Below are 72089 nucleotides of genomic sequence, written 5' to 3' on the forward strand. Positions count from 1 at the left end.
AGTGCCAAAAATATGCTAATCAGTTTTTTGAGAAGCACTCTTCAGTCACAACACAAGAAGATTCTAAATGGTATGCAGGAATTTACAAGCAAGGATTATTTTTAAATCAACAAGCCTTGAAACAATCAGATAACAAAAAAGCTATTAGACCAGTTTTAAGAACACCACAGTAATGGGGGGTGGCAGTTTCAGAACAGATCAGAAAACAGAAAACAATGCCAGCAAATATATATAATTTTGTAAAGGAAAAATTAAGTCAGTGCAGAACTATGAAAAGTTAAAGCGCCAAAAATATACTTAACAGTTAATTTAAAAAGCACCCCTCAGTCAGAACACAAGAGAATTCTAATGGTATGCAGGAATTTACAAGCAGGGACTATTTATATCAGCAAGCCTTGAAACAATCAGATAAAGCAAAATATTTTATGTCAGTTAAACCAACTTTGAGAAGCATTCTTCAGTCAGAATACAGAGGATTCTAAATGTTATGCAGGAATTTACAAGCAGGGTCTATTTTCAAAAAGCAAGCCTTGAAACAATTAGATAACTCAAAATCTATTAGACCAGTAATACCAACTTTAAGAACACCACAGGAATATGGGGGAACCACTTTAAGAACAGATCAGAAAACAGCAAAAACACTGCCAGCAAATATATATAATTCAATCAAGCAAAAATAAAAACAGTGCAGAACTCTAAATATTATTTGTTTGATAAGAGGTCTACTTTGAAACATCTAAAACCCATAGCATCTAGTTACATAACATTAAGACCAGAACATCAAAAATGCAAAATATCTAAAAGACATTACATCAAATTTCATAACATCCAACACTACTAATCATAAGAAAATAATATCCTCTTCACATATAATGACACCAAACTAGCAAACACACTTTTTACTAAGTTTCTGCAGGGGCGGCAAGCCCCCTGCACCCCCCATGTGAGTGGCTCCACAACCTTACCCCCATAAATTAAATATAATAACTCCAAGATCACACTACAGTGGCAAAAAGTAAATTTTCTACCCCCTGCAGAAATGTAGTAAAAAGTTTGTTTGCTAGTTGGGTGTTATTATATGTCATTATATGTGGAGGAGATGTCATTGTCATGTGATTTGTACTGTTAGACGTTATGAAATTCAATGTTATGGGTTTTAGATTTTCAGGTCTCATGTTATGAAATTAGATGTTATGGGTTTTAGATATTTTGAAAGGGACTCTTGAGAAGCCCTCTTCATTCAGAACACAAACAGCTTCTAAATGGTATGCAGGAATTAAAAGCAGGCACTATTTTTAACTAACCAAGCCTTGAAATAATCAAGATAACACAACCCCTATTAGACCAGTCATACCAACTTTAAGAACACCACAGGAGTAGGTGGGAACCAGTTTCAGAACTGATCAAAAAACAAAAAACAATGCCAGCAAGTATATATAATTCACTCAAGCAAAAATTAAGACAGTGCAGAACTATAAAAAGTTAAAGTGCCAAAAATATACTTATCACTTTGTTTGAGAAGCACTCTTCTGTCAGAACACAAGGATATTCTAAATGTTGTGCAAGAATTTACAAGCAGAGACTGTTTTTAAATCAGGAAGCCTTGCAACAATGAGGTAACAAAAAAGCTATTACACAGGTTATACCAACTTTAAGAACAACACAGGAATGGGGGGCACCAGTTTCAGAACAGAAAACAATGCCAGCAAATATATATAATTCAGTCAAGCAAAAATTAAGGCAGTGCAGAACTCTGAAAAGTTAAACTGCCAAAAATATACTTACAGGTTTGTGTGAGAAGCACTCATCAGCCTGAACACAAAGAGATTCTAAATGGTATGCAGGGATTTACAAGCAGGCACTACCTTTAAATCAGAAGACCTTGAAACAATCAGATAACACAAAAGCTATTAGACCAGTTATACCAATTTTAAGAACACCACATGAATAGGGGGAAACAGTTTCAGAACAGATCAGCAAATAATGCCAGCAAATATATATATATAATTCAGTCGAGCAAAAATTAAGACGGTGCAGAATTCTGAAAAGTTAAAGTATGAAAAATACAGTGATCAGTTACTTTCAGAAGCACTTTTCTGTCAGAACACAAGGTGATTCTAAACGGAATGCCAGAATTTACAAGAAGGGACTATTTTTAAATCAGAAAGGTTTGAAACAATCAGCAAATTTAAGAACACCACAGGAATGGGGGCAAATACATATATATATAATTCAGTCAAGCAAACAATTAAAACAGTGCAGAACTTTGAAAAATTATAGTGCCAAAAATAAAATTATCAGTTTGTTTGAGAAGCACTATCCAGTCAGAACACAAGGAGATTCTAAATGGTATGCAGGGATTTACAAGCATATTTTTTGAAATCAGCAAGCCTTGAAACAATCAGACAACACAAAAGCTATTAGATCAGTTATACCTACCTTAAGAACACCACAGGAGTAGGTGGGAACCAGTTTCAGAACAGATCAGAAAACAGGAAACAATGTCAGCAAATATATATAATCCAGACAAGCAAAATTTAAGACAGTCTAGAACTCTGAAAAATTATAGTGCCAAAAATAAAATTATCAGTTTGTTTGAGAAGCACTATCCAGTCAGAACACAAAGAGATTCTAAATGGTATGCAGGAATTTACAAGCAGGGTCTATTTTGAAATCAGCAAGCCCTGAAACAATCAGATAACACAAAAGCTATTAGAACAGTTGTACCAGCTTTAAGAACACCACTGGAATAGGTGGTAACAGTTTTAGAATAGATCAGAAAACAGAAAACAATGCCTGCAAATATATATAATTCAGTCAAGTAAAATGTAAAACAGTGCAGAAGTCTGAAAAGTTAAAGTGCGAAAAATATACTTATCAGTTTGTTTGAGAAACATTCTTCCATCAGAACACAAGGAAATTCTAAAGGGAGTGCAGGAATTTACAAGCAGGGACAATTTTTAAATTACGAAGCCTTTGAAACAGTCAGATAACACAAAACCAATTAGACCAGTTATACCAAATTTACGAACACCACAGGAATGGGGAGGCAGTTTCAGAACAGATGCAAATATACATAATTCAGTCAACAAAAATTAAGACAGTCCAGAACTCCGAAAAGTTAAAGTGCCAAAAATATACTTATCACTTTGTTTGAGAAGCACTCTTCAGCCAGAACACAAGGAGATTCTAAAGGGAGTTCAGGAATTTACAAGATGGAACTATTTTTTAAATCAATAAGCCTTGAAACAATGAGATAACACAAAAGGTGCTACACCAGTTATACCAAATTTACGAACACTACAGGAATGACGGGGGCAGTTTCAGAACAGATCTAAAAACAGGAAACAATGCCAGCAGATATATAGAATTCAGTTAAGGAAAAATTAAGACAGTATATAAGTCTGAAAAGTTAAACTGCCAAAAATATACGTCCAGATTTGTGAGAAGCACTCCAGTCAGAACACAAGAATATTCTAAATGGTATGCAGGAATTTAGAAGCAGACACTATTTTTAAATCAGCAAGCCTTGAAACACTCAGATAACACAAAAGCTATTAGACCAGTTATACCAACTTTAAGAACACCACAGGAATAGGGGAGGCACCAGTTTCAGAACAGATCAAAAAACAGGAAACAATGCCAGCAAATATATATAATTCATTCAAGCAAAAATTAAGACAGTGCAGAACTCTGAAAAGTTAAAGTGCTAAAAATATACTCATCAGTTTTTTTGAGAAGCACTCTTCAATCCAAACACAAGGAGGTTCTAAATGGTATGCAAGACTTTACAAGCAAGGACTATTTTTAAATCAGCAAGCCTTGAAACAATCAGATAGCACAAAAGCTATTAGACCACTTATACCAACTTTAAGAACACCACAGGAATGGGGGGAACAAGTTTCATAACAGATCAGAAAACAGAAAACAATACCGGCAAATATATATAATTCAGTCAAGGAAAAATTAAGACAGTGCAAAACTCTGAAAAGTTAAAGTGCCAAAAATATACTTATCAGTTTTTTTGAGAAGCACTCTTCCATCAGAACACAATGAGATTCTAAATGGTATGCAGGAATTTACAAGCAGGGACTATTTTTAAATCAGCAAGCCTTGAAACAACCGAATAACACAAATGCTATTAGACCACTTATACCAAATTTAAGTACATCACAGGAATGGGTGGGTACCAGTTTCATAACAGATCAGAAAACAGAAAACAGTGCCAACAAATATATATAATTCAGTCAAGGAAAAATGAAGACAGTGCAGAACTCTGAAAAGTTAAAGTGACAAAAATATAATTATCATTTTGTTTGAGAACCACTCTTCTGACAGAGCCCAAGGAGATTTCAAATGGTGTGAGGAATTTACAGGCAGGGACTATTTTTAAATCAGGAAGCCTTGAAACAATGAGATAACAAAAAAGCTAGTAGACTAATTATACCAAGTTTAAAAACACCACAGGAATGGGAGGGAACCAGTTTCAGAACAGATCAGAAAACAGAAAACAATGCCAGCAAATGGTTTCACTTCATAATCTTGAATTACTGAAATCCCGAATTTCAGTAACCTGAGACTATAAAGTCGAACCATTCACAATACTGAAAACCACAATCACAATTCACACAATCACAAACATGCCAAAAAGGAGCTGTCGAATCACTGATCCCTGAGGTACTTCACTTGTGACTGGCCTCTTTGTAGAGGTGGACTCCCCAGTTCTAACTTTCTGGGTCTGGTCTGCGAGCTAGTTGGCTGTCCACCGGGTGACATATTGGTTTGTACCTAACCTCTTGAGTTTCTCAATAATGCTTGAGTGGGGTATTGTGTCATATGCCTTGGTCAGGTCAAGGTAGACAGTGTGAACAATTTTTCCCTCATCCATAGCTTTGGTGACCTTCTCAAAGAAGTCTACCAGGTTGAATAGGCATGATCTGCACTTGACAAAACCAAACTGGGTTGGGTATAGTGTCTGGAAGTTTAGTATATCTCTATTGATCATCTCCATGATGATTCTTTCCATGTCTTTGCATATAAGACTAGTGAGACTTTTATGAGTCTGTAGTTTCCAGGGTCTGTGGATGGCCCACCTTTGTGCAGAGGGATGCCTCCTGCCTTTCTCCATTCATGAGGCATGAAGCCTGTTTGGAGGCTACAGTTAAATAGTAGTTTCATAGGCCCTGTTAGGTCATGTTTCATGCTACTTAGAAGGCATCCTAGGATATTGTCTAGGCCCATTGATGCAGTGAGCTTGGTCTTAGAGAAAGCATTAAGGACCAGTTCACTAGTGATTGTAGAGGATGTTGTATTTGATGATATTTCCTGAGGGAAGGTTGGGGGGGAAAGAAGAGGAACGGTGGATCTGAATTTATCAGCCAGGAGGTTTACTATATCTTCTGGCTCAATATAGGTGGCTCCATTTACAATGACCGCTGCACACAATTGTGTATTGCCTTTGAGGTTGCGGGCATAGCTAAAGAATGCTTTGTGTTTGTCTTTGGCCTGGGAGGCCAAACTTACCTCCCAGGCTGTGAATTTACCCACCCCCCCAAACAGGCTATGCTTTTTGTGTTGTAACTATTGGTGATGGAAGATAAAGGCTAAAATGATGTGCTAATAGCTTGTGTCTGTGTTGTACATGATCCAATTTGTACACATTTAAAGATCAACACTTGTAACTGTTCTTCTCTCATATTTAATATTTAATGAGATTGCTTGCTAAAGCTCAGACCTATGCTTAGACAAATTTGGGTATGAATATGTGAGTAAATGATTTAGTCCTAAACTAGCTGAAAAAATGTATTATGAATTACAGCTGACCTAAGTAATATAGTATTATTTATTTATTTTTATTTTATTTTAATCAGGCAGTACATAAGACACATAGACTCCTATTAGTAGTTTTTCCTGCTGGTAGATATAACAAGGTCAGAAAAATGAAACTTTGATTAAGGTGTATCTTTTCTAAAGAGAAGCTCATTGTTAATCAGTCTCCTACATTTTCATACATTCCACTATAACAGATTTTGGTTGTTGCCCTAGGACTAGAATCACTTTGGTATATAGGATCATTGGAGGTTACTAGGCTATCAACACAAAGGTCATTTCAAGCCTAGTCATTTCCTCCCAGTGTAATACCAGAGATACTCTGGTCAATACTCAGGGATTGTATTTAGTAATGACTGCCCATGTCCAGGAGGATTGTGGGCATTATCCATGGTAAAAATGTATGGTGCCCCATCCACTCATCTAGGTTCTTTTTGAAGAGTGTCGTAGAGGTGCACTGCTTCACATGAATTGGCAGCCTCTTCCAAAGATGCAGCAGTCACTAGGAGACAAATTTGTCCCTCCAGCACATCCTATTCATGTCACAGGCCATATTTATGTCCCTGGAACAGGTAGTGCTAGTGCTGTTTGATTTACAGATATGCAGCAAGTTCATTACGTTTGTGTCAGAGCTTGCTCTGTATGTCAGGCATAAGTCTCCCCTGCAAAGACTATATGATACAGAGTATAGTGACAGGGACTTTAATTGGTCTGTATAAAAGTGAAGTGCTGGAGTCCCTTGATCTTCTTTGTTGGAAACCTCTGAGGTCTCTCCAAGTGCTGCAGGTGCTTTGTACAATATAGGCCAAAAGGAGCATTATACTCAATTATGGGCCTGAATAGTGATGAGTATAGGGGGATTATAACCTCCTTTGCTCTAGAGGCAATGCCTTTGTTAGTCAAGTGGGCTATGTAGAAAGCCTTCCCTACTGGAGTAGACACATGGTGGTCAAAGTTAAGGTTGCAGTCTACTTGTGATTCAAGATCCCTTACCACTTCATTGGTACATAGGGTACTGTTAATTTGATACTGTGTGTAATGATATGAAGTAGTACCATCTCTGCCAGAGAGAGAAGGGCAAATTATGTGTAACATATGACAGCATAATTAGCTAGAGTTTTGTAAATAATTTTATGTCATTTGACTTACACTGATCTGTGAATACGCAATGAAAACAGTGGAATTAATAAGACTAATAGTGATGAAGATCTATCCTTTGTAACAATTGATAGAGCAGAAATGACTGTATTAGAAGCTGAAGATTCTTCAGAGATGGTCAGCAAAGATATTCTTCTAATTGGAGATTCAGTTATTAGAGGAAATGATACTTATATTTGTAGAGATGATAATGAACATCGAGTAGTGTTATGCTTGCCAGGAGCAAAAATAGAAGATATGAAACAAGCTTGGAATGTCTTAATGTAAGGAAGTATGGATCTGTTTTTATTCATGTTGGTACAAATGATGTCACCAACAAAGATTCTCTGACTGTTAGTCAGGAACTGACAGCCCTCCTGGATAGTATAGCTTGTACTGGTGTTAGGACATATTTTTCACAAATCACCTATAGAAAGGATAATTAGGTCACTGTGAATTAAAGATTTTTTGGATAAACACCTACATGGAAAAAATGTCCTGTTTTAAAAAATGGAAATGTGTAGAGCATCCAAGCCTTCTTTTGGGCACACATGTTCAGACAGGATGGTGTGCATTTGTTTAGATCAGGGAAAAGAATTTTTGCAGCAGATATAATTTTTGCCAGGTCAAAAATGCAACAGTTCATAGATAGCAACATTTGATGCATATCTGATGGTTGTTAATGCTAGGAGCATTAATAATAAAGTTTTTTTATTAGAAAATTTGCTACATTCCCACAAGATTGATGTTATTATAATTTGTGAAACATGGTTAAAGAACAATGACAATGTAAAGAACAATGGCTGTGAAGCCGCAGTGGTAGCATTGTTGCCTCACAGCAAGAGGTTCTCCTGTTCGATTCTTGGCTGGAGCGCGTTCTGTGTGGAGTCTGCATGTCCTCCCCGCGGTCGAGTGGCTTTCTGAAAGACATGCGTAGAATGGGCGTGCCTTCATTGAAGGTTGGGCATCGAGCTGGAACCTCGGCACCCATAAAAAATCTACTGCCAATCATTAGCGGACTGGAGTTCCACTGTGGCGACCCCTAACCGGGAAAAGCCGAAAGAAGAAGAAGAAGGTTAAAGAACAATGACTGGAAACCAGTTCTGTCAGGGTATAAAGGTTTTTACTGTAACAGACATTCTAACAAAAAAACAGGTGGAGGTGTTATGATAGGGATTAAAGATAGCTATGAGACTTGTGATTATTACATGTTCAATGATAACACCAATACTATAGACTGTGTAACTGTGACAATAAAGACAACCCTGGAACATATAACAATTGTTGGAGTGTACAGACCACCAAAGTCAAGTACAGATGACCTAGAGGAATTCATACACTTCTTACATGAAACACAGGAAGGAAGAATAACATTACCTGGGGATTTAAATTTACCAGAAACAGACTGGAATAATATTGATTCAACAACTTTAGTAAAGAAAGTATTCACAGAGTATATTCAGGAACAACAAATGCTTCAGATTGCAAAATATCCTACCAGGGGACGGAATATACTAGATATTGTTTGTGTTCCCAAAGAAATTACTGTAACTTCAAGTAAAGTTTTACCACCATTGATGCGCAGTGATCATGGGGTCATAGACGTTAATTTGTTCTAGATAATTCTGCCAAATTGAAATCTAAGCCAATGCACAGAAGGTTAATTACAGATTATAGGGAAGCAAAACAGTTACTATTTAAAACTAACTGCAGTGAGATGTTCAGTGGAAAAACTGCAGATGGAATGTGGAAAGTTTTGAAAGAGAAGTTGTTTGAGTGCAAAAAGTAAAAAAAAACCTGTTTAACATCAGGATCTAGGCAAGCAACATTAGGGAGGTATATTTCCATAAGAACAAGATACCTGATTAAGGTGAGAGACAAAAAATATGGAAGAGAGGTCAAACTACAACTTTGGAAGCTGAAATAAATGAGCTGGATAGATTAAGCATAGTGTTAGAAAAGATCAAGAAAAATTTGAAGAAAATTTATATAAAGATATTGAGCATAATAGGAAACCTTTTTATAGATACATAAGATGTGGAAGGAGTAAAGATACACAAATTGATAAACCGTGTGCAGATTCTAAAATGTATTCTCAGACACAAGAGATTATAGATATATAACTATCCCAGCCGAGTGTAGCCTCCCGGACATCTCAAATGCGCAGGTGAAAGCTGCTCTCTCTAAAGCTAAAAACACAGCATCAATGGGACCGGATGGTGTCCCCGGCTGTGTGCTACACGAGCTAAATGAGGAATTAAACCCGCACATAAGGCAGCTGTTTCATCTCAGCCTTACCACAGGATACGTGCCCAAGGAGTGGCGTACGGCAACTGTGGTCCCACTCCACAAAGGTGGCGCCTCTACGGACCCTGGTAATTACCGCCCCATAAGCTTAACAAGTCTAGTCTGCAAAGCTATGGAGAGGATCATAATGGAGCTCATAAACAAAGATATAGGGGACTTGCAGACATTGGACCCGACCCAGTTTGGCTTTGTCAAGGGAAGATCATGCCTTTTGAACTTGGTCGACTTCTTCGAAATAGTCACCAAGGCCATTGATGAGGGAAAGGCAGTCCATACAGCCTACCTTGACCTTGCAAAGGCTTTCGACACAATACCCCACTCGGGTATTGTAGAAAAACTACCAGCTTAAATGTAAACCCATATGTCACAAGATGGGTTGCAAACTGGCTTAAGGACAGAACCCACAGGGTTAGAGTTGCTGGCGCTGTGTCAGACTCCAAGCCGGTCACAAGTGGTGTCCCACAGGGCTCGGTCCTTGGCCCCTATTGTTTGGCATCTACTTCTCAGAAGTACAGGCCAACATGGGAGGACTTTGGCTGACAAAGTTTGCAGATGACTGCAAACTGGGCCATAGTGGAAAGTGCATCGGACACTGATATCCTTCAGAAGGGACTCACGGAAACAGATAGCTGGTGCCAGAGCCATGGCCTGAAGTTAAACGCCAAAAATGTATAGTCATACCCTTCGGGAAAAACAAGGTAACCCCAAGCTACCATATAGGTGGCAATCCACTAAGCACAGAAGAGGTTATCAGGGACCTGGGGACCCAGGTTGACAGTGGCCTTTCTTTTGACACTCACATTGCTAAAGTGGTTAGAAAGACCTTCTACATTGCCCACCTGATCATGAAGGGATTCACATCCAGATCTAGTGAGGTCATTGTTCCCCTGTACTCTTCACTTATCAGACCAATGATCGAGTACAATGCCCCATTCGGGATGTATCTCACCCGACATCTGCAGCAATTGGAGAGACCCCAAAAGTTCCTCACCAAAAGGATAAAGGGACTCCAAAATCTGTCATATGCTGCCAGATTGAAGAAACTCCAGCTCTATTCAGTCGCATACCGTCTGCTCAGAGGTGACATGTGCCTGACATACAAGGCCATGTCCAACCCGGAATTAATGGACATGCTCCACCTCAAAAAATCCAAATCCACCAAAACCACTAGAGCAAGCGACTTAAACCTTAGCACGGATATAAATAGGACGTGCTGGAGGGATAGATTTATCACTCAGAGACTCCCTATGCTGTGGAATAAAATCCCGGTCCATGTGAGGCAGAGCACCTCGCTGACTCTGTTCAAGAGAAATCTAGACCTGTGGATGGGAGATCGTAGGTTTACCCCGGGAATCATCTCTGGGTCACTGCTGGACAGAGGCACAACAAACTAATGGGCACAGTATTTTTTCATATAAGGGGTGGCGTAAGCCACAATAATTTGGGCTAGGCTTATAAATGCCTTAGGGCAGATAGCCTAGTATAAACCTATGAACCTATGAACCTATATGCAAAACAATTTGGCTCCACAGAATGGGTGGTAAGTTGTCCTAGTGACATCCAGGTAACCCTAGATACTGGAATCAAATTAGATTATATTGAAAAAGAACTGTGCAAACTGGATCCAAACAAAGCACAGGGCGGAGATGGAATAAGTAACAATGACCTGAGAACACTTAAGCAAGAACTTACACTGCCATTACATCTATTATTAGCTAGATCATATAAATATAGGGAGATTCCTCAAGATTGGAGACATGCACTTATTAAACCTGTCTTTAAGGGAAAGGGTAGTAGGACAAACCCAGAGACATACAGACCCTTAAGTCTACTTTCATGTTGTAGAAAAATAATGGAGAAGGTAATAACTGGATAAGTTATTGTTAGAACTGGATAGGTTGGGACTTGAAACCATATAGCAGCATGCATATGCTGAAAATAGATCTATTACCACCTGTAACATGATGTTCTAAAACAATATAATAACAGCTATGAATGAAAAATTGTGCTGTGATGTGATTTATATAGATTTAACTTCAGCATTTGACAGGGTCATGCACAAAACACTGATCAATAAATTAGTACAACTAGGTATTGATGTACTGTTGATAAGATGGATAGCTGCATGGCTTACAAACAGGACATGGCAAGTATCACACACCAACTGCACAGGTAAAATCCTTGGTTGCAGTCAAGGTGTCCCACAGGGCTCTGTACTAGGCCCTTACTTGTTTAGATTGTATCTTTCAGCCCTTACATTTCCATCTGAGGTGTTCCGCTGTCTATATGCTGACGACCTGAAATTGGGTAAACTGAATACAAGTGTTACAGATAAGGCACGTCTGCAAATTAATTTGAGTAAATTGACCATTTGGACACAGGAGAATAATAAATAAATACATCAAAAACTAAGCATATGAGATTTGGGAGACATAAACTGAAAGGTGAATATTTAATACGGCACACAGTGATTGAAACTGTAAACTCATTTAAGGACCTGGGTATATGGGTAGATTCAGCTATGAGTTTTTCTAATCATATCAACTGATTAGTTAATGATAATTATAGAACTATAGGTTGTATAAAAAGATTTATAAAGTCTAGGAAATCAAACATAATGAAGTCATTGTTTGTTAGTTACATTAGACCCAAACTTGAGTATGGAATAGCAATATGGAAACCCTATAGAAAAACAAGCATGAATAAACTGGAAAGAGTACAGAGGAAATATCCAAAGGGCATCCATGGATGTGAAAATCTAAGTTATTATGAAAGACTAAAATATCTGAACTTGTACAGTGTCTCTTACAGATATTTAAGAGGAGATCTTATTCAGGTATATAGGGCATTTAGGGACAACTACCTTGGGGAATGTTTGGGGTTATCAAAAAGTACTAGAAAATCATCAGATAATCTATGTAGAAGATTCTATAGGAATGAGAAGTGTACTAATTGGTTCTCTGACAGAGTAGCTGATGCCTGGAACAGACTACCAAATTACATTAAAGCAAGTACTAGTTTAGATATTTGTAAGAACAGCCTGGACATTTATTATGGGAACAAGTGTTTTGGCATATTGGCAAGCTAGAAGGGCTTTAATGCCAGTGCTTGAAGCATTTGTATGTATGCAAGTATGTATGTATGTATGTTTGCATTCAAATGTATTTGTAAAGTTGCTTGTTTTAAAATGCATCAGCAGTGGCCCTTGCTGGACAGAGAGGCAAATACATGAATTCCAGACTGTGTTATATTTACTAATCTTAGTCCAGCTGATTTGGAAAGCTCTGGGTGTGTCTTGCACCAGTCAGGTGACAAGAGATGATGTAATTCTGTAATGCTGTCCCTTGACAGTAACCATGGAAACTGAGAGGGAAAGATCTCTCACAGATATCTCACAAATTCTCAGAGAGTTACCCCAGATATTCAAAGAGGGGCATCTCAGCCAGTCACAGAGGGAGAGACTCTTCATCTTGCCTTTGGAGTAATCAACTCAGCATTTATCTTCTTGCCTTGTTTTAGTGAGTAATCAGGGAACAGTAATTCTTTATCTTAGTCAGGAAACATAGTGAGATTAGTTAGCATCATTTTCTGTATCTGTGAGACCTATCCAGGTGTTATTTTTTTATATTTCCTGTGATGGAAACTCTGGTGTTTATTGTAATTAAGTATTCTCTTAGTTATTATTAAATATTTTTATTACCTTTCATTGTGGCTGGTCCTTTAGAGAATAATTTTAAGAGATTGAGAGTACTTATGCTTACTGTAGTGATAGTGTGGCTGCTCCTGCTTTGGTCACACTCTACTATTGGTATTAACTGTGCACAGTATAATTTGGTACCCTTATAGGAGCCTTTGTGTAGCTGACTGGTGGCAGCAGTTACTCCTGACGTTTGGGCAGAATGGGCCACAGCTGGTAAATCATGCTCTTCAGATATGTAGAGCAGGGGGGAGTTGGCAAGGTTTGTGATAAGTATGGATGAGGTAAAGGAGTGAAATTTTCACCAAATCTGTCTGCTAGCAGGTTTGCTATCACTGCAAGATCAGTATGTGTGATACTGTTAGTCACTAGCTTGGTACACTCTTGGGTCTAACATTTTAGGCTATGTACATAACTGTAAAAGGCCTTATGGTTATCACTGGCTGTGATTGCTAAGTTTTTCTCAAAGTTACCCTTAGAGGATTTGAAATGTTGTCATATTTGCCTGTTGAGGCTGAGGAGGGTGCATTTCCATTATTGGGACTTCACCTTAGTTTTCTTACACAGCAATTTTTGCATTTGTTGTAAAGTTTGTTGATGCTGGATATCCACCATGGTGGCTTGTTTTTTCTTGGGGCTCTGGCTTTGATTCTGACAGGAACAACTGAATCTATACACTTATACAAGTGATTGTACAGGGCTTCAATGTAAGGTTTGGTGTAGTTGCCACTTCCAACTGAGGGTGGAGCTTGGAATACATTTATACCTTCCCCTAGGAGGGTATAGTTTGCCTTGGTGAAGATTTTTAGTCTGAATTCACCCTTTGTGAGTTCTGGTATTACTACCAGGTTGAAGGAGACTGATTTGTGGTCAGATTTAATTAAAGATGGTCCGATAGTTGTGGTGGTACCTGTCTATCATGTTAGTGAGAACCAGCTCTAATATGTTTGTTCCTCTGGTTGGGGATTGAACAATGTGTTCCAGGACATTTGAGTTAACAAATTCAAGTAATTTTTGTGCAAGTGAGTTAGGGCTGGAGTAGGTTTCCCTGTTGATGGTGAGATATCTGAAATTCCACATGATCAGTGTATTTGGCTGTGTTTGGATTGACTCCAGTTTGGTCAAGTAGGTCTCATGTGCATCATGATTCATGGAGGGGTATCTATAACTAGCTATGACTTGAATGGGATTCTTCCCCATGATAATCTGAACTTGGAGTAATTCCATGGAGCTGTTCAGTATGTGCCTGTGCCTTAGGGTATCTGCAAACTGCTTCTGTCCATAAAGGCCACAGCTCACAATCCAGGGGTGAATTTACAATTTCCCTTCTACTGGTCCAAATTGCATTTGAATAGGATTAGAGAAGTGTGCTATTTCACATGAATGGAGAGTCTGTTCCAGAGAAGAGTAATCTCTGAGATGCATACCTGTCCCTCCAACATGTTTCATAGGTTCATAGGTTCTTAGGTAGGTACTAGGCTATCAGCCTAGGGCCTTTACAAGCCTAGCCAAAAAGGTACACTGGCTTTCGCCACACAAGAAAATTATTTTCCTGTGCCCCCATCGGGCAGAGCCACAGAGGTGATCCCCAGGGTGAATTTCCTATTTCCCATCCAATAATCAAGATTTTTCTTGAAGAGTAATAATGAGGAGCTTTGTTTGACATAGATAGGTAGTTTGTTTCAGACTATGGGAAGTCTCTGGGACAGGAATCTATCTCTCCAGCATGTTATGTTTATTGTGGTGACAAGATTTAGGTCCCTAGAGTGTGTAGCTTGGAAGGATTGGGATTTCTTTAAGTGGAGCATGTCCAACAGCTCTAGGTTTGACATAGCTTTGTATGTTAGGCAGAGATCGCCTCTGAGTAGTGATATGCGACGGAGTAAAACTGGAGTTTTTTGAGATGGTTTGTGTAGGGCATCTGTTTGAGGCTGGTAATCCTCTTTGTGAGGTATTTCTGCTGCCTTTACAGTTGTTGTAGATGTCTTGTGACATACCAAAAGGGGCATTGTACTCTATAATGGGTCTAATGAGTGACAAGTAGAGGGGAACAATGACCTCTGTTTTCCTGGATGAGAAACCTTTTGTGATGAGGTATGCCATTTAGAGGGATTTCCTGGCTACTGTGGTGATGTGATTATCAAAGGAGAGACTACTGTCCACCTGTGTCCCAAGGTCTCTTATCACACTTTTGATGTTAAGTAGACTACCACCTATATGGTAGATCATGGGTATAGACCTTTTACCAAAGGGGATGACAATGCACTTTTTGGCATTGAGCTTGAGGCCATGGCTTTGACACCAGGCATCTGTCTCAGTGAGGCCCTTTTGTACGATGTCCACATAGTTAGGAGTTTCAGTTATGGCTCTTAGCCAAGGACCTTCTGTGTTAGCCTGTACTTCAGAAAAGTAGATACCAAACAGGAGAGGACCCAGGACTGAACTCTGTGGTACTTCACTTGTCACTGGTCTGAAGTCAGATTTGGAGTCTGCTACTTTCACAGTGTGGGTTCTGTCAGTGAGCCTGTTGGTAACCCATCTTGTGACATAGGGATTTATACCTAGTTTAGTGAGATTATCTATAATTCCAGAGTGGGGGATGGTGTCAAAAGCCTTGGCGAGATAGGCTGTGTGAACCACCTTACCCTCATCTACGGCATTGGTGACTGCTTCAAAGAAGTCAGTCTTAGGAGACATGATCTGCCCTTTACAAACCTGAACTGGGTGGGGTCCAGAGTTTGGAGATTTCCAATATCTTTGTTTATAAGTTCCATGATGATATGTTCCATGGCCTTGCAGACCAGGATCGTTAGGCTAATGGGGCGGTAGTTCCCTGGGTCCATGGTGGCTCCCTCTTTGTAGAGTGGGATAACTGTCACTGTGCACTATTCAGTGGGCACAAAGCCTGAGGTGAGGCTATGACTGAACGTGGTGCTTAGGTGGGGTGCCAGTTCATTCTTCATGCAGAACGCAGCCTGGGATGTTGTCAGGTCCCATGGATGCTGTGTTCTTGGCTTTGGAGAGTGTGGTTTTTAACTGTGCAGCTGTGATTACAGGAACTTTGCATTCTTCTGGTATAGAGATGGGAACTTTAGGGGATGGGGGGGTAAAGTTAGCACTGAACCTATCTGCCAGGATGTTGGCAATATCAGTTGGTTCTGTATATTTAGTGCCATTGTGCTGTAACACAGAGCAGATCTGAGTGTTGCCATTGAGATTCTTGGCATAGCTATAGAATACTCTGTGGTTGTCTTTAGAATCAGTGGCAATTTTGTTTTCATAACTAGCTCTGGAGGATTTTATGAGGGATCTCAGCTTCTTACTGAGGCTGACCAGGGAGTTTTTCCAGTCATGGGATTTTACTCTTTTTTTGCAACAGTTACTTTCTTCTGTTGTTTATGGCAGGGGATCACTAGATTGGCTTCCTTTTTTTGGAAGATAGCATCTTGGTTCTGTTAGGGATAGCATGATCCATGCACTCGTGTAAGTGCTTATAAAGTGCATTTGTGTAGGATTCAGTAGTCGTACCTCTATTGTCCATCTGCATGTGTGTTGTGAAATTTGCCACCTCTGTCTTACAAAGCATGAAGTTGGCTTTGGAGAATTTTTTTACAGTGGTTTCCCTAATGGGGAGTGGGGGCGGGATGTGGATGTCTAGGCTGATTAGCTTGTGGTCGGATCTGACCAATGAGGAATTGACCTGTGGTGTGGAACACTGGTCGCCCATGTTGGTAATGGCCAGGTCTGGGATATTGCTGCCCTGGTGGGGGTGTGGATAAGTTGATCCAAGGCACTGGAATTTATGAATTTGAGAAAACATTAAGCAAAAGAGTTGGTACATGAGTAGTTTTTCCAGTTAATGGTGGGATAGTTGAAATCACCCATTATTAGGGTGTTGGGTTATACCCTAATATTTTCCAGTGCATCAAGAAATGAGTAGTGGGAATACTGGGGCATGGTGGGGGATCTGTAGCAAGTTACAATTTGGATTGCGGTCTTGCCCAGAGTTAGTTGCACTTGGATAATCTCGGATGCATTATGCTGAACAACTTGCCTGAAGGTGTGGATATCCTTAATGAATATGGACACGCCTCCAACTTTAGTGTCTTGGTCCAAGTTAGGTGGTCTAAAGGTGTGGTATGAATTATAGCCTGGTAATGCAGGGGTGCTCTCTGGAGCCTTGAACCAGGTCTCTGTCACTGCACAGATGTCAATGTTCTCCATTTTAAGGAGTGCCTCGAGTGAATGCATTTTGAAGTTTAAACTTCTAACATTGAGTAGCATTACCCTCAGATTTTGCTTGCTTGTACCTCTTACAATGGTGAATTTGTCATTTGAACCTTACCTAAAAAAGGCACTATAGGGGTGGCAAGAGCCTTAGCCAGTATCCGGAATCCCAAGGGCGACAGGTGCAGGCCATCTCTGGCAAATCATCATGGTCTGTTAATCATGTTATCCCAGGCAGACAGATCCCCTTAGAATAATACCAGAAGCTTAGCCCATTGTTGAAGTCAATCATTTTGTCCTTGTACTGTGGTATCATTCTGGGTGATGGCAGGATCCTACTCAGGGCTTGGGTCATACCTGCCTGTGCTACAAAATCGGAGAACTCCTCCATGTCTCTTTTCATGTAGTCTAGGGAGGTCTGTCTCAGGTCATTCACACCAACAAGATGAGGTTTAGATCCTTAGATCAGATAATTTGAATGCTGTTTGTTTTCTGAATGTATAGCAAATTAATGAGGACTGGATGGGTGAATGACTTGGAGGGTAGACATAGATCACCCCTCAGTAGTCTGTAGGAGACTCAGTACAGGGACAGGGCTTTGATGTGGTCCATATATTACTTACACCCTGTATTCTTTTAGTGAGGAACTTGTGTGGCCACTCTAGCTGAAGGGTGCACTGTAACCTATTATTAGTCTAATGAGAGCTGAGTATAGTGGGGCTATAATCTCCTTAGATCTGAATGTCTTGCCCTTACTTATAAGTTGCACCAGATAGAAGGCTTTTCTCACCACCATGGCATATGGTGATTAAAGTTCAAGCTACTGTCAATAACAGTTCCTTATCACTGGGTCTACTCTAATCTTAAGAGAGAGTAAACAATGTTGTAATTTGCAGGGGTGATCATTTCCCAAAAGGTATAATAATGCATTTTTGTGCTCATTAATGAGTTTTAATCCATGGTTTGGCACCAGTTATTTGTCTGTCAGAACCTCCTCAAAGATATCTACATCTTTGAGGGTTCATTGATTTGCACTTAGCTTGAATTCATCTGGTTAGCCAAAGGCCATCCACATTTGCCTTGAGTTCAGAGATGTATATTCCAAAAGAGAGAGGTCCTAGTATGAGCCCTGTGGGGCACCATTAGTAACAAGCCTATTGGTGGAAGTGGATTCCCCCTCCTTAACTCAATGAATCCTATATGTGAGCCATTTGGTTATCCATCAGTGACATAAGAATCTGTGCCTACATTACTGAGTCTCTCCAAAATACCCACATGAAATATCATGGCAAATGCCTGTGCCAGGTTAAGGTAGGCAGTGTGCATGAGTTTGCCTTCATCCATGGCTCTAGTGACCTTCTTGAAGAAGTTCATCAGGTTTAGTAGGTGTTAAGTGCCCTTACAAAATCAAACAGGGATCAATCCATTTTCTTAAGATTTCCTATGTCTCTGTTTATCAGGTCCATAATAATTCTGTCCATGCCCATGCATGTAAGATCAGATAAATTTAAGGGTCTGTAGTTCCCTGGATCAGTTGATAGTCCACCTTTGTGTAGTAGGATGACAGTTGCAGTCCTCCATTCCCTAGGGACGAAGCCTGTCTGGAGGCTGTAGTTGAACAGATTCTAGTGGGCATGACATTCATGTTTCAAGCTATATAGAAGGCATCCATGGATATTATTAGGACCCACTGATGCAGTGTTTTTTAGATGTGGAGAGTGCAGTGAAGACCTATTCTTTAGTGAATGCTGGAAGAGAAATGTTAGAGAGTATTTCCTGAGGAGTAACCAATCATTTCAGAGTCACATGGATTCTGTCTTCTGCTTGTACCTTATTGTTCTTGTTAGCACTTTTGAGTAAAGGTACTGCTCAGTGCTCTTTTATCTTGGACTTTGGTAACTATTTTATTTATTTATTTATTTAACATTTGTTTACTGGGAAAGTCCAACTTGGAACAAAGCTAATTTTCAGCAGAGGCCCATGGAGAAATGCTCCAGATGTGTCTTTGTAACTACTTCAGCCAATTAAATGCTTCTGTCAAGACTTTTCTCGCTTTACTTAGAGTTTGAGAGGTTTGCCTTCAGTTGTAATTGAAATGCCACAAATTCACAAGAAGGGATTTTTTTTTGTATATATATATATATATATATATATATATATATATATATATATATATATATATATATATATATATATATATATATATTCATATTGACTATTTAGGCATTTTTTTCTAAGTAAAACTAGCCAGTATAATTTTAAGTTACTTTCCCACATACATACATACATAAATAAGTAAACAGACATATTCCATATGAAATTGTGGTTTCCTTTATTTTACAAAATATCTTAACAAGCAAACAGGTTTCATGTGAAGTCTGGGTTTTATTTATTTGACTATTTTACAACTAATGACATATCTAGGCATGCACAGCTATTTTTGCTATAATGTAACAGTTTAACAGTGAAACAGTGTAAATTGCAACTGAGAGAAAATGTGATACTTTGTTGCAAACAGACCATTTGCTGATCAGGCATGACAATGCTAGACATCTGTAGTATACACTCATTAGTTTAAGGAATTCCATTGCACCTAAACCTAAAAAAATGAATAGAAATGGAGGCATCCTTGTAAATGTAATATGGCCACTGAAGTACGTCTTATTTATAATTACACGTTTTACATACATGTACATAAATTAAAATTTTTAGGCATGGATAATACTGCTCTTCTAGTTTGTAAATGTACCAGAACAGTCATTTCCATATACGTGAAGAAGACATTCTAAAAAATGCAACCGTAATGCTACCTTAATATAATTAGAAATTGTATTCAACTTGTCAGCTAGTCTTGCAAAGCACAGGTTACTATATCTCTTATCACTGTATCATCTCCTAGACAAATCATCTAAAGATTCTCTATTACTCTTTGATAACTCCAAGCATTCCTAGAGGTAGTTGTCTCTGATTACTCTCTACTTAGGTCTCTACTTAAATATCAATCAATATAAGATGGAGAGAAACGTTAAAATATTTCAGTTGTTTGTAATAACTTCGTATACTTTCGCTGTGCTCTTTCCAATTTACTCATGATAATTTCATGATAATATTTCTAAAGTATTATTCCATACTCTAATTGGGGTCTAGTGTAACTTAGAATCCACCATTTCTGATGTCCTAGACTTTATTAATATTTTTATTTTTACAGCCTATAGTTTTAAAAATTGATCATTAATTGATTTCCTAATATGATCAGAAAAAAAACTCAAAGTTGGATCTACTCATATACCCAGGTTCTTAAATAAATCCATGTTGTAAATCACTGTGAGCTATATTAAATACTCACCCTTTAATCAATATCAATCAAATCTCATAGATATGTTTTCAGCAGTGGCGGCTAGTGACTTCAAATCAAAGGGGGGCTGCAGGAAACAGCTGAATGGGTGGGGTCAATGGAAATGGGTGTGACCAACTAGAAAGGGGAGGCGCTACACTTAAAACCACAAAAACTTTAATTAAATATGCTCCCCTGGGTGCCAAACCATCATTATGAGAGTCCAATCAAGACAAAATGAAGTGTAAAAGAAACAAAAATATTTCAATCCATTGGCTGCATGCTTATACGTATTCTAGTTATGTAAGTATTCTCTGCATGGCAACAACAGAAGGGCTTTCAATGTTGGCAATACTGCCTATTAAAACTTGCTTGCATCTTACAATATCAGACAAGCTTACCTGATGGTCATTAAAGCACTGCTACATAAACACAGAGCAAAAGGCACTTTTTGAATAATAATAAGCATAAATCAACAGTATAAAAATATGAGAGAAACCAGAATATTCTACAAAATCAATGACAGATGAAAAGCCACTGTAGTACTTGTGTTTACCTTGGATGGTGGGGGGGGGGGTAGTCTGCACATTTACACTGCATAACTGCTCCTTGACTTGCTTGGACACACCCAGAGTCACTACATGGGGGAGTGGGGTGCAACAAGTTTGTCACAATTTGAAATGTCTCTGGCTGAGTGTGATGGCCCTGACACATTTGTCATACCTCTCAACCTCAGAGCAAGAAATCTGGACAAAGCCATACATAGAAGTGGGACAAAGGCCCAAAAATAAGGACAATTTTTAAACATTGCTCTTATAAACTTAGAAAGATAATAGAATAGTAGGTCTTGCATTAATATGAATTTTCTGAAAGGTACGAAATCTGAAACTCAAATGTCTTTCATTATTTTCTAACTTCAGTCTTTAATGATTTGCCACTAATTTGCCAAGAAAACACAATTTTATGAAAAATGGACCAAAAATGTGATGCAAAAATATAAAATAGCCACACAATACAGCTGGGAACCTGTCAAAGAAGTGACACTTTTTAATATTAGTACTGCTAACTTGAGCAGCTGACAAAATAAAAGAATCTACATGCATTTCTGAAATAAAAGTAATCTATAACTGATTATTACAGTTATTTATTAATTGTAAACCCTCCATGTTTTCTTCCAGATTGCCATTTTGCAGAGGGATTATTAGGGGAAGAGCAACATTTTGAGCCAAAATCAGAGACAGTTGAGAGGTTTGGATATGCCTAATTCTATAAAGCAATTTTCTTTGCATGTACCTCTCAACCTGTTAATGCAGGAACTCCGGACAAGGCCAAATATATTGGGGGAACATACAAACACTACTAAAAATTGCTCTTGTATAAATTTAAGACAGTTGATAGAATAACAGGTCTTGCTTTAGCATGCATTTTTCTGAAGGTTACTACATAAAAAATCAATGTCTGTCATTTAGTGACTTCATTCCTAAATGATTTGCCAGAAAACCACACATTTTATGAGGAACAAACCAAAAAATAAGAAGCAAATATCTATTCATTCTGCAAAAATATGGACAGCTGAGAGGTATAGTTCAACCGGGGCTGTCTGAGTTTGCTGCCCTTCCCCTCTTATAATCATGGTCGATTGGAGCCTCCCCCCCTGTAACCATTCCAATGTCCCACTCCTTGGTTATTTTGCCCCATTTACCATAAACACTTTAATGTGCATACTGCTTCACTTCTGGGATGATTTGGATTTCATTTGAAAGTTTTATTTTGCATTTTTACAGCACAAACCCCAATAGATATCTGCTAAACAAAGCAATGCAGTCTCACAATGAAAACAGACTTAGCATTAAAACTTCTCTGCCCTTGGAACTCACATGCATTGAAATAACATTGAAACCCACATTCAAAGAAAATGCATTTTGCCAGTGGCAGATAAAGATTAACTTTGGGCTGTTTTCAAATCATAGGCCCCTTTTGGGCTGTTTTCAAATCATAGGTCCCTTGAACATGAAACATACACATGCTCTTTGATACATCTTCCCGATTGTATTAAATTGTATTCCTTGTACAATACAGTACAGTTGTTAGAGGGCATTTTAAATTTATTGTTTTGACCATTTTTTCTGTAAACAATGAAACAAAATGCATGCACCAATGACAAAACTACCCAATTCAGAACATTTCCATTATAAACGTCTACTCAACCTTCTACAGTCCACCAGTATCAGTAAATATGCACAATCTCTGAAGTAGTAAAAGTCATCTAAATAATTCCACATTAAAGAAATCTGTAACAATGAAGAGGTTGCTGCTAGCAAACAACTTTATATGTCATTGTTTATTCATCTACAAAGAAAGTGCATGTTACCCTTGAGGAATAAATTGCCTATGTTGCATGCATTAAAAAAAATGATAAGCTAGTAATATCATAATAGGGAATGTATAGCAAACTGATAGCAGGCTCATAGTTACTACTCTAGGTATCTTCACCAAAAAGGACTGCAGCATCCACCCCCTTTACAACACAATACAGTATCAGCAATGCCTGTATTTACTGTGGGAGTAGAACCCACAGCCTTCTGCATCAAAAGCAAGTACACTACCTGTTGTGCTATTAACAATGCAAGCAGACTCAGACTAAGCAGCACTAAAGTTTTGTTCCCAGGTAGCTCTCAGCTCCTTGTAAAATCTACTCAACACGCAGTTGTATCTCTGAACTTTGCAGCACAAGTAATCTTTAAAAAGCCAAAATTTATTGGGGGGGAGTCAAAAGCCCAAAAACCAGGGACACATTTTAAACATTGCTTGTATAATGTTGGAAAGTTGCTAGAATAAAATGCTGTGTTACCACCATACATTTCACTGCCATGTCTTTAACCCAGAGGACCCTGTGCAAAACAGTCAGAGAAACATACCACTATGCCAAATCAGCTGTTTTGTGAAAGAGAGGAAGACAAACTTAAATGGCTACAATTTAGTGAATTCAGTTCTCACCATAGCTGTCAACCTCTTGGCACAAAACACCTGAACAAAGCCAATAACAGGGGAATACGGCCCCCAAACATATTCAGTAAATTCAGTTCTCACCATAGCTCTCAACCTCTTAGCAAAAAACAGGTGGACAAAGCCAGTAATGGGGGGGGGGGTACAGCCCCCAAACATTCAGTGATTTCAGTTCTCACCATAGATAGCTCTCAATCTTAGCACAAAATACCTGGATGAAGCCAATAATGGGGGAATACAGTCCCAAAAATAGGGACAAATTTCAAATATCCATGTTATAAACTTAGACAACTGCTAGAATAAATAGTTTTGTCTTACCATGTACTTTCTGAAGAATATGAAGTCTGAAATTCAAATGCCTGTTATTTTTAAACATTTAACCAGGAAACTAGTCTGACTTGGAACAAAAGACAATTTTCAGCAGAGCAAGGAGAAACTCCAGACACATCTTTGTAAGATGGGAGGACATGCAGACTCCACCCCAGCCAAGAATCAAACCAGAGAACCTGTAGCTGTCAGGCAGCAATGCTACCAATGCACCACTGCACTACAGACTTTGCAAGGAAACATGTAGATAAAGAAACCATAGATTTTCTGAGGAACTGAATAAATATGAGGCAAAAATCTGAAAATATTTTTAAAAATGGTGGTGGATAGGGAATTCAGGTCCTTGCCACCTGCATCCAAAGTACAAGGTTCAAACCTGAGTATCTCTACCCACCACCATTTGTTCTTTTTAGCCACCAGTATATAGCAACTGGGGCATTACACACACACACCATTTGTCCAGCAGTATAATCCATGTCATGAAGCCTTCACCTACCTGCTAAAAATGTGTTCAGCAGTATAATCCACATTTCCACACCTACCTGTTTCACGAATGAAGCCCACAATCCAGCCAGTGACCATTTCTACACCTACCCGAAGCCTTTGTCCAGCAGTTTAATCCACATACGAATGAAAATGAAATCCCCTCAAGAGCTCACCTCTCAGTCCTCATTGGTTCTGCCTGCAGCTGAAGCAGTCTGGAGCTCCTCTGTTCTGTGTGGTCATCACTGCACAGATTCCTGGGTATCTCACTGCACAGATTGCTGGGTATCTCTTTGTCTGTATCTGGACTGCTGATAAAGGCAGTCTTGAGTTCCCCAATGTGTCCGCACATGCACAGAGGAGTCAGGACTTGTGATTTTTTTTTTTGTTTTTGTTTTCATTTTCACAGATGTTTCTTTTGTTTTTTCTAGGTGGGAGGGCTGCAGTCCGGCAGTTCTATAGCATGAGCCACCCCTGGTTTTCAGTCCTACCATATCTTGTATGTATGTATATAATTTTCCTGGTCTTGTCTCACTGTACGTGTAATTTGTCTGTCTAGTTTTATTATTTTGGTCTTCAAAGTTCTAGTTCTGGTTTGCCTTCACTTCCATTTCTTATATTTTTATCTGTCATCTTGCTTGAAACCACTTCTGCATTTTGCCAAACTGACATTCATTCAGAAAGTGGTATAATACTTTATTCTATTTTATGTTTTCTGTTGGTGTCTTGTACTGTGAGGATCAGGTTGTGACTGAGAAGAGTCTGTCAAGCCAGTCCACCTACATGGTTAGCAAACTGAAATTAATATGTAAACAAATAGCTGAATAATGTGAGTAAATTAAATGATTTCATACAGTTTCATTTGTGGAGATTTAGAGACTACAATACAAATCCATTTGTTTGAATTTTTATTAAAATGCACAATGAAATGTTTGTTTACCAGTACCACATAATCTGTTTACATTGCTGTTAAAGGACATAAAACACAATAGGAGGGTATTAAGAAGTTAAAAATAGCACACTGTGTAATGCTAAACTTTGCAATAAGTGTTATCATGTAGAGCATATCTAATTCAGAGATATTTGTAGCACAATCATGGGAGTATGAAAATTTGTGTGGTCATCTGTGTATACATTCATAAGCATCATATTTGTGAGTGAACGTGAAAATATTTTATTTTGGTATGTGCAAGTATGGATGTTAGTGCTAACTATGTCTGTTAATTATAAGATGTATACATATGTAAGTAAATTGCCAATGTGCATGCATACACATAGGCCTATGCATGTACACTACTCAGGCTAAAAAGTGTAAAGATTTGTATATTTACATGCATGTATACATACACATGTGTATGTATGTGTATCTAATTATATATTAAGATATGGATGTAACTATGCAGATCTAAAGGGATTCACAAGTTATGTTTTACATTTACCATTACTTTTTTAGATGATTTAGGCGGCATCAATGATAATCACCATGATAATCACCAATGAGTTTGTTCGATGGTTTGTTTCAAACAAATTCATTGTTGAATAATCATTATTTGTGTGTGTTTGTGTGTGTGTGCGTGTGTGCGTGTGTGTGTGTGTGTGTGCGTGTGTGTCTGTGTTGATATATATATATATATATATATATATATATATATATATATATATATATATATATAAAATATATATGCATACACACACATACATACCCCTTACTGGGAAAAGCTGAAAAGACAAACAACAAAACACACACAAACACACACACACACACACACACACACATATATATATATATATATATATATATATATATATATATATATATATTAACTAAGAATGAACTTCATGACACAAAAGCATTCAAAAAGAATTAAAAGGAAAACACCAGCAACTCTTGTATTATTTAGTGCTTTGTCTACTTTAATATCAAGACTTCTTCAGAAGGACATGTTTCATTAATTGCCAATCATCAATTGATGAAACATGTCTTTCTGAAGAAGTCTTATATATACATATATTGAAAACACAGAACACGAAGTAGGCACACTCACGGAGTATCGCAAATTCCAATAAAACTGCTGTGAACAAACTATGAACTATGTCCAAAGTCCAACCAACTTGAACGTTTAATGTTAGAACTCTATTTATTAAACGAGCACTTTCAGAAGGCTTTGTATCCTTCCTTCCTCAGACAAAACGCTAGGTTACAATGATCAATCCTTTAAATAATTAGATAATTAAACAATCAATGATGTCATAAAACCAATTAAGTAAGTTAAAGCTATGAATACTCATAGCAGCAATATACATAGAACATGTATAAAAATACGCTTCATTGTTATTAATTTATTGTGTTAACCCTATAAACTATTGTAACGACTAACCTACAACCCTCATATAACTAGTAAACTAATATGTTTAAAAACTTTGCATTTATGTTTTAATTGGTCCAAGAAGTTTTAAAATAAAAGGTTTTACCATATGTTCTAACATTAAACGTTCAAGTTGGTTTGACTTTGGACATAGTTCATAGTTTGTTCACAGCAGTTTTATTGGAATTTACGATACTCCATGAGTGTGCCTACTTCATGTTCTGTGTTTTCAATAGTTGGTGTCGTGCTTTTGGGATTTACATATATATATATATATATATATATATATATATATATATATATATATTTTTTAATATAGGAAAGAAGAAAAAGAACAAACACTCAAGAAAAGGGGACAGGGGCACAAACTCTCTCAAAAATCAAACAAGCAATACAAAAAGTCTTAATATAGAAAAATAGAAAAAAATTAGACAAAAATGTCGAGTATTTATCAAAAAAATACTACTTAGCCAATGAGCCAGTAAGGAGACAACCTCGAAGCTTTCATGGAAAATTAGATCTGGGGAATTGCAGTGATGCACCATGGGATAGGGATTAGCCTCGAGCCGGTAAATGCTCTCGAGCTTTAGTATCGGCCGAGTCAGAGCCGAGAATTGGCTCCGAACCCATCCAGCAAGAATTACGGCGAGATAGGACTACATAACATCTATGTGTACAGTGTATGAATATTGTACTACCTGGCCTAATATTATTGTATTGCATACTAAGTCACTATGGCTATGTTGCCCCTTATTATTTAACTACTCTTCAGCAGTATGTCAGACATTTTCACAGAGCTAAATGTGACATCATCACACTGGTCATACCTTGTATATACTGCTGTGGACATTTGACAAGGTGATGGCAGTCCTTCCATCCTTGCATTCAGATATCAGTGCATAGCAATGAGAGCAATCACCAGACCTGACATAATGAGTGGGAACACTGTTCTGCCACTGACATGAGATCTGCAGTCTAGTTGTCAAGACAATGTATTTTGTGTGAGTAGACTGTTTCTCATTCAGGGGCTGGGGTGTGCTTGTATGGTTTGGGTCATCCAGAAGTGTACTGGCAAACTTTATGTAAATGATGTTGCTCTTTCATGTCACTCTAAGTCTTCCAGGATGACAGTACTGTGTATGGAAATGCTTTTAGGTTTTGCAGTTCTCTGAACTACAAAACACTATGTTATGTGATGCTATCATGTAGCAGATGTACAGAAGTGGTTAATAGGTTTCTGAATACCATTTATGGATCTGGTCAAGGATACTGGTTTGCTAGCATGGGGTGATGCCAAAATGAAAGATGTGTGTACATTTAGGTTCACAGATTCATGGGTTAACAGTAGACTATTGATCCGGAGAGACATTAGTAGCCTAGCCACAATATCTCATATTGTAAGTACCCAGTGGCATGACTAATTTATTTCTAGTTTTAGGCCCCTTTCAATGATGGTTTCGAGGCCAGACCGGATCCATTGAGGCTATGTAGGTTAGAGAGAGATAACCTCTTGGGAGTGTATAACAAAACCAAAAAAGAGACAAAGTGCTTTAAGCTATCTGGGTAACTGAAGACATACCTTTGATTATTGTAATGAGAAAACAATGCTCTCAAGCTAGGTCATGTGCTTAGACAAATACATACCAAAGGGGACTTTATACTCTAATCATCCGTGGTGATTAGGTAAAAGGATTTCCTAACAGTGGATACGTAATGATAGAAAGTGAGACAGTGAGGTAGTGACACTACAAGCCCTCGAAGTCAGCCTTGACATCAGAAAAGTAAATATCAAAGACAAGTGGGGATATCACAGGTGAATACTCTTTTTGAAAAGAGCATGCTTCCCATCTAATAGACTTGTATATGACCATTAATTAGCCAGTTTATCTAGCAGGTAACATGAGAGCGTACATTTAGTTTGCTTAGCTTATTGTTTATGCCAAAATGTAGAGTGGTAATTATAAATACACACACACACACACACACACACACACACACACACACACACACAAATAAAATAAACACATACTCAGAAACACATTTACTTAGTTGCGGGATTTATTTCCATATTGGTAACTGGGTAAGTAGTCTGGTCAGCAATGAATCTTGGCCACAACAGGGAACCCTTAGAGAAAATGAAGAGAATTACAGTAGTAACCTTTAAGTGCACTTCTAAAACAGGTATTTGTACTGCATACATAGTTTCAATAATGTCCTGTTCAATTCTCAGCTAGAGCATCTTCTGTGGGGAGACATGCGTGAATGGGTGTACCTTCATTGTAGGTTGTGTGTCATGGTTGACAACTTGGCTCATAAAAATCTACTACCAATCATTAGCGGACCGGAGTTCCGCTGTGGCGGCCACTAACCGGGAAAAGCCGAAAGACAAAGCAACAACATAGTTTCAATAAAAGACCTGCAGTATCAGATGTACAATGCAAGTACAGAATTTATAGATATTCAAGAATGCCTTGAATTGCAAGTCTGTCAATAAAAGATGTAGAGACTGGTGGTTTCAAACCACATGAATATAAACAGATTATGTGTTACGTACATACATGTGCACATGCATAGGAAAAACTATATAACTACTACAACTTGTCAAAATATAGGGTCATCGATGGCTTAGATTTGGGTTGCAGAACTTAATTTTTACTGCCTTAGTAAAAAAAAGTACCCCTCTAACTACCCACTGCAATATACTAGGAAGGGTACTGAAAAGTATATGGGGAAATGTTCAAACGCTAAGTCAGTGTAAACTAACTGTATGTCAGTCAAACATTCAGGAAAGGTGTGAAAGCTCAACACATTTTATCACAATGAATGGTAGTTAATGTGAGAAAAGAACTTAAGAAGGGTAGAATCAGCATTAGACAAATAGTTATGATGTGATTTCTGAAGGACAATATGCAGCATCAGCTAATGAGAAAATGATTAAATTCAAGTCCAAAGCTGTGTGACATTTTTAGAGAAAAGATGCAAGATATTTTAACATGCAACACTAACAACAGACCATATGAAAAATAATTACCAGTGGAGTGAAAAAGATTTGTAGCAACAAGCATGAATCAAACATAGTGCCCAGGCTTAAATAATTTGACACAGTTTTGCAATCTAGCTGAGTAAAATCCAGTCATTCCAGAAATCTACCTGTCCATCGGTGGGGGAGAAGGAAAATACAAAAGGACAACTTCAACTGTAAGTTTTTATCGCTTTCTAACATCTCCCACTGAGAGTTTCTGCATTCTGACCTGCAGTATGCTAACAAGGCAGTTTGAAAACCTTGCCTCTGGGTGAACATGTGACTTACACAGTACTAAAATGTAAACAAACTGCTCTAGCAAAAAATCTGAAATAGTGCCTCTTTAAAGAAGGGTCTTTCTTGGTCTAACTGAATGGGGTTCTGCAACTGCAAGGAGTACATTGCAGTTGCTGAAATCTTCTGGCTTTCTGTAAAAAAAAAAAAAAAAAAAAATCTTGTTCAGTGCTCCCTCTGTTCATGGCTGTGCAGAGAGAGGGTGAGCTTGTTGGTCAGCAAATGTTTTTTTTTTTTTTTTTGCATCCACAAACTGTACCTTAAAGTGTTTCTATGTGTTTGGAAAAATATGTTTAAAACAAGTTTGAAGAACTTCTAGATTTTAATATCACTTCTTCATTTTTATAGACTCATAGGTTCATTGGTTCTTATTAAAGACAAGGGGACCATCGACAAGCTCAGCCATATCACCCAGTACTGGTGAGAGCCTAACAATGTCCCACACTAAGCAAACTTTCTCTACATATCACAATGAAATTTTGCAATCATCCATCCACTCACCCAGACTGGTTTTAAAGGTTGCTAGGGAAGTGCTCTGCTTGAGAGGTAAAGGCAGGCTATTCCAGAAATGTGGTATACATCAGAATAGATAACTGTCACTCCATTTCATAGGTGAGGCATCGGTCTGGAATCTGATGTAATTGATGCAGTAGTATAGTTTTAGGTGTCTAGTGTTGGTGTTTGTTTTACCACTGGTTCTATTTAGTTTTAAGAGATCAAAGAGTGCTGGATCATTCATAGCATGGAAGGCTAAGTAGAGAATATCCCTCAGTAATCTGTATAACAATGACTAGATAGAAAGGAAACATTGAGGTCTCTCAACTTTGTTTAGATGCTCAGCAAGTTTCTTGCTGAAGGGTGCATTATATTCAGTGATGGGCCTAATAAGGGATGCATTTTCTCATTCTACTTACATTTGGCACTGCTTATAAACCATTGAGTATGTTTTCTACAAAAATAATACTATTATATGTCACTCACACCTGACTTATCCCAGTTAAACTTAAAATCTTTCTTTTACCCAGCACGCTAAACCGAATGAGGCAAGAGATGGGTTAGATGCTTTCAACAAGTACTGTAAGCTGGCAGCAACAGTAGTAATTCAGAGAGGAATGATAACGTTTTCTCACTTCATTCATTCACTCTGTATCATCTGTATGCTGACCCTGTTCTTAACAGGTCTACTTTGACCCATCGAAATTATGTTTCAACCAAACGTAATAAGGTGAGCTGTTTTTCGCGAAAGTGCACTTTTGTGAAAAACAAATTAAATGAAAACAAACAAAAAAAAACACGACACTAACCATATTTATGCAGGGGGGAAGCCCCCCTGCACCCCCCACTACTTTTATAGTCTCACTCCAATATTGCACTACAGTGGGGAAAAGGAAATATTCCCTTATTCTCACTGTGCTGCGATCTAAGCAACAGACCCCATTGCTGTTCGCTTAGGTGCCTTTTCGCCAAAGTGCATTTCAGCAAAAATGCACTTTCTTGAAATAGAGCTTGCCTAACTACATTTTGCTGAAACATAATTTCATTGGGTTGAGGTAGACCCGTTCTTAACATTGGTTTCAATACCAATATTACTATTAGTATTTGTATTAGCATGAGTAGTAGTATTATGAATCAGCATGTCTGTTAGTGTGGTACCAATCAGCAAAATTAATTCAGCACAAATCTGCTAAACGTGCTCATGTCTTATTAGCTTGTGACACACTTCCTGCTGCCACTCACTCATATTGGCAAGTGCCTTAACTCACACCACCCTGATTTCCATGCACTTTCCACCAACCTAACTATCTCTCCCAGAATCCTGACCCTAACCCTAAAAACAATAACTGATCACTCCATAAACCTAAAATACCCATGCCTTCCCTAACCCTAATTCTGAGCCAGCTCCCAACTACTCCACCTCCCCTCCTTAACCCTAACTCTGATTCCACTCCTGGTCACTCCTTAAACCTGAAATGCCCCTTCCCTCCCTAAATCTAAATTCCTCCTCCCCATTTCCCTTCCCCACTTCAGTTCCTTGAAGGGACCTTGATTGTGTCTGACCATAGTGACAGATGTGTTCCTGAACCTGTGCTCACATTTGAAGAACTGCTCAGTGAGGTGGGCAGATGAGAAAACAGCTGCTCAAGCCCTTGTCTGTGAAATCCTGGATTTTTAGCAGCTGGGGCTTAAGTGATTCATAGGTGTATACCAGGCTCATCATCATCATCTTCATCTTCTTTCAGCTGTTCCCGTTAGGGGTCGCCACAGTGGATCATATGCTTCCATTTCTTCCTGTCCTCTGCATCTTGCTTTGTCACACCAACCACCTGCATGTTCTCTCTCACCACATCCATAAACTTTATCTTAGGCCTTCCTCTTTTTCTGTTACCTGGAAGCTTCATCCTTAGCATCTTTTTCCCGATATTCATAAAATCCCATGAGTGGAGGAGCTCCCTGGTCAGCCTCAGTAAGAAGTTGAGATCCCTTATAAGATCCTCCAAAGCTAGCTATGAAAACAAAATTGCCACTAATTCTGAGGACAACCACAAAGCATTCTATAGCTATGCCAAGAATATCAATGGCAACACCCAGATCTGCTCTGAGTTACAGCACAAAGGCATGAAAATTACAGAACCAACTGATATTGCCAACATCCTGGCAGATGGGTTCAGTGCTAGCTTTACCTCCCCCTCACCCCCTAAAGGGCCCATATCTATACAGGAAGAATGCAGAGTCCCTGTAATCACAACTACGCAGGTAAAAGCTGCACGTCAGAACAAACTGGCTCCCCACTTAAGCACCATGTTCAATAATAGCCTCGCATCAGGCTTTGTGCCCACTGAATGGCACACAGCAACAGTTATCCCACTCCACAAAGGGGGAGCCACTACTGATCCCGGGAACTATTGACCTATTAGCCTGATGAGCCATGGAATGTATCATCATGGAACTCATAAACAAAGACATTGGTAACCTCCAAACTCTGGATCCCACCCAGTTCAGGTTTGTGAAAGGCAGATCATGCCTCCTGAACCTGATTGACTTCTTTGAGGCAGTCACCAAAGCCGTAGATGAGGGTAAGGTGGTTCACACAGCCTATCTTGATCTCGCCAAGGCTTTCAACACCATCCCCCATTCTGGAATTATAGCTAAACTCACTAAACTAGGGATAAATCCCTACATCACAAGATGGGTTGCCAACTGGCTCACTGACAGAACCCAAACTGTAAAAGTTGCAGACTCCAAATCTGACCTCAAAGCAGTGACAAGTGGAGTACCACAGGGTTCCGTCCTGGGACCACTCCTGTTTGGTATCTACTTTTCTGAAGTACAGGCTAACACAGAAGGACTCTGGCTAATGAAGTTCGCAGATGACTGCAAACTAGGAGCCATAGTCAAGTCCCCAAATGATGTGGACATCCTACAGATGGGCCTCGCTGAGACAGATGCCTGGTGTCAGAGTCATGGCCTCAAGCTCAATGCCAAAGAGTGTAGTGTCATCCCCTTTGGTAAAAACTCTGTACCCATGAACTACCACATAGGCAGCAATCTACTTAACACCGAATGTGTGATAAGAGACCTAGGGACCCAGGTGGACAGTACTCTCTCCTTTGATAGTCACATCGTCACAGTAGTCAGAAAGTCCTTCTACGTGGCACACCTCATCATAAAAGGGTTCTCATCTAGGAAAAAAGAGGCAAAGGTTCATCAGGGTGGGGTCCAAAGATGCTTTGTAAACCAAGCATAGGTCACTTCTTAGTAATCTGTAGGAAACTGAGTATAGAAATAGCACTTAGACAGGATCCACATAAGGTATTCTGTTTACATTTTGTATTCTTTTTATAAGGAACTTTTGTGGACATTCCAGTTGCTGCATATCTCTGGCCAGGTACATACCAAATGGGGCATTATGCAGGGTCTATATCACGTTGTTGAAGTTTTACAACTTCGAACATTGTATGGTCGAACCCATATATTCGAAGTTGTAAAACTTCAAAAACTTAAAAAAAAGAAATTAAAATAATAAAAAACATACCTGACAGTTGTAAACATGTGGGCAAATCTTCCCTTTCCTCACTGTACTGCATTGTAGTGAGGTCTCTGAGTTGGTATATTTAAAGAGCGGGGGTGTGGGGGTGGAAGGGAGCTTGCCCCACTGCTTACAACCACCTGGTAATTTATTTATTATTTTATTTTTTTTTTTTTTAAGTTTTTAAGTTTTCGAAGTTTTACAACTTTGAACATATGGGTTTGACCATATAGCGTTCGAAGTTGTAAAACTTTGATAACATGATATAGACCCCATTATGCACTGTGATGGGTCTTATGAGGTCCAAGTACAATGGTAGGTTGACCTCTCTGGACCTAGATGCCATACCCTTATTTATACATTGAGCAACATAAAAAAGATTATCTTACTACCTTGGGCACATGTTGGTTGAAGGCTAGGTTCCTATCTATCTGAGTTCCCTGGCTCATGAGTAAACTCCTAGGGGTGTTTTATTGATGGCATAGTTTCCTGGGGTGTCTGAATTCCCAAAAGATACTATAATGCATTTATTGGCACTGAGTTTTAGGCCATGAATTTGGCATCAGTCATTTGTCTGTGTTAGACCTTCCTGTAGGGTGCTTACATCTTGGATGGATTCTATGACTACTCCCTGTTTGCAATCATCTGCAAACTTGGCGAGCCAGAGGCCTTTGATATTGGCTTTGAATATGAAGAAGTAAATACCAAAGAGGAGGGGCCTATTTGTGGATTTGGTCTCACTAATCCTAACTTCCTGAGTCCCAGCCATGAGCCAGCTGGCCAACCAGCACATTATATAAGGGTAAGTTTTTAGCAATGCCCAAATGGGGTGTTGTATCAAATGCCTTAGCCACGGTATGGAGTATGCAGTGTTTTACCCTCATCCATTGTCTTGATGACTTTTTCAAAGAAGTCCACCAACTTTACATGGATGCAGTGTCTGGAGGTCTCCAGTGTCTTTGCTGATCATTTCCATGATAATTCTTTCTATGGCTTTGCAAATAAGACTAGTCAAAATAATGAGTCTGTTGTTTCCAGGATATGATGATGGTCCACCCTTATGAAGGGGGATGACTATTGCAGTTAGTTTAATAATGACTCCAGTGACCCTGAAAAGTCATGTTTTAGACTACTTAGGAGGCAGCTTGTGGTGTTATTAGGCCCACTGAGGATGTGCTTCCTGGCTCTAGCAAACACAACCAGGAGATGCTCTTTATTTATAGTTAGAGGGGTTATGTTTGGGGATATTTCTTGGGAGGTTGCAGACCATCATAATACTTGATTGACAATAGATGCAGGACAGAAGCCTCTTTAATCTGCCCTTTAAGTACATTCATCATTTTAACTCCCCTCTTTTCTTGTCTTTCCCTCACCTTTTATCCTTCTGCGCATTGCCTTTTTAAATGCCTTTATAGACTTTTTTCCACCCTCCACTTCTGCTAACTATGGTAGTCCAATTCACAAGTCAACAACCCCTTCATGGAAAAATACTTTTGGAGATTTAGGGAGTAGCGGGTTCCTCTATGACCATCTTCCTCCTCCTCTACTCATTTATTCTGTCTTTCTTTCACTCTTCCATCCTCTAGCCTTGCTGTGTCTAGGGACTGATATAATATACTGTATTATTCCACCAGCATTTACTCCATCCCCTTCATTAAAAGGCAGAGTGATTATCTTATGTCCTGACACTATACTCTGCTTTGCCTCTCTTTTGGGTGGTGTTCCTCCTGTTCTCTGAGATTGCATTTGATGCCATCCCTTATTTATATAATGACTACAACATTTCTCCATTCTCTCTCATTCCTGAATAGTCTATCATGTTTTTGAAAGCTGCAATAGTCACCCTTCTCTGAATCACTTCCTGTAACTAGACAGTCTTTTTACAGGTCTATATCAGAACATCGAAGTATTAAAACTTCGAATGTTCTGATATCGAACACTATTCAGTGAATGCTAAGAATAGCGAAGCTGCAGAACAGTGAATTCTTTCCTCGGGAAAGAATTTGGTTGGCCGTTTCTGTGGCTTTGCTATTCTTAGTGCTGTGGTGGAAAGTTACAGGTTGGGTTCAGGTAAGTGTGCGATTGTTTGTACGTTAGGGTTAGGGGCAGGTTAAGTGAGTTAGGGTTAGGGCGTGGGTTAGGCGTGTGTGTGATAGTGACAGACTTTAGGGTTAGGGGTGGTTTAAGTGAGTTAGGGTTAGGGCGGGGGTTAGGTGAGTGTGCGATAGTGACAAACCTTAGGGTTAGGGTTTGGGTTAAGGTAAGTGGGTGGATAGTAGTGTATGTTTAGTTTAGTGTAGCGTTAGATGTAGGAATTTAAGTGTATGTGTGTGGTTGCTGTTTGTTTGATGTGCTTGTGTTGTGTGTATGTGTTTCGGAACAGCAAAATTTTTCCATGGGAAAAAATTCTCTGTTCTAAATGTTCAATATGTTCATGTTTAGATGTTTTGGGGCCGATGAAATAGCGTTCACTATTTTCATCTTTCGATAACGTGATATAAATGCCTTTTTACGTAAACTTATGTTGTACAGTAATACTACTACAACTGCTGTGACTGACACTGACTTATTCCTGTGGTATTTTATGTGCCTTTCTTCTTTCTGCTGCTTGAGTAGCTGTCTTCCTTTTCTGCATCTCTGGCATTCCTTTCAACCTCATTTAAAGGTATAATGATTGAAATGCATCTTTCTTTTGCAGATCTGAGCACCTCCTGCTCTCCTTCTTGGCTGAAACAGAACATATCCCTTGCATAGACCTGGTCTGTCTGCTTAGTCTCCCTCCATCCTCTTATCACTCCTAGGTTCTTCCACTATGCCTACTACTTGTCCAGTCATTAAAATTTTTAATCCTCTCCTTCCTCAGTGAGCTGGCTGCTGACACAGGTACCATTTCTGAGAATGCTGCCTCCAGTTCCATATCCTGAAATATATTGGCCACATTTCTGGCCATGCTTGATATCACTACAGCCATCACCTATGACAGGTCATTGTCTCCATCACATACCACTTGTTCCATCTTACCACTGATAAACGTGTTTGTCATCTCCTCTGAGTCCTGAGAACAGTTTCACTATGAAAGTATATATGTGGTAATAAATCCAGTGAAATCTCAATATATATTACATATTTATTTATTTGCCGTTTGACAACCAGGTTGGTCAGATTGGGCCAAAGACCCTTTTTCAGCAGAGACCCGAGGAGAAGTACAGAATCAAACTGCTTACAATAAAGTAACAAAGTTAAACAACACAGAGGTTAAAAATGCACATTATTATACACTTTAGAAAATATTTTTTTTTGTTTATACATGGTAGTAGAACAAGTAATGTTCGAATACTATGGATATAAGTATAATAAAATATCAAGTTATAATCAGTGGCAGGTAAAGAATAAATTATTAGGTATGAGGAGGGGTAAAGTGAGAGAATGAGTGAGAATAACAGGGCAATAGAAAAGAGATGCAAGAAGGACACTTTAGCATAGGAAAAAAGGAATAATAAGAGTGATGTAAATAGAAGTTTGTGGTAAGTTAAAAGAGTGGGGAAGTGTAGATAGAGGAATGAGAAGGGAATGTAGATGTGGGGAGGTAGGTGTAGAGGAGGAAAAGATTCTAGTTGGGTCATGGCAGGAACAAGTCCATGTATTGAGCAGATATTCCTTTAAAGCAAATTTGAAATTGCTGAGATTTTTAATAAATCTGATGACAGGTGGATTGTTCCAGGAGGAGTCAACAGAGTGACTATAGAGACATTTCCCTATGGACTTTTTGGGTTTAGAAATTAAGAGGAGGTGTTGATCAGAGCTGCAAGGAAATGGTGGAGGATGGAATGAGCCAGAGAAAGCTGAGGAAGAATGAGTTGATTTTGGAATTTAAGCCAGTTTAGCTTTTTCAAGGAGAGGTAGTGATGAGAGTGATAGGGGAGGTTAGTGACAAATTGTGCTATTTTGTTATAAGTTAGTTCAAGTTTGGATGACAGGTGTTTTTGGAGGTTTGTGAAGATGGAGATGGCATATAATAGTGTAGGTAAAAGGAAAGCTTAAACTAGGGATGTTTTACATTTGTGTGTTAGGAAGTATTTATGTCTGTAGAGCATCCCTAGCTTTTAGTGAGTCTTTTTGATGCAGTTATTTATATAGATGTGAAATTTAAGTTAATCTATGTATACCCCTAGAAGTTTAGTGTGAGTATCGACACTGATGATTGTATTGTTTAGAGAATAAACAGACAAGGAAGATTTGAGATGATGGAGAGGTTTGGGGAGGAAAATAATTAGTTTAGTTTTGTTGGGCTAAGTAGGAGTTGGTTAGATGTAAACCATGATTCAACAGAGTGGAGGGTATTTTGGGTGAGGGAGTGCAGGTGGGGTAAGTTTTCAGAGGTTGTGATGATGGTGGAGTCGTCTGCATATTGTATGAGTCTGGAGTGGGGGCAGGAATGGAAGAGATTATTAGTGAAAATATTGAAAAGTAGTGGGCCCAAGATGGAGCTTTGGGGTACCCCAGCTAGTGCAGGAAGGAAAGGAGATGTAGCAGAGAGCCACTTGACAGCTTGGTTTCTATTAGATAGGTATGAAGAGAACCAGCTGAGGATAGAGGTGGACAGATTAAAGGAAGCAAGTTTAGAGAGTAGGAGAGTGTGAGATACAGTATCAAAAGCCTTAGACAAGTCAAGAAAAAGTCAGGACACAAGATAGTTGTTGTTGAGAGGAGAAGAAGAGATAGAGTGGGTGAAGGATAGTAGAGTGGTAGTTGTGCTATGATGAGGACAGAAGCCATGTTATGTAGGGGTGAGAAGATTTTCCTAAATAAGATGTGACATGAGTTGTTTGTGTATACACTTTTCAGGAATCTTAGAGAGAGGGGATAGGATAGCTATTGGCCTGAAGTTTGAGGGATCAGTGGAGTTACTGTCTTTATGTAATGGTACAATGATGTTAGGGACAAGATTTTCCTGTATAGAGGGGTCAGCGAGTTTGTGGTAATGAGAGGCTAGATTATCAGCTGAAGAGGAACAGGGTTTAAGTTTATAGAGTAGAGATCTTATAGTGGATGTCAGGATAGGTTTGATTGAGCAAAGTGTGTTATTGGCAAGGAGGGGAGAGGGGTACCTTGGCAGGCTTCCTTTTGTGGTTTAATTAGCTTTTGTATGAAGTCTATGAAGAAAGAGTTTAGAAGAGTGGCAATCTCTAGGGATGCGCTATTAAGATCAGTGATGGCTGGTGACTTCAAATCAAAAGAGGGGGCCGCAGGAGACATCTGTATGGGTGGGGCCATTGGGAAAGGGTGTGACCAACTAGAACGGGGTGGAGCTATGATACAGTAGAATCAATGCTGGCCATGCTTACCAGTTTACATGAAATAAATGCTCAGTCACTATGGCACATGCTGAATACTCAATCTATATCTATATCTATATCTAGCTAAACAGACAGACAAGAAATATTGAAAAAGTGCCTCCTGCCTCTAGTTACTCACGTGTGGTAACCCTAACTCTACCCCTAACCTTAGATGTCACTGTACTAAAAACCTTTTACCTAACAGTAGTACTACCAAGACAACACTTTCATTCAGATTTACTGATAAAGTACTATTTGGTGGGAGACATATTTTAACCCTAACCTTAGATGTCACTGTACTAAAAACCTTTTACCTAATAGTAGTACTACCAAGACGACACTTTCATTCAGATTTACTGATAAAGTACAATTTGGTGGGAGACATATTTTCAGTGCTTTGTGACTCAGTATTTTTTGTATTTGTTGTTTTGTGTACTCGGTGTTATCCTTTTTCAATATTTTGAGGTTCAGTGATTTGTGTTTTCTATATTTCATGATATAAGCAATATATCATATAAGACAAAAAGTGTTACTATTACCCATTACTGTGAAGAAAGTTTATAGAATATATGAAACAATATCAAGTGAAGGAGGTGTTTACCCTGTATTTAAGGAGAAGCTAAGTAAATACTTTTCACTTATAAATAATGAAAGGAAAATTTCTGGATAAGTTAAAAGCATGTAGTATAGAAAACCAAGGGCCTAGTCATTAATTCATTCATCTATTCAGTCAATCAGTAATTCTGCAATACCTTCTTTGTCCAATTCTAGAATACTGGGAGCTGGAGTCTATCCCAGCACTAAGTGGGTGCAAGGTATTCAAAGTAGAGAAGTTAATCATATACACACAAAATCAGAAAGGGAGACTGGTGGTAGGTTAAAGAACCTAAGTAAATGTCACAAATTCTAATATTTTTAAGGACCTGACAAGCAAAGAAAAAAACAAAAAAAAGCATTCTTTAGGTAACGTTGTCACTAAGCTCAGGTTGAGAAACTATGACACAAATAAAATACGTCAAGTACACACAGTGAATGGTTTTACTGTTATGAGTTACTCTTGTCATAAGATACTTGATCTGACGATGCAAGGAAACATTAACACAACTGAGTATGACAAAGCTTGGGTGTTTCAACTATTGAATGGCTGCAGATATATAAATGAAAGATTTGGCAAATTAAAAGAATTACAGTCAAGCCTTAGACAGGGCAATGAAAGCTTTTTCCACAGCAACACAGACTTGTCTCCTTTCATCTAAGAGAAAGATGGTGAATGAATAAAAAATGTTACAACTACATGTAACTGACACAGTATCAGCACCAACAGCTTAGTTGAGAACGTGTAATTTCACAGCATAAGTAAAATGCTTCCAATATAAAAGCATATCTATTTTAACAAGGCTAATTCATCATTACCCAAATGAATTTAAGTTCCTTCCTCTCCTTACTCAGCATGCTAACTGCTCTTAGTAACTCATACCATGTATTCTAGCATGCTACTTTTATATGTACTGAGCATCCATGACATCCTCATACTATTTTAAATATACATTTCTTTTAAAGTCTCATAGTATTCTAAGAAAGATGCTGCAACTTAAGAATTCTTTACTTAACTTTTTTGTTAATAAGTTCATAGGTTCATAAGCATTTACTAGGCTAGAGACAAGGGCCGTTGTAAGCCTAGCCATGCATCCCAAATCTCTGACAAATTCTAATACCCTTGATAAGTATAAGCATGGGCCTGGGAGATGAACCATTTACAGGTTACCTGTGTCTGTTAGAGACATAGGTGCCAAACCAGGGATGAATTTACAGTTTCCCATCCAATTGTCCTTGCTGCACTTGAATTAGGTTAGGAGGAACACTGGTTCACAATGATGGGGAGCCTTTTCCATAAAAGTACAACTGCACTCTATTTCAAACCCATGACCACCACATCTGCAGAACAGTGGATCATCCCACCAAGCCAAACAGCTGCTAATGAACCATTTCATTCCTTCAGTCTCCATTTGCCTGCTGTGTAACTCTTAAGTAAGTTCCATAAAAAGACAGTCCTCCCAGGTCAAACATAAAAGGGACACTTGTCCCGTGGGTAACCGCATTAACAAATAAAATTAGAAAGAAATTAAAACCTCATGTGTTACAATGCATACCCATTACTCAATGACAGCAAGGTTACAGGTCACACTGAAAAACAGCACTTTGAAGACAGTTAATTTCCTGAAGAATTTACATTTGCTCATACTTTGCTATCTTCAACTTATTGACTTACTTGTGGATTGATAAACCTAATAAAATCTTCATATAAAAAGGAAAACAGCAGTGAAGTCTCTTTTATTTCAAGACGTTTGCCAAATATAATCTACCCAGTCATTTCAGGATGTTATGAGTTCCAGCTGTGAATGCCCTGAATGCCCTACTATGCCAAAGAGCTCCTTGGTGACGAGTTAAACAATGGGGAGGGGTCTTTAGAGGAAATGCTATCTTCTACTGCCCTTAGGATCTTTAACTCAGTTATTCCTCAGGCAAATGATGCCTCACCTTATGGCTAGAGTGAGGTTGTTTGCCTTGCACTACCAACTGAAGAAGAGATGCCAACAGCCATTGCAAACAAGGCATCATGTAAAGCTGAGCAGAGATATCTGCAAATTCAAAGGGAATCCTTAGGCACATCTCCTAATAGTGAAAATTCTCAATGACTACTTGTATAATCAGACAATTGCAATACTCACTGATAATTAAAATGTGTATGCTTTGAATCGATTTAAGGACTTCTTCGTGGGTAGCTGCTATTCTGTAGGGAGGTCACTGAAACTGTTAGCTATGTTGTGAGCAAGGCTGAATTTGCTTATCAGGCAGTGAAAGAGGCTATCAACACTGTGTTGACATAAAGCACTAGCAGGGGCTGCAACAGACAAAGCGTTCTGTTGTAGGAAAATAAACAAGTGGAGTATCATTAATGGGGACCTCTCTGTGTGAGTACTATCAGATCATGTGTAATCATGGGTAACTATCAGAATACAAGTAATCATTTCACCTGTGTTGACAGAAAGTTTTGAACAAGACTGGTCACAATGAAAGCTACAGTTAGGAACTGCATTTGATATAGCAGAAATGATACACATCTGAAAAGATAGGTGAATGAGATGAGTCCCACAACAAAGTACAAAACTTGTCAAGTCCAGCAAACAAGGATTTATCCAACTAGACCTTGGCAAAAGACAGTGCTTTCAAATGTCTGTGTTTCAGCTATTTATTAGCATTACAGATGGACACAACTAATTACTAACAAGTTTTCCTCTTGCAGTCCTTTACTACTAATAAAATATTGAAGAATCTAGAAGGAAATTGCATCCATTTCCAGACTCGTGCAGTTCCTCACAAACAGCCAAAATTTACCTCAAGTACACTCCAAGCCTTTGAGAAGATTGATAGTTGATTTACACTCTCTGTGTCATGTAAACACTGACATGTTCACTTAAAGATGTATTCACAAAGAAATGAGCAACTAACTTCATGACAGAAGTGAGTCATATTTAGCGACCGGATAGATTAATGCAGGTATCCAGAAATCCATCTTTGTTGAACACAAACAGATGACACATACTAAGAATTTTTTTTTCTATAGACTCTCACAACTGCATTTATTATGGCAGTTAATGGTGCAGTGGTTAGTGTTGTCGCCTCACAGCAACAGGTTCTCTGGTTCGATTCTTGGCTGGAGTGCCTTCTGTGTGGAGTCTGCCTGTCCTCCCCATGGTTGAGTGACATTTAAAGACAATCAAGTAGGTGCGTGCATGAATGGGTGTGCCTTTGTTGGGTGTTGGGCTGGCACCTCGCCACCATAAAAATCTACTGCCAATCATAAGCAGACTGGCATTCCACTGTGGCGACCCCTAACTGGGAAAAGCCGAAAGCCATTACTTTGCTAGTGGCATTACATGTTTTAAAGGTACAAAGTTTTTTTTTTTTTTTATGTTGGACAAACATCATAGCCAGTTCATATTCATTTTATCTGTGAGCACTATACTGAATTCTAAAGAAGAAGAATACATTGGGCAGACATGCTGTAGAACATTTTGCAGCAACATTTACTTTTATTGACTGAAAAACTGTACATTTGGGACCTAGGGGGAATTACATGTTTGTAAGAAAAGAAACCTTCTTAAATATTTCAGTTAGGCTTCAAATCTGAGGAAAGTTTGGTGAAGAAACCAGCAGTCTAGATTCCTGTAACTACTTACATTGACATAAAATTTGTTCTACATACATTATTGATAACATTTCAGACACTGGGTAGACTTATACAGTTTTATATCTGCTGGGGATGGTGCTCTGCATTTTGCTTTCTCCACATCCAGCAATTTAAATGTCTTTGGTTGTGCTTCTAGGCTGATTGCTTGTCAGTTTAAACCTTCCATGTAAATTATAGCTTTGTGTTTGCCTAAGAGTAGGAGTGGATTGCTTGTTTTAGCAGAATAACTGAGATTGTGATTCTGGAAAAGTAAGGATGTTTGTTATGTCTTTTTGTATAGTGAACAAACCACATAGATTAGTATTTTTTACAATATAGAATGCAGTAAGTATATAAAACAGCATTTGTTTATGACCAAGGTAGTAATAAAAATCATTCTATACTGTAAGTTCCTTCACTAACCTACTATTTATTCAGTTCCACTTCTTCCTTTCCTTCCTTTTCAGAAGCGCTCTGTTTTCCAATCCAGGCAACACTAGTCGGGTCAAACAAGTAGTTGAAAGTGCACTGCACTGCTTTATCTGCTGTCCGATTGAATGAACTCCATATACTGCTACTGACTGTTTCTCACTCTTTTTCGCAGCATGCAAAGCATGGGAAGAAAGTGAGAACCACTCAGTAGCCATCCAGCCATCCACATCACGTATGTGACTGAGGACGTGGCAGTCTGATCCCCTTCCACTTTACTGCAGTTACAAACCACATATACTTCTGAGCATCTGTCACTGATGCCTTCTCTTTTTAATATGGACTGCTTTACAGCAGTCCAGATTTACAGAAACTATTTTTTTTTTTTTAAAACCCGAACTCGCCGAGTATGCATGCATGTGCAGTTTGAGTTCGGGACTTTAACAATGAGTCACTCGGACTCGAGATAACTGACCTAACATTTTTTTATGTTTCTTCTTACAGCTGGGGGGGCTGCGGCCCTACAGTCTGATGGCACAAGCCACCCCTGATTAAGACAGGGGTTTTGAGGAGTTGGATTTCTAGGTGTATGAGCTTATGTTTGGTACTCCAGAATTTTTGGGGGTTGTTTGTGTATACACTTTTCAGGAATCTTAGAGAGAGGGTATAGGATAGCTATTGGCCTGAAGTTTGAGGGATCAGTGGAGTTACTGTCTTTATGTAATGGTACAATGATGTTAGGGACAAGATTTTCCTGTATAGAGGGGTCAGCGAGTTTGTGGTAATGAGAGGCTAGATTATCAGCTGAAGAGGAGCAGGGTTTAAGTTTATAGAGTAGAGATCTTATAGTGGATGTCAGGATAGGTTTGAGTGAGAAAAGTGTGTTATTGGCAAGGAGGGGAGAGGGGTACCTTGGCAGGCTTCCTTTTGTGGTTTAATTAGCTTTTGTATGGAGTCTATGAAGAAAAAGTTTAGAAGAGTGGCAATCTCTAGGGATGCGCTATTAAGATCAGTGATGGCTGGTGACTTCAAATCAAAAGAGGGGGCCGCAGGAGACATCTGTATGGGTGGGGCCATTGGGAAAGGGTGTGACCAACTAGAATGGGGTGGAGCTATGATACAGTGGAATCAATGCTGGACATGCTTACCAGTTTACATGAAATAAATGCTCAGTCACTATGGCACATGCTGAATACTCAATCTATATCTATAGCTATATCTAGCTAAACAGACAGACAAGAAATATTGAAAAAGTGCCTCCTGCCTCTAGTTACTCACGTGTGGTTACCCTAACTCTACCCCTAACCTTAGATGCCACTGTACTAAAACCTTTTACCTAACAGTAGTACTACCAAGACAACACTTTCATTCAGATTTACTGATAAAGTACTATTTGGTGGGAGACATATTTTAACCCTAACCTTAGATGTCACTGTACTAAAAACCTTTTACCTAATAGTAGTACTACCAAGACAACACTTTCATTCAGATTTACTGATAAAGTACTATTTGGTGGGAGACATATTTTCAGTGCTTTGTGACACAGTATTGTTTGTATTTGTTGTTTTGTGTACTCAATGTTGTCCTTTTCAATATTTTGAGGTTCAGTGATTTGTGTTTTCTATATTTCATGATATAAGCAATATATCATATAAGACAAACAGTGTTACTATTACCCATTACTGTGAAGAAAGTTTATAGAATATATGAAACAATATCAAGTGAAGCAGGTGTTTACCCTGTATTTAAGGAGAAGCTAAGTAAATACTTTTCACTTATAAATAATGAAATGAAAATTTCTGGATAAGTTAAAAGCATGTAGTACAGGAAAACCAAGAGCCTAGTCATTAATTCATTCATCTATTCAGTCAATCAGTAATTCTGCAATACCTTCTTTGTCCAATTCTAGAATACTGGGAGCTGGAGTCTATCCCAGCACTAAGTGGGTTCAAGGTATTCAAAGTAGAGAAGTTAATCATATACACACAAAATCAGAAAGGGAGACTGGTGGTAGGTTAAAGAACCTAAGTAAATGTCACAAATTCTAATATTTTTTAGGACCTGACAAGCAAAGAAAAAAACAAAAAAAGCATTCTTTAGGTAACGTTGTCACTAAGCTCAGGTTCAGAAACTATGACACAAATAAAATACGTCAAGTACACACAGTGAATGGTTTTACTGTTATGAGTTACTCTTGTCATAAGATACTTGATCTGACGATGCAAGGAAACATTAACACAACTGAGTATGACAAACCTTGGGTGTATCAACTATTGAATGGTTGCTTGCAGCCATATAAATGAAAGATTTGGCAAATTAAAAGAATTACAGTCAAACCTTAGACAGGGCAATGAAAGCTTTTTCCACAGCAACACAGACTTGTCTCCTTTCATCTAAGAGAAAGATGGTGAATGAATAAAAAATGTTACAACTACATGTAACTGACACAGTATCAGCACCAACAGCTTAGTTGAGAACGTGTAATTTCACAGCATAAGTAAAATGCTTCCAATATAAAAGCATATCTATTTTAACAAGGCTAATTCATCATTACCCAAATGAATTTAAGTTCCTTCCTCTCCTTACTCAGCATGCTAACTGCTCTTAGTAACTCATACAATGTATTCTAGCATGCTACGTTTATATGTACTGAGCACCCATGACATCCTCATACTATTTTAAATATACATTTCTTTTAAAGTCTCATAGTATTCTAAGAAAGATGCTGCAACTTAAGAATTCTTTACTTAACTTTTTTGTTAATAAGTTCATAGGTTCATAAGCATTTACTAGGCTAGAGACAAGGGCCATTGTAAGCCTAGCCATGCATCCCAAATCTCTGACAAATTCTAATACCCTTGATAAGTATAAGCATGGGCCTGGGAGATGAACCATTTACAGGTTACCTGTGTCTGTTAGAGACATAGGTGCCAAACCAGGGATGAATTTACAGTTTCCCATCCAATTGTCCTTGCTGCACTTGAATTAGGTTAGGGAGGAACACTGGTTCACAATGATGGGGAGCCTTTTCCATAAAAGTACAACTGCACTCTATTTCAAACCCATGACCACCACATCTGCAGAACAGTGGATCATCCCACCAAGCCAAACAGCTGCTAATGAACCATTTCATTCCTTCAGTCTCCATTTGCCTGCTGTGTAACTCTTAAGTAAGTTCCATAAAAAGACAGTCCTCCCAGGTCAAACATAAAAGGGACACTTGTCCCGTGGGTAACCGCATTAACAAATAAAATTAGAAAGAAATTAAAACCTCATGTGTTACAATGCATACCCATTACTCAATGACAGCAAGGTTACAGGTCACACTGAAAAACAGCACTTTGAAGACAGTTAATTTCCTGAAGAATTTACATTTGCTCATACTTTGCTATCTTCAACTTATTGACTTACTTGTGGATTGATAAACCTAATAAAATCTTCATATAAAAAGGAAAACAGCAGTGAAGTCTCTTTTATTTCAAGACGTTTGCCAAATATAATCTACCCAGTCATTTCAGGATGTTATGAGTTCCAGCTGTGAATGCCCTGAATGCCCTACTATGCCAAAGAGCTCCTTGGTGACGAGTTAAACAATGGGGAGGGGTCTTTAGAGGAAATGCTATCTTCTACTGCCCTTAGGATCTTTAACTCAGTTATTCCTCAGGCAAATGATGCCTCACCTTATGGCTAGAGTGAGGTTGTTTGCCTTGCACTACCAACTGAAGAAGAGATGCCAACAGCCATTGCAAACAAGGCATCATGTAAAGCTGAGCAGAGATATCTGCAAATTCAAAGGGAATCCTTAGGCACATCTCCTAATAGTGAAAATTCTCAATGACTACTTGTATAATCAGACAATTGCAATACTCACTGATAATTAAAATGTGTATGCTTTGAATCGATTTAAGGACTTCTTCGTGGGTAGCTGCTATTCTGTAGGGGAGGTCACTGAAACTGTTAGCTATGTTGTGAGCAAGGCTGAATTTGCTTATCAGGCAGTGAAAGAGGCTATCAACACTGTGTTGACATAAAGCACTAGCAGGGGGCTGCAACAGACAAAGCGTTCTGTTGTAGGAAAATAAACAAGTGGAGTATCATTAATGGGGACCTCTCTGTGTGAGTACTATCAGATCATGTGTAATCATGGGTAACTATCAGAATACAAGTAATCATTTCACCTGTGTTGACAGAAAGTTTTGAACAAGACTGGTCACAATGAAAGCTACAGTTAGGAACTGCATTTGATATAGCAGAAATGATACACATCTGAAAAGATAGGTGAATGAGATGAGTCCCACAACAAAGTACAAAACTTGTCAAGTCCAGCAAACAAGGATTTATCCAACTAGACCTTGGCAAAAGACAGTGCTTTCAAATGTCTGTGTTTCAGCTATTTATTAGCATTACAGATGGACACAACTAATTACTAACAAGTTTTCCTCTTGCAGTCCTTTACTACTAATAAAATATTGAAGAATCTAGAAGGAAATTGCATCCATTTCCAGACTCGTGCAGTTCCTCACAAACAGCCAAAATTTACCTCAAGTACACTCCAAGCCTTTGAGAAGATTGATAGTTGATTTACACTCTCTGTGTCATGTAAACACTGACATGTTCACTTAAAGATGTATTCACAAAGAAATGAGCAACTAACTTCATGACAGAAGTGAGTCATATTTAGCGACCGGATAGATTAATGCAGGTATCCAGAAATCCATCTTTGTTGAACACAAACAGATGACACATACTAAGAATTTTTTTCTATAGACTCTCACAACTGCATTTATTATGGCAGTTAATGGTGCAGTGGTTAGTGTTGTCGCCTCACAGCAACAGGTTCTCTGGTTCGATTCTTGGCTGGAGTGCCTTCTGTGTGGAGTCTGCCTGTCCTCCCCATGGTTGAGTGACATTTAAAGACAATCAAGTAGGTGCGTGCATGAATGGGTGTGCCTTTGTTGGGTGTTGGGCTGGCACCTCGCCACCATAAAAATCTACTGCCAATCATAAGCAGACTGGCATTCCACTGTGGCGACCCCTAACTGGGAAAAGCCGAAAGCCATTACTTTGCTAGTGGCATTACATGTTTTTAAAGGTACAAAGTTTTTTTTTTTTTTATGTTGGACAAACATCATAGCCAGTTCATATTCATTTTATCTGTGAGCACTATACTGAATTCTAAAGAAGAAGAATACATTGGGCAGACATGCTGTAGAACATTTTGCAGCAACATTTACTTTTATTGACTGAAAAACTGTACATTTGGGACCTAGGGGGAATTACATGTTTGTAAGAAAAGAAACCTTCTTAAATATTTCAGTTAGGCTTCAAATCTGAGGAAAGTTTGGTGAAGAAACCAGCAGTCTAGATTCCTGTAACTACTTACATTGACATAAAATTTGTTCTACATACATTATTGATAACATTTCAGACACTGGGTAGACTTATACAGTTTTATATCTGCTGGGATGGTGCTCTGCATTTTGCTTTCTCCACATCCAGCAATTTAAATGTCTTTGGTTGTGCTTCTAGGCTGATTGCTTGTCAGTTTAAACCTTCCATGTAAATTATAGCTTTGTGTTTGCCTAAGAGTAGGAGTGGATTGCTTGTTTTAGCAGAATAACTGAGATTGTGATTCTGGAAAAGTAAGGATGTTTGTTATGTCTTTTTGTATAGTGAACAAACCACATAGATTAGTATTTTTTACAATATAGAATGCAGTAAGTATATAAAACAGCATTTGTTTATGACCAAGGTAGTAATAAAATCATTCTATACTGTAAGTTCCTTCACTAACCTACTATTTATTCAGTTCCACTTCTTCCTTTCCTTCCTTTTCAGAAGCGCTCTGTTTTCCAATCCAGGCAACACTAGTCGGGTCAAACAAGTAGTTGAAAGTGCACTGCACTGCTTTATCTGCTGTCCGATTGAATGAACTCCATATACTGCTACTGACTGTTTCTCACTCTTTTTCGCAGCATGCAAAGCATGGGAAGAAAGTGAGAACCACTCAGTAGCCATCCAGCCATCCACATCACGTATGTGACTGAGGACGTGGCAGTCTGATCCCCTTCCACTTTACTGCAGTTACAAACCACATATACTTCTGAGCATCTGTCACTGATGCCTTCTCTTTTTAATATGGACTGCTTTTACAGCAGTCCAGATTTACAGAAACTATTTTTTTTTTAAAACCCGGAACTCGCCGAGTATGCATGCATGTGCAGTTTGAGTTCCGGGACTTTAACAATGAGTCAGTCGGACTCGAGATAACTGAGCTAACATTTTTTTATCTTTCTTTTTACAGCTGGGGGGGCTGCGGCCCTACAGTCTGATGGCACAAGCCACCCCTGATTAAGACAGGGGTTTTGAGGAGTTGGATTTCCTAGGTGTATGAGCTTATGTTTGGTACTCCAGAATTTTTGGGGGTTGTTTGTGTATACACTTTTCAGGAATCTTAGAGAGAGGGTATAGGATAGCTATTGGCCTGAAGTTTGAGGGATCAGTGGAGTTACCGTCTTTATGTAATGGTACAATGATGTTAGGGACAAGATTTTCCTGTATAGAGGGGTCAGCGAGTTTGTGGTAATGAGAGGCTAGATTATCAGCTGAAGAGGAGCAGGGTTTAAGTTTATAGAGTAGAGATCTTATAGTGGATGTCGGGATAGGTTTGAGTGAGAAAAGTGTGTTATTGGCAAGGAGGGGAGAGGGGTACCTTGGCAGGCTTCCTTTTGTGGTTTAATTAGCTTTTGTATGGAGTCTATGAAGAAAGAGTTTAGAAGAGTGGCAATCTCTAGGGGTGCGCTATTAAGATCAGTGATGGCTGGTGACTTCAAATCAAAAGAGGGGGCCGCAGGAGACATCTGTATGGGTGGGGCCATTGGGAAAGGGTGTGACCAACTAGAATGGGGTGGAGCTATGATACAGTGGAATCAATGCTGGACATGCTTACCAGTTTACATGAAATAAATGCTCAGTCACTATGGCACATGCTGAATACTCAATCTATATCTATAGCTATATCTAGCTAAACAGACAGACAAGAAATATTGAAAAAGTGCCTCCTGCCTCTAGTTACTCACGTGTGGTTACCCTAACTCTACCCCTAACCTTAGATGCCACTGTACTAAAAACCTTTTACCTAACAGTAGTACTACCAAGACAACACTTTCATTCAGATTTACTGATAAAGTACTATTTGGTGGGAGACATATTTTAACCCTAACCTTAGATGTCACTGTACTAAAAACCTTTTACCTAATAGTAGTACTACCAAGACAACACTTTCATTCAGATTTACTGATAAAGTACTATTTGGTGGGAGACATATTTTCAGTGCTTTGTGACACAGTATTGTTTGTATTCGTTGTTTTGTGTACTCAATGTTGTCCTTTTTCAATATTTTGAGGTTCAGTGATTTGTGTTTTCTATATTTCATGATATAAGCAATATATCATATAAGACAAACAGTGTTACTATTACCCATTACTGTGAAGAAAGTTTATAGAATATATGAAACAATATCAAGTGAAGCAGGTGTTTACCCTGTATTTAAGGAGAAGCTAAGTAAATACTTTTCACTTATAAATAATGAAATGAAAATTTCTGGATAAGTTAAAAGCATGTAGTACAGGAAAACCAAGAGCCTAGTCATTAATTCATTCATCTATTCAGTCAATCAGTAATTCTGCAATACCTTCTTTGTCCAATTCTAGAATACTGGGAGCTGGAGTCTATCCCAGCACTAAGTGGGTTCAAGGTATTCAAAGTAGAGAAGTTAATCATATACACACAAAATCAGAAAGGGAGACTGGTGGTAGGTTAAAGAACCTAAGTAAATGTCACAAATTCTAATATTTTTAGGACCTGACAAGCAAAGAAAAAAACAAAAAAAGCATTCTTTAGGTAACGTTGTCACTAAGCTCAGGTTCAGAAACTATGACACAAATAAAATACGTCAAGTACACACAGTGAATGGTTTTACTGTTATGAGTTACTCTTGTCATAAGATACTTGATCTGACGATGCAAGGAAACATTAACACAACTGAGTATGACAAACCTTGGGTGTATCAACTATTGAATGGTTGCTTGCAGCCATATAAATGAAAGATTTGGCAAATTAAAAGAATTACAGTCAAACCTTAGACAGGGCAATGAAAGCTTTTTCCACAGCAACACAGACTTGTCTCCTTTCATCTAAGAGAAAGATGGTGAATGAATAAAAAATGTTACAACTACATGTAAGTGACACAGTATCAGCACCAACAGCTTAGTTGAGAACGTGTAATTTCACAGCATAAGTAAAATGCTTCCAATATAAAAGCATATCTATTTTAACAAGGCTAATTCATCATTACCCAAATGAATTTAAGTTCCTTCCTCTCCTTACTCAGCATGCTAACTGCTCTTAGTAACTCATACCATGTATTCTAGCATGCTACTTTTATATGTACTGAGCATCCATGACATCCTCATACTATTTTAAATATACATTTCTTTTAAAGTCTCATAGTTATCTAAGAAAGACGCTGCAACTTAAGAATTCTTTACTTAACTTTTTTGTTAATAAGTTCATAGGTTCATAAGCATTTACTAGGCTAGAGACAAGGGCCTTTGTAAGCCTAGCCATGCATCCCAAATCTCTGACAAATTCTAATACCCTTGATAAGTATAAGCATGGGCCTGGGAGATGAACCATTTACAGGTTACCTGTGTCTGTTAGAGACATAGGTGCCAAACCAGGGATGAATTTACAGTTTCCCATCCAATTGTCCTAGCTGCACTTGAATTAGGTTAGGGAGGAACACTGGTTCACAATGATGGGGAGCCTGTTCCATAAAAGTACAACTGCACTCTATTTCAAACCCATGACCACCACATCTGCAGAACAGTGGATCATCCCACCAAGCCAAACAGCTGCTAATGAACCATTTCATTCCTTCAGTCTCCATTTGCCTGCTGTGTAACTCTTAAGTAAGTTACATAAAAAGACAGTCCTCCCAGGTCAAACATAAAAGGGACACTTTTCCTGTGGGTAACCGCATTAACAAATAAAATTAGAAAGAAATTAAAACCTCATGTGTTACAATGCATACCCATTACTCAATGACAGCAAGGTTACAGGTCACACTGAAAAACAGCACTTTGAAGACAGTTAATTTCCTGAAGAATTTACATTTGCTCATACTTTGCTATCTTCAACTTATTGACTTACTTGTGGATTGATAAACCTAATAAAATCTTCATATAAAAAGGAAAACAGCAGTGAAGTCTCTTTTATTTCAAGACGTTTGCCAAATATAATCTACCCAGTCATTTCAGGATGTTTTGAGTTCCAGCTGTGAATGCCCTGAATGCCCTACTATGCCACAGAGCTCCTTGGTGACGAGTTAAACAATGGGGAGGGGTCTTTAGAGGAAATGCTATCTTCTACTGCCCTTAGGATCTTTAACTCAGTTATTCCTCAGGCAAATGATGCCTCACCTTATGGCTAGAGTGAGGTTGTTTGCCTTGCACTACCAACTGAAGAAGAGATGCCAACAGTCATTGCAAACAAGGCATCATGTAAAGCTGAGCAGAGATATCTGCAAATTCAAAGGGAATCCTTAGGCACATATCCTAATAGTGAAAATTCTCAATGACTTCTTGTATGATCAGACAATTGCAATACTCACTGATCATTAAAATGTGCATGCTTTGAACCCATTAAAGGACTTCTTCGTGGGTAGCTGCTATTCTGTAGGGGAGGTCACTGAAACTGTTAGCTATGTTGTGAGCAAGGCTGAATTTGCTTATCAGGCAGTGAAAGAGGCTATCAACACTGTGTTGACATAAAGCACTAGCAGGGGGCTGCAACAGACAAAGCGTTCAGTTGTAGGAAAATAAACAAGTGGAGTATTATTAATGGGCACCTCTCTGTGTGAGTACTATCAGATCATGTGTAATCATGGGTAACTATCAGAATACAAGTAATCATTTCACCTGTGTTGACAGAAAGTTTTCAACAAGACTGGTCACAATGAAAGCCTCAGTTAGGAACTGCATTTGGTATAGCAGAAATGATACACATCTGAAAAGATAGGTGAATGAGATGAGTCCCACAACAAAGTACAAAACTTGTCAAGTCCAGCAAACAAGGATTTATCCAACTAGACCTTGGCAAAATACAGTGCTTTCAAATGTCTGTGTTTCAGCTATTTATTAGCATTACAGATGGACACAACTAATTACTAACAAGTTTTCCTCTTGCAGTCCTTTACTACTAATAAAATATTGAAGAATCTAGAAGGAAATTGCATCCATTTCCAGACTCATGCAGTTCCTCACAAACAGCCAAAATTTACCTCAAGTACACTCCAAGCCTTTGAGAAGATTGATAGTTGATTTACACTCTCTGTGTCATGTAAACACTGACATGTTCACTTAAAGATGTATTCACAAAGAAATGAGCAACTAACTTCATGACAGAAGTGAGTCATATTTAGCGACCGGATAGATTAATGCAGGTATCCAGAAATCCATCTTTGTTGACCACAAACAGATGACACATACTAAGAATTTTTTTTTCTATAGACTCTCACAACTGCATTTATTATGGCAGTTAATGGTGCAGTGGTTAGTGTTGTTGCCTCACAGCAACAGGTTCTCTGGTTCGATTCTTGGCTGGAGTGCCTTCTGTGTGGAGTCTGCCTGTCCTCCCCATGGTTGAGTGACATTTAAAGACAATCAAGTAGGTGCGTGCATGAATGGGTGTGCCTTTGTTGGGTGTTGGGCTGGCACCTCGGCACCATAAAAATCTACTGCCAATCATAAGCAGACTGGCATTCCACTGTGGCGACCCCTAACTGGGAAAAGCCGAAAGCCATTACTTTGCTAGTGGCATTACATGTTTTTAAAGGTACAAAGTTTTTTTTTTTTTTTATGTTGGACAAACATCATAGCCAGTTCATATTCATTTTATCTGTGAGCACTATACTGAATTCTAAAGAAGAAGAATACATTGGGCAGACATGCTGTAGAACATTTTGCAGCAACATTTACTTTTATTGACTGAAAAACTGTACATTTGGGACCTAGGGGGAATTACATGTTTGTAAGAAAAGAAACCTTCTTAAATATTTCAGTTAGGCTTCAAATCTGAGGAAAGTTTGGTGAAGAAACCAGCAGTCTAGATTCCTGTAACTACTTACATTGACATAAAATTTGTTCTACATACATTATTGATAACATTTCAGACACTGGGTAGACTTATACAGTTTTATATCTGCTGGGGATGGTGCTCTGCATTTTGCTTTCTCCACATACAGCAATTTAAATGTCTTTGGTTGTGCTTCTAGGCTGATTGCTTGTCAGTTTAAACCTTCCATGTAAATTATAGCTTTGTGTTTGCCTAAGAGTAGGAGTGGATTGCTTGTTTTAGCAGAATAACTGAGATTGTGATTCTGGAAAAGTAAGGATGTTTGTTATGTCTTTTTGTATAGTGAACAAACCACATAGATTAGTATTTTTTACAATATAGAATGCAGTAAGTATATAAAACAGCATTTGTTTATGACCAAGGTAGTAATAAAAATCATTCTATACTGTAAGTTCCTTCACTAACCTACTATTTATTCAGTTCCACTTCTTCCTTTCCTTCCTTTTCAGAAGCTCTGTTTTCCAATCCAGGCAACACTAGTCGGGTCAAACAAGTAGTTGAAAGTGCACTGCCCTGCTTTATCTGCTGTCCGATTGAATGAACTCCATATACTGCTACTGACTGTTTCTCACTCTTTTTCGCAGCATGCAAAGCATGGGAAGAAAGTGAGAACCACTCAGTAGCCATCCAGCCATCCACATCACGTATGTGACTGAGGACGTGGCAGTCTGATCCCCTTCCACTTTACTGCAGTTACAAACCACATATACTTCTGAGCATCTGTCACTGATGCCTTCTCTTTTTAATATGGACTGCTTTTACAGCAGTCCAGATTTACAGAAACTATTTTTTTTTTAAAACCCGAACTCGCCGAGTATGCATGCATGTGCAGTTTGAGTTCGGGACTTTAACAATGAGTCAGTCGGACTCGAGATAACTGAGCTAACATTTTTTATCTTTCTTTTACAGCTGGGGGGGCTGCGGCCCTACAGTCTGATGGCACAAGCCACCCCTGATTAAGACAGGGGTTTTGAGGAGTTGGATTTCCTAGGTGTATGAGCTTATGTTTGGTACTCCAGAATTTTTGGGGGTTGTTTGTGTATACACTTTTCAGGAATCTTAGAGAGAGGGTATAGGATAGCTATTGGCCTGAAGTTTGAGGGATCAGTGGAGTTACCGTCTTTATGTAATGGTACAATGATGTTAGGGACAAGATTTTCCTGTATAGAGGGGTCAGCGAGTTTGTGGTAATGAGAGGCTAGATTATCAGCTGAAGAGGAGCAGGGTTTAAGTTTATAGAGTAGAGATCTTATAGTGGATGTCGGGATAGGTTTGAGTGAGAAAAGTGTGTTATTGGCAAGGAGGGGAGAGGGGTACCTTGGCAGGTTTCCTTTTGTGGTTTAATTAGCTTTTGTATGGAGTCTATGAAGAAAGAGTTTAGAAGAGTGGCAATCTCTAGGGGTGCGCTATTAAGATCAGTGATGGCTGGTGACTTCAAATCAAAAGAGGGGGCCGCAGGAGACATCTGTATGGGTGGGGCCATTGGGAAAGGGTGTGACCAACTAGAACGGGGTGGAGCTATGATACAGTGGAATCAATGCTGGACATGCTTACCAGTTTACATGAAATAAATGCTCAGTCACTATGGCACATGCTGAATACTCAATCTATATCTATAGCTATATCTAGCTAAACAGACAGACAAGAAATATTGAAAAAGTGCCTCCTGCCTCTAGTTACTCACGTGTGGTAACCCTAACTCTACCCCTAACCTTAGATGCCACTGTACTAAAAACCTTTTACCTAACAGTAGTACTACCAAGACAACACTTTCATTCAGATTTACTGATAAAGTACTGTTTGGTGGGAGACATATTTTAACCCTAACCTTAGATGTCACTGTACTAAAAACCTTTTACCTAATAGTAGTACTACCAAGACAACACTTTCATTCAGATTTACTGATAAAGTACTGTTTGGTGGGAGACATATTTTCAGTGCTTTGTGACACAGTATTGTTTGTATTCGTTGTTTTGTGTACTCAATGTTGTCCTTTTTCAATATTTTGAGGTTCAGTGATTTGTGTTTTCTATATTTCATGATATAAGCAATATATCATATAAGACAAACAGTGTTACTATTACCCATTACTGTGAAGAAAGTTTATAGAATATATGAAACAATATCAAGTGAAGCAGGTGTTTACCCTGTATTTAAGGAGAAGCTAAGTAAATACTTTTCACTTATAAATAATGAAATGAAAATTTCTGGATAAGTTAAAAGCATGTAGTACAGGAAAACCAAGAGCCTAGTCATTAATTCATTCATCTATTCAGTCAATCAGTAATTCTGCAATACCTTCTTTGTCCAATTCTAGAATACTGGGAGCTGGAGTCTATCCCAGCACTAAGTGGGTTCAAGGTATTCAAAGTAGAGAAGTTAATCATATACACACAAAATCAGAAAGGGAGACTGGTGGTAGGTTAAAGAACCTAAGTAAATGTCACAAATTCTAATATTTTTTAGGACCTGACAAGCAAAGAAAAAAACAAAAAAAGCATTCTTTAGGTAACGTTGTCACTAAGCTCAGGTTCAGAAACTATGACACAAATAAAATACGTCAAGTACACACAGTGAATGGTTTTACTGTTATGAGTTACTCTTGTCATAAGATACTTGATCTGATGATGCAAGGAAAGGAAACATTAACACAACTGAGTATGACAAAGCTTGGGTGTATCAACTATTGAATGGTTGCAGCCATATAAATGAAAGATTTGGCAAATTAAAAGAATTACAGTCAAACCTTAGACAGGGCAATGAAAGCTTTTTCCACAGCAACACAGACTTGTCTCCTTTCATCTAAGAGAAAGATGGTGAATGAATAAAAAATGTTACAACTACATGTAACTGAGACAGTATCAGCACCAGCAGCTTAGTTGAGAACGTGTAATTTCACAGCATAAGTAAAATGCTTCCAATATAAAAGCATATCTATTTTAACAAGGCTAATTCATTATTACCCAAATGAATTTAAGTTCCTTCCTCTCCTTACTCAGCATGCTAACTGCTCTTAGTAACTCATACCATGTATTCTAGCATGCTACTTTTATATGTACTGAGCATCCATGACATCCTCATACTATTTTAAATATACATTTCTTTTAAAGTCTCATAGTTATCTAAGAAAGACGCTGCAACTTAAGAATTCTTTACTTAACTTTTTTGTTAATAAGTTCATAGGTTCATAAGCATTTACTAGGCTAGAGACAAGGGCCTTTGTAAGCCTAGCCATGCATCCCAAATCTCTGACAAATTCTAATACCCTTGATAAGTATAAGCATGGGCCTGGGAGATGAACCATTTACAGGTTACCTGTGTCTGTTAGAGACATAGGTGCCAAACCAGGGATGAATTTACAGTTTCCCATCCAATTGTCCTAGCTGCACTTGAATTAGGTTAGGGAGGAACACTGGTTCACAATGATGGGGAGCATGTTCCATAAAAGTACAACTGCACTCTATTTCAAACCCATGACCACCACATCTGCAGAACAGTGGATCATCCCACCAAGCCAAACAGCTGCTAATGAACCATTTCATTCCTTCAGTCTCCATTTGCCTGCTGTGTAACTCTTAAGTAAGTTACATAAAAAGACAGTCCTCCCAGGTCAAACATAAAAGGGACACTTTTCCTGTGGGTAACCGCATTAACAAATAAAATTAGAAAGAAATTAAAACCTCATGTGTTACAATGCATACCCATTACTCAATGACAGCAAGGTTACAGGTCACACTGAAAAACAGCACTTTGAAGACAGTTAATTTCCTGAAGAATTTACATTTGCTCATACTTTGCTATCTTCAACTTATTGACTTACTTGTGGATTGATAAACCTAATAAAATCTTCATATAAAAAGGAAAACAGCAGTGAAGTCTCTTTGATTTCAAGATGTTTGCCAAATATAATCTACCCAGTCATTTCAGGATGTTTTGAGTTCCAGCTGTGAATGCCCTGAATGCCCTACTATGCCACAGAGCTCCTTGGTGACGAGTTAAACAATGGGGAGGGGTCTTTAGAGGAAATGCTATCTTCTACTGCCCTTAGGATCTTTAACTCAGTTATTCCTCAGGCAAATGATGCCTCACCTTATGGCTAGAGTGAGGTTGTTTGCCTTGCACTACCAACTGAAGAAGAGATGCCAACAGCCATTGCAAACAAGGCATCATGTAAAGCTGAGCAGAGATATCTGCAAATTCAAAGGGAATCCTTAGGCACATCTCCTAATAGTGAAAATTCTCAATGACTTCTTGTATGATCAGACAATTGCAATACTCACTGATCATTAAAATGTGCATGCTTTGAACCCATTTAAGGACTTCTTCGTGGGTAGCTGCTATTCTGTAGGGGAGGTCACTGAAACTGTTAGCTATGTTGTGAGCAAGGCTGAATTTGCTTATCAGGCAGTGAAAGAGGCTATCAACACTGTGTTGACATAAAGCACTAGCAGGGGGCTGCAACAGACAAAGCGTTCAGTTGTAGGAAAATAAACAAGTGTGGAGTATCATTAATGGGCACCTCTCTGTGTGAGTACTATCAGATCATGTGTAATCATGGGTAACTATCAGAATACAAGTAATCATTTCACCTGTGTTGACAGAAAGTTTTCAACAAGACTGGTCACAATGAAAGCCACAGTTAGGAACTGCATTTGGTATAGCAGAAATGATACACATCTGAAAAGATAGGTGAATGAGATGAGTCCCACAACAAAGTACAAAACTTGTCAAGTCCAGCAAACAAGGATTTATCCAACTAGACCTTGGCAAAAGACAGTGCTTTCAAATGTCTGTGTTTCAGCTATTTATTAGCATTACAGATGGACACAACTAATTACTAACAGGTTTTCCTCTTGCAGTCCTTTACTACTAATAAAATGGTGAAGAATCTAGAAGGAAATTGCATCCATTTCCAGACTCGTGCAGTTCCTCACAAACAGCCAAAGTTTACCTCAAGTACACTCCAAGCCTTTGAGAAAATTGATAGTTGATTTACACTCTCTGTGTCATGTAAACACTGACAGGTTCACTTAAAGATGTATTCACAAAGAAATGAGCAACCAACTTCATGACAGAAATGAGTCATATTTAGCGACCGGATAGATTAATGCAGGTATCCAGAAATCCATCTTTGTTGACCACAAACAGATGACACATACTAAGAATTTTTTTTTCTATAGACTCTCACAACTGCATTTATTATGGCAGTTAATGGTGCAGTGGTTAGTGTTGTCGCCTCACAGCAACAGTTTCTCTGGTTCAATTTTCGGCTGGAGTGCCTTCTGTGTGGAGTCTGCCTGTCCTCCCCATGGTTGAGTGACATTTAAAGACAATCAAGTAGGTATGTGCATGAATGGGTGTGCCTTTGTTGAAGGTTGGGTGTCGGGCTGGCACCTCGGCACCATAAAAATCTACTGCCAATCATAAGCAGACTGGCGTTCCACTGTGGTGACCCCTAACTGGGAAAAGCCGAAAGCCATTACTTTACTAGTGGCATTACATGTTCTTAAAGGTACAAAGTTTTTTTGTTTTTTTTTATGTTGGACAAACATCATAGCCAGATCATATTCATTTTATCTGTGAGCACTATACTGAATTCTAACGAAGAAGAATACATTGGGCAGACATGCTGTAGAACATTTTGCAGCAACATTTACTTTTATTGACTGAAAAACTGTACATTTGGGACCTAGGGGAAATTACATGTTTGTAAGAAAAAAAAACCTTCTTAAATATTTCAGTTAGGCTTCAAATCTGAGGAAAGTTTGGTGAAGAAACCAGCAGTCTAGATTCCTGTAACTACTTACATTGACATAAAATTTGTTCTACATACATTATTGATAACATTTCAGACACTGGGTAGAGTTATACAGTTTTATATCTGCTGGGGATGGTGCTCTGCATTTTGCTTTCTCCACATCCAGCAATTTAAATGTCTTTGGTTGTGCTTCTAGGCTGATTGCTTGTCAGTTTAAACCTTCCATGTAAATTATAGCTTTGTGTTTGCCTAAGAGTAGGAGTGGATTGCTTGTTTTAGCAGAATAACTGAGATTGTGATTCTGGAAAAGTAAGGATGTTTGTTATGTCTTTTTGTATAGTGAACAAACCACATAGATTAGTATTTTTTACAATATAGAATGCAGTAAGTATATAAAACAGCATTTGTTTATGACCAAGGTAGTAATAAAAAACATTCTATACTGTAAGTAGCTTCACTAACCTACTATTTATTCAGTTCCACTTCTTCCTTTCCTTCCTTTTCAGAAGCGCTCTGTTTTCCAATCCAGGCAACACTAGTCGGGTCAAACAAGTAGTTGAAGGTGCACTGCACTGATTTATCTGCTGTCCTATTGAATGAACTCCAAATACTGCTACTGACTGTTTCTCACTCTTTTTCGCAGCATGCAAAGCATGGGAAGAAAGTGAGAACCAATCAGTAGCCATCCAACCATCCACATCACGTATGTGACTGAGGACGTGGCATTCTGATCCCCTTCCACTTTACTGCAGTTACAAACCACATATACTTCTGGGCATCTGTCACTGATGCCTTCTCTTTTTAATATGGACTGCTTTTACAGCAGTCCAGATTTACAGAAACTATTTTTTTTTTTTTAAAACCCGGAACTTGCCGAGTATGCATGCATGTGCAGTTTGAGTTCCGGGACTTTAACAATGAGTCAGTCGGACTCGCAGATAACTGAGCTAACATATTTTATCTTTCTTTTTACAGCTGGGGGGGCTGCGGCCCTACAGTCTGATGGCACAAGCCACCCCTGATTAAGACAGGGGTTTTGAGGAGTTGGATTTCCTAGGTGTATGAGCTTATGTTTGGTACTCCAGAATTTTTGGGGGTTGGAGTGGGGATTCCTCTGAGGGTTAAGACAGAAGGGTTTTTGTCTTGGGTGACTTGAATTTTTGTGGCATTACAAAGTTACCTGTATTGCTGGAGGCTGGAGGGGGTTTTGAGTTTATTCCAGTTTTTGCAGGTGATGTCCCTCTTCTGCTTGAGGGATGAGTGCTTTTGCTGATCCACAGGGCAAAGTTGTTTTTTACTCAAATACGTCTGATAGGGGCCATGGAGTTTAGAGTGTTGAGGAAGATGCTATTAAATTTAAGAACAGCTTTCTCTAGGGGGGGTTGCCAAAGGAAGGGCCAGTGTATGGATGCAAGTGATTGGTTAAATGTCTCTGTGTTAAAATTAGATAGGTTATGACAGTACTTACAGATGTTAGATTTAGGTGGTTGGGACAGGAGGCGTTGGATGGAGGTAAGGTGGTGATCACTGATTGAGTCTGGGAGGGTGGTGGGGTTAAGGCAGTGGTTCGGGTGGGAGGTAAGTATCCAGTCCAGAGTAGAAGAGGTATTGGATTTTTGATTAGTGCGGGTAGGGGAGATTATAAGTTAGGAGAAGCCATATATTTATTTATTTTACATTTGTTGACGGGGTTTGTCCAACTCACTAAGTAGCCCTTTTTCAACGGAGGCCCGGGGAGAAAAGCTCCACATGTAATACAGATTATAATTTACAAAAATAAGTAAACAATCAACAACTGGTTTACAGAAAATAGCGTTGCCGCCTCACAGTAAGACGCAGTCTGGTTCGATTCTCAACTAGAGCGTCTTCTGAGTGGAGACATGCGTTAATGGGTGTACCTTCGTTGAAGGTTGTGCATCAGGGCTGGTAACTCGGCACGTAAAAATCAACTACCAATCATTAGCAGACCGGGGTTCTGCTGTGGCTTCCCCTAACTGGAAAAAGCTGAAAGACACAACGTATACATAAAAAACAAGGATTTACTACAGTAAACTAATCATTATATCTGTCAGATTTAGAATCCTACATCATCCAGAAAGACTAACAATAGTTTTGTCACCAGATGTAAAATCTTACATTATGCAAATAAGAATTATATAATGTGCTCAGGATAGAGAAGTTAATGTAAGACAAGGTCTAGAGAGTTAGAGAAAGTTACATAGGTTCGGAGCAGGTAGAGGTGTGCAGTTAGGGTTGATAAGCTGTTTAAGGGGGGGTTGGTACAGAGGTAGGTCCATTTAGTGGCTAGCTTGAATTGACTAAGTTGCTTGAGTGGCCTGATCTCTAGTGGAAGGTTGTTCCATGCCTTGGAAGGATTATAGCTATAGAGAATACATCTGTTCTTAGTTTTAGGTTTGTGGATTTGTAGCAGATCTAGGTTAGAGCTCCAGAGGGATCTTGTAGGTGAATAATGGGAGATGACAGATGATAAGGGTAGGACAGTAAGAAGGCTGATAAAGGATGGAGTGGATGATCTGGAGTTGAGGGAGAAGAAGCTGGAGAGTTAGTTCAAGCCAGTTCAGGTGTTTGAGTGAGAGACAGTGATGTGACTTGTTAATTTGATGTGCTGCAAATTTGGCTATCTTGTTGTAGGTAGATTCAAGTTTGGAAATGAGTGTGGAGTTGAGACAAGTAAGAACTTGAGAGCCATAAAATAGACTGGGTAGGAGATAGGCATAAGAGAGAGAGTTACTTTAGCTTCACTGTTGAGAAACTTTTTGTTGTGGTAGAGGAGCCCTTGTTTCTGATGAGTTTTCTTGATGTGTAGATCAAATTTAAGTTGGTCGTCAATGATGACACCAATGAGTTTAGTACTAGTTTCCACCTTGATTTGGTGTGTTATTGAGTGACAGGATGGTGAAAGTGGATTTAATGTGGTTGTAGTTTTTAGGAAGAAAAAGCAGTAGCTTAGTTTTTTTTTTGGGTTAAGGATAAGCTGGTTATCAGAGAGCCAGTTTTCTACTGAGTTAAAGGAAGTCTGGTGTAGAGATGGGTTTGGAGGGAGATTCAGCAGTAGTGATGACAGTAGAGTTATCAGCATATTGGACCAGTGATGACTGAGGAAAGGAAGAATAAAGAAGATTAGTGAAGATGTTGAAAAGTAGTGGACCAAGGATGAAACCCTGAGGGACACCCGTTTTAACTGGGAGTGGAGGGAGAGTGCAGATTGCCACTGCACTGCTTGAGATCTGTCAGTGAGGTAGCTGGAAAACCATGCAAAAGTAGCAGGGGAGAAGTTAAGGTTGGCTAGTTTGTGCAGAAGGAGAGGGTGAGAGTGTCAAAAGCTTTAGAGAGATCTAAGAATAGGCAGGAGACAAGTTTGTTGTTATCTCTGGCAAGGGCTACAGTATTAAGAAATGATAGTAGAGCAGTAGTAATACTATGCTTTGGTCTAAAGCCATGTTGAGTAGGTATAAGCAGATTTTCAGAAAGTAGTGAGTGCATAACTTGTTAATGTATGCATTTTTCTAGAACTTTAGAGAGAGGAAAGAGGATGGCAAATTAGTGATGTCTGAGGAGGTACCTCCTTTATGTATTGGTATAGTGAAGAATTGTTTCCATATGGAAGGAACTTTGGACTCTGAAATGGAGCAGTTGATTAAGATAGATACAGGGAGAGCAAGAGAGTCAGCAGCTAACTGAAGGAAAAGGGCGGAAATGTTGTTGGTCGAAGTTGAGCAAGGTTTGAGTTGAAAAAGTGATTTGATATAGCTAGTGGGTACAGGTCTGAGGGAAAATAATTGTATGAGAGTATAGTGAGATTTGATAGAGAGTGGTTAGAGATATTATTAAAGGTAGATGAATTGGCACTGGTGTTAAATAGTTTGGATATAGAGTCAATGAAATATGTGTTAAAGATGGATGCAGTATCTTTGGGAGTGTTATCAGGAGAAGGATTTGGGGAGCAGGGACCACCAGGATGTAGTATGTGGTTTAAGGAGTTCCAACATTTTTTGGGGTTAGATTGCAAGGCTGAGGGTGGGTTATAGTAGAAGTCTTTTTTTATCTTTATTAATGCACTTTTTGGTCTGATTTCTAAGTTCTTTGTATTTTAGCAAGTCTGCAGGGAGCTTTGTTTTGGTCCATGTTTTTCATGCTCTGAATCTATTTTTCATTAGGATGTGGGTGGAATTTGATAGCCATGGAGACATATTAGATTTAATATGGACTGTGGGAAGTGGGGCAAGTGTGTCAAGAATACTGAGAAAGGTGGAGTTGAAAGACAGGACAGCATCGTCAAGAGGGAGTTGGGTAAGGAAATTCTAGTCAGCTTTAGATAGAAGAGATTTAAAGGTGTCAGGGTGGAAGTTAGTAAGCTTGCGGCATGTGATAAATCTATGCTGTTTAGTAAAGTGAGAGATATATCTAAGTACTTTTATTGGGGAGTGATCACTTAGTGTGTTGGGAAGGGTTTCAGGATTGTGATATTTAGAGGGATGAGAGACTAGTATCCAGTCAATAAGGGTGCTGTTTGATGAGAGTTGTTGGTATGGGTGGCATCAGTGATTAATTGAGTAAAGCCATAGAAGTTGATGTGTAAGGAAGAATTTGGGGTACAGAGAATTAAACAATTAATACTGACATCACCAAGAATAATGGTTTCATTAGGAATATGTTGAGAGAAGTAAGAGAGAATATTTTCTAGCAGGGTTATATTATCCCCGGGGGGAATGTAGATTGTTACTATTGTGATGGTTGTATGGGTGTTAAGTATAAGGTTGGCTGTCAATATTTCAGCAGGGGAAAAGGACAGGATAGTTTTATTAGATCTTGTCAGAGTAAGGTAGTTAGAGTAAGCAATGGCAACTCCACCACCCCTTTTCTTTGGTGGTCAAGGTGCAGTGTACTATAGCCATGAGGGGGAAAGTCTTTGTCATGGTGTTGGGTTTTAGCCAAGTGTCTGTTAGTGTGATAACATCAGGAGTGTGACTTGAGATCCAAGCATGAAGTTCACTAACCTTGTTTAATATACTTCTAGTGTTTATTGAGTAAAAGGAAATTTGTTTGTTTGGAAGGGGGGGGGCAGAGGTGTATAGGTTAGTGGGAGTATAGTTATCAGTGGAGTTGTGTTGAGTGGGACCTGGATTAGGATGAACATCTCCTGCAAGTAGAAGAGCATTAGGGTAGTATTGACAGTTATATTTGTAAAAGTTAAAAATAAAATATTTTGTTTTATTGTTAGGGAATGTGGTGTAGGTGGGGGGAATTTTGATTTTAGGAAGAGGAATTTCAGTAGAAAAGATAGAAGCGAAAATAGCAAATGAATGATAAGAAGATGAGGTATCACTAGTATGAGGTTTTGTAAGAACTTTGAGAATAGGAGATAACTGGATATTAAGTGGATTGAGAGTGTGAAGGAGGAGTATTGGAGGTAGTGCAAGAAAAAGAGTAGTAGAGAAAGGCATGATTGGTAAGAGTATTGAGTGCTAGAGTACAAAATTGGTGATTGGGGAGTTAGTAGTAGGTTTATTTTGCTGGTAGGTATGTGTGAGTGTATTTCTTAAGTGATGTTTGAGTAGGGGAGTAGGAGTAATGTGGGTAGTGGAAGGAGAAGTAATAGTTTGCTAGTATAGTGTGTGTGAGATGGGAGGGGTTAGTTCTTGTTTGTGTGGAGAACAAGAAGGTAAAGTAAGGTGCAGAGTGGGTGTTAACAATGGTGTTAGCAATGGTATAAAGGAAATGATAATGGGGTGGGTGAGGAGCAAAGTGAGCCAGAGGGTAGCAAGGGTGAATGGAGATGGGCTACACCCAAGATGTGAGAAAGCTCAAAAAACAATCAGTAGCTGTTTGTCTGTTAGCAAATGTTAGATATATGTAGAGTATATGCAGGACCTTACAGAACAAAAGTAATATCTTTATTGCCTGCGATGTGCTGTTTAACCAATTCAGAAACCTTGTGCTGTGTATTTGTACTTATGCTAAGTTTAGTGTGTTTAGCTTAGCTGGGAGTCAGGAACAACTACTAAAGGGGTATGTGACTGTATAGTAAAGAGTTTTGTAATTAAAGATTACAAGAAATACTAGCTTGTGAATGGGGGGCAGCTGCCGTCCCTGGCCTACAGTTAACAAAATACACCATGCACTTAATACAGTGATAGGCCCACAATATTGTGGAATTCAGGTGCACCTACAATGTTTTTTCAGCCCTTTTTCTTTTAGGATGACTGTTTCCTTTTATTGATTAATGGCCAGGTTCATGAAGTTGTTAGAGCAGGTAAAAACTGTCATGGACCAGTAAAAGGGGAACTGCTGAGGAACCTGTTCAAAAGGGCTGTGGAAATCTAAAAATAATAATGGATAGTAAGAAAAAGCTGCAGTTAGTAGGGTCACTGAAGAAGATGGAGGGAAGCACAGGACAGACAAAATACCAAAGCTGAGAAATGCAAGCATGAAATATGAAACAAAAATATTACTATCAGGATAGAATACCATTCTAACATTTAGTAGAAGTGTAAAGCATACCAATGAATAAATACAGCACAAATAGACCAGAGCAATACTAATATGTGATAAACTACCCACATATGCTATATTAACATTAGTATGTGCACATGGTATATAGAATATAGCATGCAGGTCTAAGAAAACAGTAAAGCAGTCACCAGCTTATCAGCTTATTAGCTAAACAGAAGGAGAAGGGAAACACTCTCAATAGTTCACTAGACAGTGTACTATGCATTATTACAGTTTTAAATGCCTTGAAAGCCTCGAAACATTAGCCCTCCAAACATAGGCTTAAAAACACATTGCTTGAATCATAAATAGCAAACTATTTTCAATAAAACAGACTTTGTCAGGCTTTTCAGAAGACTGCAGCAATAAATAAGCAAAATACAGATAGTTTCCTGCAAGACTCCACTAAAGTCACTTTTATGTTACGGAAACAGCTACAAAATACATTAGAGCAACAGAGGCATAGTACAGCACATGCAGTCCTAACATTCAGTAGAAGTGTAAAGCATACCAATGAATAAAAGCAGCACAAATAGATCAGAGCAATACTAATATGTGATAAATCACCCACATATGCTATACTAACATTAGTATACACACATGATATATAGAATATGGCATACAGGTTATAGGTTAATGCCAGCATTAGGGTTGTTGGATGAGAGAGTATTCCAGTTGATATTAACATCACCTAGAATAATGGTTTCATGCATGATTGTTTGGGAGAGCCAAGCAAGAAAGACTTCAAATGAAGGGATATTTTGCCAGATGGGATATAAATAGCAGCAATGGCAATCTGTTCTTGGTTAAGTTACAATTAACTATAAGAATCTCAGTTGGGTGATAGCTAGGGGGAGATTAAGGTAGGGGATGGACTGAGAGATGTTCAGAGAAAAGGATAACTATGCCTCCACCTTTTTTGAAGGGCTGTCTTGGCAGAAGATATTGTAACTTGGGGGTAGGATTTCTTTGTTTGATATATGTGGTTTTAGCCAAGTTTCAGAGATGGAGATTATGCCAAGTGAGTGTAATGCTATCCATGAATGCAGATTAGGAAGTTTGGTTAAGGTGCTATGGATGTTTAGGGCTATGAACTTTAGGTTTCAGGTAGATAAGGTGCTAAGAGTTAAGGAGTAGGTCAGAGAGAAAGAGGACATGGGGTGTTGGGGGGGAGTAGAGTTGGTAACTGGACCAGGGTTAGGATGTATATCTCCTGTGAAAAGAAGGGTGAGAATAGAGGTGGAGGGGGTTAGCCCTTGCAGGATAAGGTAGGAGAGATTTGGTTTTGAATTTAGGGAGGAAAGAGTAGTAAAAAGAGGGTTTGAATTTGAAGAGGAAAGTAAAGTGATGTGTAAAGAGGGAGGTGTTATAGGGATGGAGAAAGGTCTACTGTTACTATATTGTGGAAGTGGAAAGGTAGGACTTGGGTATAAGATGGGGTGGGGATTGTTGTAGGAGGAGGATAGTGTGAGGATAGTAAGTAGTGGAGTAAGTGGAACATTATGTAAGTTGGTGTAGAAAGGGGGGAGTAAATAGGTAGTGTTGGGTGTAGTGAACTAAAAGAGAGTGCTTGGGATTGAACTGGGGTAGTGGAAAGTAGGAGAGTGGAATATAAATAGGGTGTTAGATGCAATTGGAAGATGGAGGTGGTAGTAGAGTGTTAAATATAGGGAGTGGGTATGTGAGATTAGAGAGAGGTGGTGATAGGTAGGGGTATGGGAAGTGTGGTGGAGTGAAGGGGGAGTGGTTAAGAGTGGTTATGTATAAATGTAATTGAAATATGGGTGGTTGGGAATGGGGGTAGGGTAGGTGGGGTGAATGGAGTGGGGCTACACTGTTAGGGAACAGAGAGGAAGGAGAGAAAAAAATTATCAGTACAGCCAGAAAAATGAATGTAAGGCTGGCAGTTTACTTGGATGGCAGCTTTGTACTTAGCTGCTCACTTTGGATATGAAAAAAGTGAATATGAGCTAAGCTGCCTTCATGAGGTCTTGTTCAACAATTGCCTTTGTAGTGGGTCTCACATGGGACAGACAGTAACACAGTGGAGGCTAGGGCATAGAATGGAGGGGAACAGGAGGAGAAGCAGGGGCAAGAGAGAAAAAATAGGGGGGTCACACTCAAAGCGCGGCCACTGAAATAAGGTTCTACAAGCCTAGAAATACACAGTGTGGTATGGAGGGCAAAACAGACATACTAATACTAAGACTTGAGAGTAGCTGGGCTTCCACCATCAGTGAGGTTCATGTTAGGGAATAAGTAGGCTTCCCAATGGATGATGGCAGTGTAAAGCCTTGAGTTAAATCACTGTATGGAGCAAGCAGGGGACCTGAAAGAGAAAGGTAGACAGAGGACTAGGGTGAAAAGAAAAGAAAAAAAACAAGACAAGTAAACACTTACAACGAAAATATAAAAACAAAAAGAAAACTGGAATCATGAGTAGCTTGGTTTATTCAGATGCAAGTAAAAACTTTCACAGTATTCACACTGCTTCTTCAGGCATCACTATGAACTGTTCTGCTGTATTTCTCTTGCCAAGAATCTTAATTCCCTTAAGGGTAGATGAGGTTGATGTCCTGGGCACCCAGTTACATTGAGAACCAGTGTAAAAAAAAAAAAACTTTATATAAGTTATGACTTGGAGAAAAATGTACCCAGCCAGGTGTAGAAGTATATGCCAAAAATATAAATCCTAATTATACACATTAGTACTTGCCTACCACACATTCTGTCATCAGTGCCAAAAGCAAAGAACAGGCAGACAAACATTACTTGGTCTAGTGTAGTGTATAGAATATGGTGAAGCAGGGATATTGTTTTAAAACTGTCATATATCTTGAGAAAATCAACAGTATTTAGACATTACCACAGTGAATAAGAAAACAGAGAGATATAACAACAAAAAAACACATGTAAACAAATATTTAACAATGAAAAGTGTTATCCTCATTTTTATTTGCAAATTATAAATTTCTCAAAAAATGTGACAGTGAGAACAGAAACTGTGAGCTGTAAAACATTTTATTATTGTAACTAATGGCCCTGATAAATATTTTGTCATTATTTCTGCTACTTGCTAGGATGTTAACCACAAGTGTCTGCACTGGCATAAATCCTTTCATTATGCCTGTATGTATATGCTTAGTGGAACCTTTCTGAGTGTGGCAGGGCTCTTCTTGAATTCAGAAAGTGTGCACAAAGTATACACATAGTATACACTTTTTGGTAACCTTTATAGATTTGTCGATTCATAGATTGCTACTAGGCTAATGACCCAGGGGGCCTTTCTAAGCCTAGCCAAGTTTTCCCAAAAGAATAATGATGTCCTGTATACAAATAGGACATTGAGACTCAGGCATGTATAAGCTGCCTCTCTCCATAAGGGGCATGGCAAGGGTGTCATACCTGATCTAAATTTCCTATTTCCCATCCACTGATCTAGGTTGAGCTTAAACTGGGTAATAAACAAACTCAGCTTCACATAGATGGCAAGCCTGTGCCATAGGAGGGGTAGTCTCTGGGACACATATCTGTCTCTTCAACATGTTCTGCTTAAGTCACAAGCAAAATTCATTTCCCTAGACCTTGTATTGCTGGTACTGTTTGACTTATGAATATGTAGGAGATTCATAAGTGTGGAGTTTGCGAATGCCTTGTAAGCCCTGGATAGATCACCCCTCAGCAATCTATAGGAGACTAATTAGAGGGAAATGGCTTTAAGGTATTTTGCATAATGCAGGTTTGTTGTGCCTTGTATTCTTTTTGTAAGGAACCTGTGAGGTCACTCTATCTGCTGCATATGCCTAGTCAGGTACATATCAAAGACAGCATTATACTCTTATGATTGGTCTGATAAGTACAGAGTACAGTAGGATAATGAACTCTTTGGACCTAGATGCCATACCCTCACTTAAGTTGTGCAACATAAAAGATTTCCTCACCACTGTCACCACATGATCGTTAAAGGTAAAGGCATCCCTGACCACTGGACCGACCTTTAAAGGCGTATTATCGACTTGGCAATTAGTAGGGATGGTTGACTTCCTAAAGGGTACAATTATGCATTTCTTAGCATTGAATTTAATATCATGGCTTTGACATCATTTGTTAGTTGGGGATAAACTTTCTTGAAGAATGCTAGTGTCTGCAGAGAAGTCGATGATAACGCCCGGCTTTGAGTCATCAGCAAGCATAGTCAGCCATCAACCTTCAGCATTTGATTGCATTTCAGGGTAATAGATGCTAAAAGGGAGCTGGCCCAGTATGGATCCCTGGAGGGATTCAACTAGTGACTGGCCTCTTCATGGTGGTTTGACCTCCTGGATCTTATTGGTGAGAAACAAACTCCCAGAAAGTAAATTTTACCTATAAAACTTCCCCTAGAACTGAAACCTATAACTTAGTGTGGCTGAAACAAAGCCACTGCATGAAGACAAGCTTAGAACAACTTGTTTGTAAATTAAACAGCACTAGTATCAAATCATTGCACAATCTAACCAAGTCTAGTGCCAAACTCCAGAGATCACCCAAGGAGACTTCTGTATAACCAAGTCCATGAACTACAGTAGCC

Source organism: Protopterus annectens, chromosome 3.part0, assembly GCF_019279795.1.
Source record: "Protopterus annectens isolate FY-2018-M chromosome 3.part0, PAN1.0, whole genome shotgun sequence".
In the NCBI taxonomy this organism is placed as follows: Eukaryota; Metazoa; Chordata; order Ceratodontiformes; family Protopteridae; genus Protopterus; species Protopterus annectens.